General features: G+C 44.9%; 1 protein-coding gene across 1 annotated transcript; it reads right to left on the reverse strand.

The window, feature by feature from the left end:
* Window positions 1-10,164: 10,164 nt before the first annotated feature.
* Window positions 10,165-45,312, reverse strand: LOC122928955 (zinc finger protein OZF-like). The gene is made up of 4 exons (XM_044282307.1): window positions 45,273-45,312; window positions 42,925-43,003; window positions 42,721-42,834; window positions 10,165-12,364 (listed from the first exon to the last, which is right to left on the reverse strand). Exons 2-4 carry the CDS (start codon window positions 42,938-42,940, stop codon window positions 11,115-11,117), a joined length of 1,380 nt encoding a protein of 459 aa, XP_044138242.1. The 5' UTR covers window positions 42,941-43,003; window positions 45,273-45,312; the 3' UTR covers window positions 10,165-11,114.
* Window positions 45,313-72,089: the final 26,777 nt, after the last annotated feature.

The following is a 72,089-nucleotide window of genomic DNA, read 5'->3' on the forward strand; positions in this document are numbered from 1 at the left end:
GGTAATGGTGGGTAGTTCTCTTCTGTGATATACCATAATAACAGTCTAGACATGATGGGTTCTGTACTTCTTTGATATACCCTAATAACAGGCTGGATATGCGGAGAGTTGTAAATCTTTCCTCATGTCTTATAATAACCTGAAGATGCTGGGAGTTGTAATTTACTCCTCTGATAAGCAATAATAACAGCCTGGACTGAAGATATTGTTCCACTTTACCCACACTCCCCCCTTGAACAGACATGGTGGAGGTGTTTGCCTTCTTCTTTCAGGTAATTGCAACTTCAACCCATCTCCACCCTTTCTCAACCTCCCTTCTTTCGAAGTTCACTCCGTTCGCAACTTTTCTGCAACAAACCTCCAAATAGCTGTCATCTCCACCAGGCCCTGCTACCACTGTTTTTGTCCACTTCAATACCTGGCTTCTACACTTCCTCTCTGCTGACATCCGCACTATCATCATGGAGGACTTCAGCATCCCTATTCACACACGCCACTTAGTTGTCTCCAAACTCCTACAGTATCTCTTACTTCTTTCTTTGGCCTCACACAAGGTCCTCCACAACCACCCATAGAGATGGACATATGCTAGGCCTGGTGTTCACCAACCTCTGCTCCATTTTTCTGAAACTCTCCTCTTCCCTTTCCCAACCCCAAAATGTCTTACATTCTGAACCTCTCTCTTGTTAACTGCCCCTTCAGTCCATGCACACCCTCGTAGAGGCCTCAAACACCTCTCTATTCACACACTCGGACTCTCGCCACTATCCACCATATCTTCCCTCTATGACGGTGACACAGCCACTGCTTTCTTCTCCACCACAATTACTTCGGCCCTTGACTCAGTCGCCCCCTCACACACACCAGAACCCGGCAAATTAATCGACAAACCCAATACACTCACCAGACAAAAAAACTAAGACAAGTCGCAGAATGACGCTGTTCTCAACTTCATGCCTGCACTCAGGTCTTCTATACAGGAGTATCTCACTACGTTCATATCATCTCTGTACCACAACCCCAAATAATTGTTTAATACCTTTAGCTCACTACTCCATCCCCGGGCCCCACCCACATCTGTTAGCTATATCTTCATTATTCTCCTTCCGCTTCTTAAAACTCAACCTGGAAAAAACTGAATTCATCATCTTTCCACCATGTAACAACCCCCCCGACCGATTCACTACAATTAACTGCATAACACTGTCTCCAATCTCACAGGTCCACTGCGGGGGATAACATCTCACACATCCAAACCCTCACCCCCACCTGCCACTTTCAACTCAAGAGCATCTCTTGTATTCGCTCTTTCCTCACCTCTCAGTCAACTAAGATACAGTCCTGATCAAAAGTTTAAGACCACTTGAAAAATGGCAAAAAATCCTATTTAGCATGGCGGGATCTTAACAAGGTTCCAAGTAGAGCTTCAACATGCAGCAAGAAGAAATGGGAGTGAGACAAAACATTTTTTGAGCATTCAATTTAATGAAAACAACAAATAAACTGAAACAGGCTGTTTTTCAGCTGATCCAAATTTTAGGACCAAATCTGTGCAAAGATGTGGATTCATTGTCATTTTCTGTCAGGTAGTCACACGTTGTGATGGCAAAGGCAAAAAAACCTCTCCCGTTTTGAACGTGGTTGGGTTGTTGAACTGCATAAGCAGGGTCTCTCACAGCGCGCCATCGCTGCTGAGGGGGGACGCAGTAAGACAGTCATTTGGAATTTCTTAAATGACCCTGAGGGTTATGGAACAAAAAAGTAAAGTGGAAGACCCCAAAAAATGTCATCAGTACTGAGCCGGAGGATCCAATTGGCTGCCCGTCAAGACACTGGACGATCCTCGACCCAAATTAAGGCCCTTACTGGTGCTGACTGCAGCCCCATAACCATCAGACGCATCTGAGACTGAAGGGCTTCAAAAACAAAAAACGTCTTCAAAGACCTCGTCTCCTTGAACGCCACAGAACTGCTCGTTTGGACTTTGCAAGAGAGCACCAAATATAGGACATTCAAAGGTGGAAGAAAGTTTTATTCTCTGATGAGAAAAAATGTAACCTTGATGGTCCTGATGGTTTCCAACGTTACTGGCATGACAAGCAGATCCCACCTGAGATGTTTTCTACGCGCCACAGTGGAGGGGGCGCCATAATGGTCTGGGGGGCTTTTTCCTTCAGTGGAACAATGGAGCTTCAGGAAGTGCAGGGGCGTCAAACGGCCGCTGGCTATGTCCAGATGTTGCAGAGAGCATTCCTCATGACTGAGGCCCTCGTCTGTGTGGTAACGACTGGGTTTTTCAACAGGACAACGCTACAGTACACAATGCCCGCAGGACAAGGGACTTCTTCCAGGAGAATAACATCACTCTTTTGGCCCATCCTGCGTGTTCCCCTGATCTAAATCCAATTGAGAACCTTTGGGGATGGATGGCAAGGGAAGTTTACAAAAATGGACCACAGTTCCAGACAGTAGATGGCCTTCGTGCGGCCGTCTTCACCACTTGGAGAAATGTTCCCACTCACCTCATGGAAACGCTTGCATCAAGCATGCCGAAACGAATTTTGGAAGTGATAAACAATAACGGCGGAGCTACTCATTACTGAGTTCATGTTTGGAAGTTGGATTTCTGTTTTGGGGTGGTTTAGTTTTTTTTGGGAGGTGTGGTCCTAAAATTTGGATCAGCTGAAAAACAGCCTGCTTCAGTTTATTTGTTGTTTTCATTAAATTGAATGCTCAAAAAATGTTTTGCCTCACTCCCATTTCTTCTTGTTGCATGTTGAAGCTCTACTTGGAACCTTGTTAAGATCCAGCCATGCTAAATAGGATTTTTTTGCCATTTTTCAAGTGGTCTTAAACTTTTGATCAGGACTGGACTAGTGCATGCCCTCATCATCTCCGCCTGAAACATTCTACCCATCCAGCACTCTAACTCCCCTCCAACCTTTTCTGCTCTCTTCATCTCTGCTGCCCAGTTAATCCACCTCTCCCCCCATTACTCCTCTGTCAATTCCTTTACTGGCTCCCCATTATCCAGGAAATTCAGCTTAAAATACTAATAAATACATATCAGGCTTCCCACAACCTGTCCCCTCCTTACATCTCTGACCTGCATTTCCGATACATCCCTACACATAATCCCCGATCCTCACAGGACCTTCTTCACTGTTCTCCTCTCATCTGTTCTTCACACAATCATCTGGATTTCCCATACTCTGGAACTCACTGCCTGAGTACATCAGGCGCTTCCTCAAAATCCAAACCTTCAAAAGTAACCTGCAAAGCCACCTCTTCAATAAATCCTACCATCTGCAATGAGCATGCTGCCATACACAGCCACATTAACAGCCTTTACCCTCACCTACTGTGTCCTTCCTTTGTAGATTGTAAGCTCCTGAGGGCAGGGTCTTCTCCCCCTCTGTACCAGTCTGCTAATAGTTTCATGTTTACATTATGTATGTGAATCCTCTGTTGATGTTCAGCGCTTTGGAAGTTATGGCACTTCCAAATAATAATCATACACAGACTGTTCTGCTCTGCACATAAGCTCTTAAACAGACAGTAAACTTATTTTATATGCAGGAGCCAGCCTTTGTTCCAAAAACGTGTGCAATAGGCACATTTTCCAGCATGCCGGGCAGCGTATATTTTGCCACAGAGGTTATGTAAATAAGTCGTGGGCACTGAAAGAAACATAGGAACCACAACTTTATGAGGTGCATGAGGCAAACCATGCGGATGCGGCATCCCTAGATCTAAATGGACAGCAAGCGGTACAAAATTGTTCTTCTCCTGGGCGCTCAGACTTCTCCTCATCCTCTGCTCCACCGTCAGTTATCCGGAATGTGTGGCCAGTAATCCATTTGTATGCAAACTGAACTTCCACCTGACAAAGTTCCTGGGGGTGGACTCCACTGCTTTTAGGAAACTGATGGTGTTGGTGTGCGTTCAGCCCCAATGGATGATAGCTAGCCTCAGTTATTTCTTAAAAAAAGCCACCTCTACCTTGTACTCTCACATAGCAGATGTCAGTGTTGGTCTGGTTCCCACACCACATTTATCCACCTCCTCCTCCATGGACATCCTCCCCTTCCCCAGAAACAGGGCAGAATGTTGCTTCCACTCCTCCTGCCTCTTTTCATATGTGTAAACTGAAGTGTTGCTATGCTGTGTTAGAGCTGAGTAGCCTGGGCAGGAGAAGCCACGCAGCGGATCAGCTGCTACACTGCATCAAGCAGCTATTTTCCCACTGGATGTCTCCAAGCCAATTGCAACTGGGCAGCATGGTCAGCAACTATGGCAGGAACATTGTGGCTGCGCGGCATTTGGAGGAAATACCACATGCACAGCGCGCAATAAATTTAGTGGTGCAACACTTTTTTTTTTTATAGAACCTATTGTGGCTTGCAGAAGGTGTCGTCCACATCTTGGACAATGTCTGCGCATTTCAGACATTGTTATGTGACTAAGAATACTCTCCTGGACTTGCAGAGACAGAATGGTCTGCCATTCCACCGCTTGAGCAGCAACATTCTAGCTCACTGCAATTCTACCCAGCATATACTGGACTATACATTGGATGATAAAGCATTCATTGATTACATAATGCACAAGATCTACCACATCATGTGTTATTTTGAACTATCCTTGAGTGATTATGTCAGACATGCGAGAACATCATCCAGGTAAGATGTTGTAGGTCACTATCTCTCTCTGTTTTATTAACATGAGGTGTCAGCCATGTGCTACAACATGGCGACAGGAGTGGCCCCCCCCCCCCCCCCCATTGAGTTGCAGGCCAGTAGTTATTTACTTTTTACTACTCTGCATGTGATTTTTCTGTTTTATCTTTTTTATCACTTATAGTGAATATATTTATTCACTTAGCCTGTTTAAGCCTATGTATTCTCAAATTGTTGAGTTCACGTTAAAACAGACTAATACTATATTTCTTATATATTCTGAATATGAGGCACTTAGCAAATATATTTTGATCAAAATCTTTTGTGGTTGTTTAAATTTTAGTCTTGCACTCGAACTAACTGATCCCTTCCACAGGGTTTCTTTGAAAACCAAAAATAGCAACAACCAGAAAGTTTATAAATGACCAATCTTTATTATCACATGATTAGATAAAAACATTCACATATCAAAATCTAGATAGATATACAGGTGGTTAGAAAAAACATGGGACAGAAAAACGCCCAAGCAGGCACATGGAGCTGGCAGTATCTTAATTAGGAAACCCTGTCATAATTTATCAATAACATGCTCCAAGGAGCAACACACATTGTAGAATAGTTAGAAAGCCATATTAGTGGCCAAACATTCCATAGATAATCAGTCCTGTAGCAGCCATATAACCATTAGTAAGACCATATCATCATGCCATACCCTCCACGAGTCCTGCGGCCCAACGCGCGTTTCGCTCACAGCTTCATCAGGGGGTGAACGATCGAATCCAGATGGGCCCCATATATATATACACCTCTCTACACCCAGTAATCTAAAACACCTGGTCTCACTAACCTCACTAAATTGATCCATGGCATTTGCCGCCGCCGCCGCATCGCATGGTTGACTGGAAGTGCGGACCGGAAATGACGTCCTGCGCTCCAGCCTAAAACGCACGTCCTGTTCGCATCGGGTGCTAAACCGGAAGTGAGGCCCGGCAGTGGCGTACTGCGCTCCAACCTGGAACGCACATGCCGTCTGCACTGCCTGCCCGCAGACCTATTGCCATAAAAAGCTATAGGCATACTTATTCTCTCCTACCTAACATAGTCAGATCCGTATCTAGATGGAAAATTTATGCATGGAGATCATACCCAAATATCCCCCCAAATTTTTCTCTATGGAACACAGCTCTCATTCTATCCCCAATCGAACAATATAGAGCATTATCATGTAAATAAAATAAAAATAAAAGTGTGTAAAAAAAACATGCATGTGAGGTAAAAGACACACGTGAGAAGTGACAGTGAGCACAGTGTAACTACTCAATAAACTCACCACAAATTTATACAAAACCCTAATGGCACCAAGTGTTAAAAAAATATACTCAATTATAAATAACAGCAACAATAAATATTAATATCCATATGTAAATATTATAATGTGAAAAATACTAAAAAATATGTAAAATATAGGAGATATATTAAAAAAATCATATCATATATATGTAATATCATAACTAATCTATACCACCAATTCATAATTATCTAGTAAAACCAATTCATACCTTATACATTATACCAATATATTAGTGACAGCCAAAGAGTAGATAAAACCGTACACAAATTAAGTGAAGAAATAAGTTTGTCTATAGGAAAAATAGAAGAAAAAGAGGAATTATTATAACCCTTATCAGCGTATGGGGATATCACTATATGATCATTATAACCATTTGACCTTATTGCCAAACGAAAGGAAGAAAAAGGAGGGAAAGGAAGTCCTCAGATCCATATAAGGTCCACTGTCCGAATTCCATCCTCTTCACACTATGGACATGATCCTATAGAGAGATAAGAGATAGGAGACCAGGTATAAAGGAACAAACAAGAAAAAAGGGAAGAAAAAAAGAAACACATTACTTTATCATGCATGATTAAATACAACAAACAATTAGGAATAAATTAAAACCCAAATAAATTGGGGACCCTATGGTCCCATCATTTTCCGTAGACTTGGCCCAAAGCAAAGGACACCCCAAATGCCACCCTACAAAAACGGTACAAAGCTCAGGCTCTCATTGGAGTCCTTCCGGGGCCATGGTGTTCAGCGTAGAAATCCAACACATTTATTTTTGCGCGAACAGACGCTTCTAATCACCCCCCCAAATATTCACCAAGACCCTATCTATCCCTCTCACCTGTAATAGAGATCCATCCATTATGATGTTCTTTGAAGTGTCAGGGGATCGTCTTCAGACTGGAAATATCTTGTTCCTCCTTTTGCCGCCTGTATCCCAAGAACATGTTCTCTCACTCTCCTTTTTCTCTCCCTTGATGTCAAACCCACATATAGCAGGTTACATGGGCAACTCGCTACATAGATTACCCCACTCGTGTTGCAAGTAATCGAGTGTGTGATCGTAAATCTTTTGTTCCCATTGCTATTCGTGAAGATCATAGTTCGCTGTAAATTTGGGCAAGCGACACAATTCCCATAGGGTGACACCCCCCCATCGGGGGCCTTTGGAACCAAAGGCTCGACTTGGTCTCATACTGACATAATGGCTCTTTGTCAATAAATCCTTTAGATTCTTCTGTTTCCTGAATGTAATTGCCGGTGTCTTCGGTAAGTATCGATGGAGTACATTGTCAGTACATAAAATATTTGAATATTTCGTAAGAGCTTTTCTAACATCACTCTGTCCATGATTGAAAGTAGTAATGAACCCTTATCCTGTTCCTCAATCTTTTTGTTTTTTTTGGGGCCATATATTAATTGGTTGCGATTAGATTTGGCTGCCCGATATAACCCCTGTTTGATGAATTGCTTGCTATATCCTCTATTTCTAAAGCGATTGCTCAGTTCTTTAACTTGTATTTGAAAATCTTCTTCTCTTGAGCAGATCCTTTGAACCCGAAGGAATTGTCCCACAGGGATACTAGAAATTAATTTTCGTGGATGACACGAGGCAGCCTGTAATAAACTATTAACTGAAGTATCTTTACAAAAAAGATTGGTCTGAATGAATCCTTCATTATCCACATCTAAGCGAAGATCCAGAAAGTCCATACTTGTCCTGCCCGTTTTAAAAGTTAATCTGATGTTCAAATCATTGTTGTTAAGTGTGTCCACAAAAATCTTGAGGTCCTCAGTGGTCCCCTGCCAGACAATAAAAATATCGTCAATATAACGATTCCAAATTTGGACTTGTTCAATCAAGTTTACCGGTTCAGTAAGGAAAATTCTCCTCTCCCACAGCCCCAAGAACAGATTACCATATGAGGGTGCACAAGATGCCCCCATTGTGCTGCCTTTCAGCTTCAGGTAGAAGGACTCCTTAAAGACAAAGAAATTGTGGTACAATGCAAATCGTATTAGTTCCACAATCAATTCTCCAAACTCACCGTTCCATTTGGAGGCTGAGATAAAATGTTGTACTGCTTCCGAACCATCCTTGTGTCGCATCGAAGTATGTAAAGATTCGACGTCACACTTCACCAGTGCAGTGTATATAAATGTAACCTGATCTCATTGAATTCACTTCATACCTGCTGGTACAGAGAGATGCAATATATATGTGGAACCTGCTTACCTTGAATTAAGAGGCCAGTTCGCACAGAGAGTGGTCTCATAGAGTAGGTTCCCTTCCAGACTGAGGTCACCTTGCCGTGGTGAATGGGCACAAATAATTTTAATCAAAATATTCATATTCATTTTATATAGTGATTTTATTTTATATAGTGAATATAGTATTAGTCCATACTTTCTATATTCTCTTTGCAGAGTGTTGGCACATTGTGTTTGCTTTTACTTTTATAGTTTTAGCCATGGCAACGTGCACATGCACATTCACTTCATTTTACAGGATATGCTTGTTTTTTATGCCGAGCTCTTGCAGTAGCAGTTCATCAGGGATGTGTGTCGTGTACTCAGGCCCTTCGACTAGACCACCAGATTTGTGAGCAACAATGTAATCACCTATACTTATATTAGAGCAATTGCTCATGCAGATGCAACAAGAGATTGTCGAAAAAGAACACCTTCCAAATCTTGCTCACTGCACTGTAGATGTTGGGGACCCACATGGACATTGCAGAGAGGAGGAAAAAGCTGCACAGAGGAGCAAGCGGAGTATGATAAGGAGCTAAGACTGGAGGAGGCACAGCTAAGGGATAAGGTTTACACTCGTTATGACAGATGTGCTGCTGCTGACGACAACACTGGCCATGACCAATCGTTGCAGTGGGAGGCGCCTGAAATAACTAGGTCCTTAGGCACGCTGGTAAGCATGGCAAGCTCCATGCTTGGTTACTTACGTGTTGACAAGAGTATCATCATCATCCAGCAAAGTGATGTCTACAAGACACCCATGCTTTTACACACTCACTATCAAGGCAAAACGGGGAATATTTTCCTGAAGGAAGGCAAAATTGTTACATTACAAGGTTACGTTCTGTACACAGCTTGCAGCAGCTTTCACTCAGTAGATGCCTGCTGCATGCATGTCTAACCAGCAGGCCCCTCTATTCCACCACTGAGTCACAGACGTCCTGCCATCCATACTGCTATAAGTAGCAGAGACCGTAGCAGCACCAGCAGCAGCCAATTCAGTTTGGTGAACATGATGGAACAACCTTTTCTTTTACTGCAGCACCTCTGCAAACAGATACGCATTGCTAGGACAAGCAGGTTCGGTCATAACTCATATGTGCCATTTCTCCAGCATATACCCTTTACCCTGACCACATGGACTTCTAGGAAGGCAGACTGAAACAGTGGCTGGAACTCGCCCAAGTTTGCTATCGGTTTACTGTCTTGTGCAGACTCTTGTGTATTTGTCAGAGTTTATTCAGAGGAATCATTACATCAAAGTGTACAAAATATTTATTTTGTGAAAATCCATTAAGTATGGATCTGTGATGAAGTCCACACACCTCTGGTTGATGCCAATCAATAGGCCTGCCATTGCTGACAGTGGCAATTTATCAACAGTCTAATTAAGCCACTGGTGCTGTCTGTCTGTCAATCATGTTCCATCTGATCCTCTCCCTACTGCCACTACCACCCCTACACAACTGAACATCTTTTGCACCATCACTTTCCATACTGTACTGTTGCTACTGTGGTTACTACTGACACTACTACTACCCTTACACAGCCGACCATCTCTTACCTTGATTTAAGGTTCCATACTATGCTGCCACTGCTACTACCCCTACCTATTGCACATCCCTTGACTGCTATGTTCCATACTCTACTGCCGCTTTCTCTCTTGTTCAGAACAAGCCTCTCCTATTGCAATACTATGATGTGTGTATAGACCCAGGAAGGCGTATGTCCGGTTAAAGAATTTAGTTTTTTAATTAAGCCACTGCCTAATGTGGTACCACTGTGTGTATAAACACTGGCAGGCATCTGCCCCGATTTTTTATTTTAAAAAGCATAACAAATCTGAAAGTGCAGTGTGTTATTGAATAGGCTGTTTGTTAACACTGTCAACCATGCGTTTACCCATAGTCATATATGTCACTCTGAGAGTACTAATTCTGTCTCCATGTTACAAAGCTTGAAATGGGAGGAAGAGAAAAAAAAATTCTAGAAAAATAAGAAAGCGACAGAAAAATATGGGACCTAGAAGGCCACAAAGTGTAATACACAACTTTTCACCGCAATCCAAGCACTTTCAATTTGGGCTGAATTTACTCATACCCGAAAATTGGAACCAAAACCTGTTTCAAGAAATTTGCATGTCTATATGGCACTTCACACAGCTTCAATTTAATATCTCGGAGAGACTGTTCATCTGCTATAGGCAAATGTCAATATCATTTTTTACTTGTCCTGTATTAAAAACTGAAAGAAAACATAATATATAGAGGATTAAAAATAAGGATAAATAAATGAAGTTTAGTCGTTATTCAATTACAGCTTAAATGAGTGGGCGACTCAAAGTCTTTTTTACTGGGACTTTTCTTAATCAGTACGAGTAAGAGGACTGAAACATCGTATAGGTGAATGAAGGACACTACTATTGAACATTCTGGGAGTGCTGCAGAATTTTTTTCTACAATTTCTTTGTTAGTAACAATGGTAAAGCTGTTGTGCGAACATCAGATTTTATTTTATTTTTAAATACTGTTCGAGTTAAGATGAAATTATATGTCCACATACGTTATAAAACAATTACATGGAGCATCGTTACTTCCCCCCATGTGACTCTGGAGTCTCCCGCAGTGTGGATGGAGGTGTGAATACAGTGATAAGAAGCAAGGTTAATGAGAACAATTTATCTTCACTGCTCTGGGGGTAACCAAGGCTCTTCTTCTCTTCCTTATATCCACAATACTTTTCCTCCATGTATAATTTGGTCATCTCAGAGATCCAGGCTAATTCCACCCCAAAAAATAAACCTTCTTATTGGCTGTTTAAGGTCCATGGACAACCTAATATGTTAAAATATGTGAAAATGGTTTCTCTACTGTGTGAATTACCTGATGTCTACCAAGATCCGATTTTTGTGTAAAGCACTTCCCACATTCTGAACATGAAAACTGTTTATCTCCTGTGTGACTTCTCTGATGTTTTCTAAGTTGTGCTTTAGTAATAAAACTTTTTCCACATTGTGAACATGAATATGGCTTCTCTCCTGTGTGACTTCTCTCATGTGTAACAAGATTTGATTTCCGTGTAAAACATTTCCCACATTCTGAACATGAATACATGTTCTCTCCTTTGTGATGTCTCTCATGTCTAACAAGATTTGATTTCTGTGTAAAACATTCCCCACACTCTGAACATGAATATGGTTTCTCTCCTGTGTGGTGTCGCTCATGTATAACAAGAAATGATTTATGTGTAAAATGTTTCCCACATTCTGGACATGAATACAGATTCTCTCCTGTGTGACTTTTCTGATGATTCCTGAGATGTGCTTTAGAAATAAAACATTTCCCACATTCTAGACATGAATATGGTTTCTCTCCTGTGTGAGTTCTTTTATGTCTAATCAGATCTGATTTTTGTATAAAACATTTCCCACATTCTGAACATAAATACGGTTTTTCTCCCGTGTGAATTCTCTCATGTGTAACAAGATCAGATTTTTGTGTAAAGCATTTTCCACATTCTAAACATGAATACGGTTTCTCTCCTGTGTGACTTCTCTCATGTCTAACAAGACTTGATTTATCTGTAAGACATTTCCCACATTCTGAACATGAATATGGCTTCTCTCCTGTGTGACGTCTCTCATGTATAATAAGGCTTGACTTATCTGTAAAACATTTCCCACATTCTGAACATGAATATGGTTTTTCTCCTGTGTGACGTCTCTTATGTGTAACAAGACTGTATTTTTCTGTAAAGCATTTCCCACATTCTGAACAGGGGTATGGCTTCTCCACTGTGTGAATTCTTCTGTGTGTAGAAAGAGCTGAGCTTTTTGTAAGCTGTTTACCACACTGAAACCTTTTACTTCCCTTATGACCTGTACTTGTGGTAACAATCTGTGATTGGCCAGGAGAAGGTTCCTGATGATTAGTGGAATTATATGAACGATCAGTACTGTGAAGTCCTGGATGTACATTAAGGGTAATGATGAGGTTTTGTCCTGAAGAGCACGGTATGCTATCCTTATCTTCTGCTTTATAATTCAGTGACATCAACTGTCCAACAGAATTCTTGCAGGAATTTTCTGTAAAGATAAAAATTGGACTATGAATCCATACCTGGACACTGTGGCACTATTCACGTAGATATTCACTATGAATCCACACTTCGCTTTGGCTAAACAAAAACCATACCAGACACTACATGTGCGATTCCATATTTTTTTCCCAACCCATAACTCATAAAGTATAGAAATGTATAACATTCCTATTAGGCCAGAAGTGGATCCAGCAGGAAGGAGTGATATAAGCCTGGCTTTGGCTAAAAACTCCTGGCTTTGGCTAAAAACAAACTGCAAAAAACACTGCATTCAGGATTTTGATTTAGACCCGATCATAACTTTATATACAGTAAATCATAACCAAAAATCATCATTAAAAAACACAAACATTTAAAAAAGCCTAACCATGTCGGCCAACCAGATCAGCACTCTGAACACGTTGTTCCCTTCAGCACCACCCTGGCATCATGATTAAGTTGCTCTGTGCATGTTCTTGACTCTTAAAGGGCATCTGTCAGCAGATTTGTTTCTATGACACTGGCTGACCTGTTACATGTGTGCTCGGCAGCTGAAGGCACCTGTGTTAGTCCCATGTTCATATGTGCCCACATTGCTGAGAAAAATGTTTTATTTGCAAATGAGCCTCTAGGAGCAATGGGGGAGTTACTGTTACACCTAGAGACTCTGCTCTCTCTGCAACTGCCGCACCCTCTGCACTTTGATTGACTTTAGGAGAAATCAGGGCCAGGCGGATCACATTTACACTGCCTGGCACTGTCAATCAAAGTGCAGAGGGTGCGGCAGTTGCAGAGAGAAAAAAGCCTCTAAGTGTAACAGCAACATTCCCATTGCTCCTAGAAACCAATTTGCATATATATTAGAACCTCAGTTTTCTCAGCAATGCGGGCACATATTAACATGGGCCCAACATAGATGCCTTCATCTGACAAGTGCACATTGGTCAGCCGATGTCATAGGTACAAATCTGACAGCTACCCTTTAAGCTGCCCCATGTAGGGGGAACTTCCCAGTAACAGATACTGTTTGCCCATTCCCTTTTTTCTTCCTCTCCTGGTTTCTCTTCTTTTCTGTTAGATTCATCTTTTCTTGAGATTTGGGGAATCCCACCCCTAGGCTTATTAGCCACTGCAAACTATAATCATGAAGCCATTTTCTTTTGCATTTCCTCAGAAAATGTTGGTCATGTATTTATATTTTTTCTTCATCTCTGCATTTTTTTATATCTCTTATTTCTCCCTTTTTTCTTGCGGGGCGGTTCACTACATCAATACAGTGCTTTTCAGAAAATAGATTCCATCATCATATCAAACGGATCTGGCGCTAATATCCTATTACATACAGGGCTTTAACCCGGGGGGCCGCTATTTGATTCTTACAGGCTCAATTGAGAGTCTCCCAGGGACCACAGTTTCTTACTACGGACCTAATGCCCAGCAGGTCTGATTTCTTTTTGAGCTGCTTGCATTTGTTGAGATAAAGGTGGGCATGGTAATTCTATGCAGTGGTTTTAACTGTGTTTTGCATTTAAACCTGGACAAGTCCTCTGCAACCTCTTCCACCCTTCCGCCACTTCCACAACATAGTAAGATCTGTTGGGATGTCAACCCTATCACAAAAGACTACGTGCACTTGCCTCCCCGATTCATTCTACTTCTGGTCAGACCACTGTCAGGTGTCTCTTATGTCCAAATTTCCAAATTCATCTTTGTCCAATAATGATTCAATATTAGCCAGATGCTTGTCGGAAGTGTGAACAGCTGGAGTTGGTGCAGAAAGTTTCCCAATTAGAAGTGGCTATTAAAGCACGTGGCCCCTACGAAGTTTCATCAGGCCCTTTCTCAAGCGAAGAAGGAGCTTGATTTGTGCCTTATGGACACCACTGAGCTTAAACTCCATTGGTCAAATGAACGGTGTTATACTCTAAACCGTAAACCCTCTACCACACTAGGAAGCTTCATTCCACTCCACTTGTGGGCTCCTTTTGCAAGTTTGTCCAGGCCAGGGTGTTATCTAACCTCCAAAGTATAGTTTGAGTTCAAAACTTACCTACTGAACAAATCTCATCTCACTTAGGGGATATTGTATTCCCCATGATACCAGAATCACTAATTGTGCTCTTACCCTGGATGATGTGGAGCTGGCTAGTTGAACTCTCAAGACACAGTTGTACAACCAGACACGGATGGCTTTTTGGCCTTAAATGAATTTCTCCTTTATCCTTAGTCCCTATCTAGTTGAGTGCTTCAATGCAATGTGGGGAGGGGCCTCAGCAGCTCTGGTTTTCCTCCTAACAGCTATTTTTATGGTTGTCAAACCAGAGAAGGACCCTCTCGACAAAGTCAATAACCTCCCCATCTTTCTGAAAATAATGACTAATATCTTAGCAATGCATCTAGCACTGCACTGCCTTCACTGGTGGGCAAGGACAAAGTAAGGCTTCTAAAAAGATGCCAGACTCCGTACATGTGCTACTTCCTCTTCTAGATTACACTGCGCATCGTCTCACTTGCAGCGCCAGCGCAGTGTATTAACAAGTGCTTGTTCCATTCAATAATAAGATTACCTTTATTGCTGCTGGTGAAGAACCCTTTGCTTTCTGCAAACAAAGTCCCCAGGGCCATTCAGACTCCGGACAAATAAAGGGCTAAGGTCTACCACTTACTTTCCCATGAGGGTATATCCTTATTTGCTCTCTGCAGAGAAGACTTAAATTATCATCTTCACAAATGTTCTGGTACCTCCAACTTAAACATTATTCAGTACCCTCTTCAAAAACACAACTACTCCCCTAACATTGTCTTTGTTCAGACATATTATTTGTGTGCCCCACACGTTAGAGGCCGTATTTCGTAAATTTATTCTAACCTGGTACATACAGTTATGTGCAAAATGGTAGCAGTGTGTTCAAAACAACTGAGAAGAAGCTCCTTCCTCATAAGAGCATTTATTTCCATACACACAGAGGCGCTGGGGACACAGCACATTCAATTCCAAATTAAAACATGAACAAAATATCAATTTTGAAACTGAAAATGGAAAAAAGGAATAGGCTGTTTAAAAAATTAGCGGTGTTTTCATATTTAGTTACAATCTGGAATATTTCCACTATAAACTGAAATTTGTTTCCAGATTTAGCTTTTCTGTTACTCACTGAACATCAACTACCATCTGACACCTGCCAACAGATATTCCAGCCCAAGCTGACTGGACTACATTCTACAGTTCTTCGGCATTCTTGGGTTTGGCATAAAAAACTGCATTTTTGATGTCTCTCCACAAATTCTCAATCGGCTTGAGGTCTGGGGCTTGGGCTGGCCACTTCATGACATCAATCTTGTTGGTCTGGAACCAGGACGTTGCCCGCTTGCTGGTGTGTTTGTAGTTGTCCTGCTGAAACATCCATTTCAAGGGCATTTCTTCTTCAGCAGAAGACTACATGACCTCTTCTAGCATTTTGATATATTCACTCTGGTCCATGGTGCCTGCTATGTGATAAATGGGCCCAACTCCAGAGTATGAGAACCATCCCCAAACCCTTACGCTTGCACCTCCATGTTTTAAAGTCTTCAGTGTCCTGCGGCTTGAATTTAGTGTTTATGGGTCGTCTCACAAACTGTCTGCGGCCTTTAGACCCAATAAGAACAATCTTGCTCTCATCTGTCCATAGAATATTCCACCACTTCTCTTTAGGCTGGTCAATGTGTTTTTTGGCAAACTGTAACCTTTCAAATACACGTCTTTTTCTCAGCAATGCTACTTCCAAATAGTTTGGCTTCACGTAGGCGTCTTCTGATTGTTGCAGTACTCACGGGTAACTGAAGATCTTCTTTGATTTCTCTGGAGCTGATCATTGGATGTTTCTTTGCCATTTTTGCTATTCTATGATCTACACTGATGGTAGTATTTCTTTTCCTACCACGTGTTTCAGGTTTTGGTTGCCATTTTAAAGCATTGGAGATCATTTTAGCTGAGCAGCCAATTATTTTCTGCACTTCTTTATATGTTTTCCCATCTCCAATCAACTTCTTGATCAAAGTTCTTACTTCTTCGGTACAATTTCTGGAACGACTCCTTTTACTCACTGTTAAATAATATTAAATAATTAAGTGATATAATATTAATTGGTATTTAATATAAAGTATCTATTACACTACACACTGACCATCTATTGTAATGCATATGGACAATGGAAGGTCTGTATGGGGACATCAAGACCTATATTTGAAGTTTCCACATATGACAATGTAGAAGCACATACATGTGTAAGACACGCCTAGATCGATGGTATATATGACTGACAGAGACACTCTGTTGGGGGTTGTGTCTGGAAGAAGATGGAAGACACACAAGGAGCCTGAGAAGGATGTATCTGCCCTTCAGCAATGATACTTTAAGGACATTCATATTCATGCATGGACAACAGACTAAGAACTTTCCTAAATTATTCTTGTAAGCAATCAACATCTATGACGACTGAAAATAAATCATATTATACATTTTTTATACAAATCTTGCTGAATCCTGGTGATGAGTCCTCCTGAAGTTCCTAACTCCAAACAATACATACAGTATATTTGGAGATGATAGCCATTTTTAAGCTTGAAGAGGGGGACAGCAAACTCAGCTTTAAGAAGTCGGAGAATCTAAGAAGATCCTTCTGAAGGAGGACAACAAGTGCCAGATGTACCAAGACGTGCTGATGACATAAGCCCAGCCCAGAATCCAGAAATCTACTGAGGTTGTGAGTATGGAAATAATAAATTCTATTGCTGATAAGAGTAGCTTACAATTTACGTTTTTGCCTAGTGAACAGTTCGATCTGCAGACGATATGGTTTAGTTTATATACAGAATGTCAACGGGAGAATAAGAAGATAGACTGTAAGCGTGTTTCAGACAGTAAATAGAAGGAAAAGGTAAGGAATATTGTACATATGGTGAAGGTCTTTTACAGATAAGTATTACTGAGTGGTGCAAACACCAATGTGACCACGATGTATAGGAAACCTTCTTTTATTGTTTAGGCGATTAGCAATAAATACAATGCGTTTCGGGGATATAAATTTCCCCTTTCTCAGGTAAAAAATTACTCGCAGGGTCATATACAGATTAGTGTCAGACATGCATTATTGTGCCAGTGCAGTTCAAACCACAGATGCTGGGATTTGTGAAGATGCATCTACTGAGGTCGGGAACTACAATAAGGTAAAGGAAAACAATGATGATCTGAAAACTCAGCAGAATGAGATAAAACACATATGTAGGATCTCTGCTGAAGGTGACCATAACCTTATAGCTGAGGAAAGGTCAATACAAGAGAAGACATTGCAGATCTCTGCTGAAGGTGACCGTAACCTTATAGATGAGGAAAGGTCAATACAAGAGAAGACATTGCAGATCTCTGCTGAAGGTGACCGTAACCTTATAGATGAGGAAAGGTCAAAACAAGAGAAGACATTGCAGATCTCTGCTGAAAGTGACCATAACCTTATAGATGAGGAAAGGTCAATACAAGAGAAGACATTGCAGATCTCTGCTGAAAGTGACCATAACCTTATAGATGAGGAAAGGTCAATACAAGAGAAGACATTGCAGATCTCTGCTGAAAGTGACCATAACCTTATAGATGAGGAAAGGTCAATACAAGAGAAGACATTGCAGATCTCTGCTGAAGGTGACCGTAACCTTATAGATGAGGAAAGGTCAATACAAGAGAAGACATTGCAGATCTCTGCTGAAGGTGACCGTAACCTTATAGATGAGGAAAGGTCAATACAAGAGAAGACATTGCAGATCTCTGCCGAAGGTGACCGTAACCTTATAGATGAGGAAAGGTCAATACAAGAGAAGACATTGAAGATCTCTGCTGAAGGTGACCGTAACCTTATAGATGAGGAAAGGTCAATACAAGAGAAGACATTGCAGATCTCTGCTGAAGGTGACCGTAACCTTATAGATGAGGAAAGGTCAAAACAAGAGAAGACATTGCAGATCTCTGCTGAAAGTGACCATAACCTTATAGATGAGGAAAGGCCAATACAAGAGAAGACATTGCAGATCTCTGCTGAAAGTGACCGTAACCTTATAGATGAGGAAAGGTCAATACAAGAGAAGACATTGCAGATCTCTGCTGAAAGTGACCATAACCTTATAGATGAGGAAAGGCCAATACAAGAGAAGACATTGCAGATCTCTGCTGAAAGTGACCATAACCTTATAGATGAGGAAAGGTCAATACAAGAGAAGACATTGCAGATCTCTGCTGAAGGTGACCGTAACCTTATAGATGAGGAAAGGTCAAAACAAGAGAAGACATTGCAGATCTCTGCTGAAAGTGACCATAACCTTATAGATGAGGAAAGGTCAATACAAGAGAAGACATTGCAGATCTCTGCTGAAGGTGACCGTAACCTTATAGATGAGGAAAGGTCAATACAAGAGAAGACATTGCAGATCTCTGCTGAAGGTGACCGTAACCGTATAGATGAGGAAAGGTCAATACAAGAGAAGACATTGCAGATCTCTGCTGAAGGTTACTGTGTCAGACAACGAAAGGTCTATACAAGAGAAGACATTGCACATTAAATAGGCCAGATTACAATTAAAAGTACAGAAGCAAATCAATGAAGATTTTGCTAAGAAATTCCCTGTGTGCAGGAATTCTGAGATTTCTGAGAGCCATGCAGACAGGCTTGAATTATCTTATGAAGAAAGAAACCAAATTTTTAAGATCCGGCTTCCTGTGAATTTCTCTAGGAGTTAAGCACTGAAGCAGGTTAATGATAATGAGTCAAATGAGTGGCTTTTTTATAGTGACATTAAAAGAGCTGATTTGGTGCACTAGAAGTAACAGCATGCCCACATTTGAAATTCTAAAAGAATAAAAAATTGTCATGAAAGAATCCACATTTGGATTTATGTCCTTGTTTGAGCGGACATACAAAGCGGTTATTGGAAATAAAATCACAGAAATATAGTGGCAAATATGGGGGAACTGCTCAAACCCCAAACACTGTAGCGCGTTTCTCATTGGGGGAGCAGTCCCACCGCATGTGGACCGCAGCAAACGACTATCCCCAGCAAAAAATGTGTACAATGGAGGATGCCGGTGCGGTCCACATGCACCACAAAGGCATCCTACACAAAACGGAGCATTGTGAGGATGAAACTATAATTATATAAATCACAGAAAAAATGCACCAAACGGATATACCACTGACTATACTAGCTAGTCATACAAGCAGATATAAAAAGCTGAGACTTATATATTCCTGTCAGGAACACATCGGAGCCCATCATGCACCACGTCACGGTCTCTCAGCATGGCAAGGGTCCTACCACTGCGCTAACTATGGTGTGAACACGGTCTGAAGGTGATGAAATCCAGCTCACAGCCAAGCTTCCACACAACCGCATAGCAGGACAACTAATGCAATGTGAATAAAGCAAGACTGTAAGCCTCACCCATATCAGACCGTGTGATGGAGGTTACCAGGTGCAACAGAATGTTTAAATGCCAGGTAAAGGCACATTCAATATATATAAAACAAAATCACAGAAATATAGTGGCAAATATGGGGGAACTGCTCAAACCCCAAACACTGTAGCGCGTTTCTCATTGGGGGAGCAGTCCCACCGCATGTGGACCGCAGCAAACGACCATCCCCAGCAAAAAATGTGTACAATGGAGGATGTCGGCGTGGTCCACATGCACCACAAAGGCATCCTACACAAAACGGAGCATTGTGAGGATGAAAATATATAAATATATAAATCACAGAAAAAAAAAAATGCACCAAACGGGTATGCCACTGACTATACTAGCTAGTCATACAAGCCGATATTAAAAGCTGAGACTTTTGCCAATATATTCCTGATTTTGTTTTATATGTATTGAATGTGCCTTTACCTGGCATTTAAACATTCTTTTGCACCTGGTAGCCTCCATCACACGGTCTGATATGGGTGAGGCTTACAGTCTTGCGTTATTCACATTGCATTAGTTGTCCTGCTGTGCGGTTGTGTGGAAGCTTGGCTGTGAGCTGGATTTCATCACCTTCAGACCGTGTTCACACCATAGTTAGCGTAGTGGTAGGACCCTTGCCATGCTGAGAGACCGTGACGCGGTGCATGATGGGCTCCGATGTGTTCCTGACAGAAATATATTGGCAAAAGTATCAGCTTTTAATATCTGCTTGTATGACTAGCTAGTATAGTCAGTGGCATATCCGTTAGGTGCATTATTTCTGTGATTTATACGGTTATTGGAAATGCCAAACCTTCACATCCGATTCACATTTTTAGAGTCTTTTATATTAGTCTCGGCATCAGAGAAACCATCATTATTTGAGGCCACAACATTTCTGGACATTGCTAGGACGTACATGAAGCAGAACATGTCTCCATCACATATAAGAAGTGTAGAGAAAACGCCGGCAGATAAAGATACACAAAACCCGGCCCAAGAAGACTCAAGTATCATATTCACATAACAGAAGCAGAGATACGCTCTATGAGGAACAACAACAACGAACATTACATGGAATATCTAAACCTATCATATGATGAAACCAGTTACACCAGTACACAGATACCAACTGTAACTGAACAGAATGCTGAGTGTCTGCAATCTACAGACAGTCTCAATCCAGAGCAGGATCTACAGAGAGGACAAGGTCGGATATCTAAAGGTAGATACCAGTCGAGAGAGCAAAAGAAATGTGATTTTCCTGTCATTACTGATAAAAAATAAAATAAAAAAGGAAAATGCAGGTTGTCCTACGATCCGTTGGAGGCCGGCTGCGCCCATCGTTCCAGTGCCCAGCACCGCCTACTAGTTAATTTATTCACTGCACTTGCCCTGACATTATTCCTTCCAATCGCTGTTATCTCGCGTGCGCAGGGAGCCGGCGCATGCGCAGTTGGATCCACGAAGCCTGTGCCAGTAGTCCGCATGGGCGCAGACTACTGTGTACACTGCGCCTGTGCAAGATTATGTCGCTTGGAAGGAATGACGTCAGGGCAAGTGCAGTGAATAAATTAACTGGTAGGCGTTGCTGGGCTCCGGAACGATGGGTGTGTCTGGGCACAACGGATCATGGGACAACCCCTTGGGCTCCTTAGCAAGGTAATTCACATATCTATAAAATCACTTTTTGGAAGAATAAAAGTCACACAGAGCAGTAAGAGTGGGATCATTTAATACAAAACAAGGAGACTGATGGGCACATATGAATACCTCTGTAGGGTAAATCCTGGTGACAGAATCTCTTTAACCAATAGAACTTACAGAACAACAGACGTGCAGGTCGGGGGACACCTGGGAAATAGTGACCATAAAGTAATAACCTTCCAATTATCATTCAAAAGAGCGTTTCTTCAGGGATTAACAAAAATACCAAACTTCAAAAAGGAAAAATTTAGGCCTATAGGCCTAACTAACTGGGACAAAGTCCTCAAAAATAAAAATACAGCCACAAAATGGGATATTTTTAAAAGCATCCCAAAATCAAATTGTGAGAGGTACATATCTTATGGGAATAAAAGGGAAAATATAGAATATGTAAAAAACAAATAGCAGCAAAACTAGAGACCGGGAGATTAATTGCCAAAGAGAGTAAAACTAACCCTAAAATGTTCTTCAATTATATAAATGGTAAAAAGTATAAATCTGAAGGTGTCGGCCTCTACAGAGTAATGAGGGGGAGTTGCAGAGAGCGACGAGGAGAAAGCAAAGCTGTTAAATATTTTTTCTCCACTGTATTCACTGAGGAAAATAAACTGTCAGATGAAATGCAGAATGTAAAAGTAAATTCCCCATTAAAAGTGTCCTGTCTGACCCAGGAAGTAGTACAGCAGCATCTTAAAAAAATGAAGATAGACAAATTGCTGGAACCAGATGGCATACACCCCCGTATCCTAAGGGAATTAAGTAATGTCATAGCCAGACCCTTATTTCTGATATTTGCGGACTCTATACTGACAGGGAATGTCCCACAGGATTGGCGCATGGCAAATGTGGTGCCAATATTCAGAAAAGGTCCAAAAACAGAGCCTGGAAACTATAGGCCGGTAAGTGTAACATCTGTTGTGGGTAAACTGTTTGAAGGTTTTCTGAGAGACGCTATGTTAGAGCATCTTAACGGAAATAAGCAAATAACGCCATATCAGCATGGCTTTGTGAGGGATCGGTCATGTCAGACTAATTTAATCAGTTTCTTTGAGGAGGTAAGTTCTAGACTTGACAGCGGCGAATCAATGGATGTCGTGTATCTGGACTTCTCCAAAGCATCTGACTGTACCACATAAAAGGTTAGTATATAAAATGAGAATGCTCGGACTGGGAGAAAACATCTGTAAGTGGGTAAGTAACTGGCTGAGGGATAGAAAACAGAGGGGGGTTATTACCGGTACACACTCAGATTGGGTCACTGTCACTAGTGGGGTACCTCAGGGGTCACTGTCACTACTGGGGTAGCACAGGGGTCAGTATTGGAGGGGTCACTAGTGGGGTACCACAGGGGTCAGTATTGGGGCCCTGTTCTCTGTAATATATTTATTAATGATCTTGTAGAAGGCTTGCACAGTAAAATATCAATTTTTGCAGATTAAACTAAACTGTGTAACGTAATTAACACGGAAGAGGACAGTATACTGTATATATACTACAGAGGACAGTATACTGTATATATATATACTACAGAGGGAAGTATAATGTATATATATATATATATATACACACACACACACACACACACACACACTACAGAGGGAAGTATAATGTATATATACTACAGAGGACAGTATACTGTATATATACTACAGAGGACAGTATACTGTATATATACTACAGAGGACAGTATACTGTATATATACTACAGAGGACAGTATACTGTATATATACTACAGAGGACAGTATACTGCTACAGAGGGATCTGGATAGATTGGAGTCTTGGGCAGATAAGTGGCAGATAAGGTTTAACACTGACAATGTAATGCAAGTCACCCGTACATACTAAATGGTAAAACACTGGGTAACACTGACATGGAAAAGGATCTAGGAATTTTAGTTGACAGCAAACTAAGCTGTAAAAACCAGTGTCAGGCAGCTGCTGCCAAGGCCAATAAGATAATGGGTTGCATCAGAAGGGGCATAGATGCCCGTGATAAGAACAGTCCTACCACTTTACAAATCGCTAGTCAGACCACACATGGAGGACTGTGTACAGTTCTGGGCTCCTGTAAACAAGGCAGACATAGCAGAGCTGGAGAAGGTCCAGAGGAGGGCAACTAAAGTAATAACTGGAATGGGGCAACTACAGTACCCTGAAAGATTATCAACATTAGGGTTATTCACTTTAGAAAAAAAGACGACTGAGGGGAGCTCTAATTAATATGTATAAATATATCAGGGGACAGTACAGAGATCACTCCCATCATCTATTTATCCCCAGGACTGTGACGAGGGGACATCCTCTGCGTCTGGAGGAAAGAAGGTTTGTACACAAACATAGAAGAGGACTCTTTACTGTAAGAGCAGTGAGACTATGGACTCTTTACTGTAAGAGCAGTGAGACTATGGACTCTTTACTGTAAGAGCAGTGAGACTATGGACTCTATACTGTAAGAGCGGTGAGACTATGGACTCTATACTGTAAGAGCGGTGAGACTATGGACTCTATACTGTAAGAGCGGTGAGACTATGGACTCTTTACTGTAAGAGCAGTGACACTATGGACTCTTTACTGTAAGAGCAGTGACACTATGGACTCTTTACTGTAAGAGCAGTGACACTATGGACTCTTTACTGTAAGAGCAGTGACACTATGGACTCTTTACGGTAAGAGCAGTGACACTATGGACTCTTTACAGTAAGAGCAGTGAGACTATGGACTCTTTACTGTAAGAGCAGTGAGACTATGGACTCTTTACTGTAAGAGCGGTGAGACTATGGACTCTATACTGTAAGAGCGGTGAGACTATGGACTCTATACTGTAAGAGCAGTGAGACTATGGACTCTATACTGTAAGAGCAGTGAGACTATGGACTCTATACTGTAAGAGCAGTGAGACTATGGACTCTTTACTGTAAGAGCAGTGAGACTATGGACTCTATACTGTAAGAGCAGTGAGACTATGGACTCTGTACTGTAAGAGCAGTGAGACTATGGACTCTATACTGTAAGAGCAGTGAGACTATGGACTCTGTACTGTAAGAGCAGTGAGACTATGGACTCTGTACTGTAAGAGCAGTGAGACTATGGACTCTATACAGTAAGAGCAGTGAGACTATGGACTATTTACTGTAAGAGCAGTGAGACTATGGACTATATACTGTAAGAGCAGTGAGACTATGGACTCTTTACAGTAAGAGCAGTGAGACTATGGACTCTATACTGTAAGAGCAGTGAGACTATGGACTCTATACTGTAAGAGCAGTGACACTATGGACTCTTTACGGTAAGAGCAGTGACACTATGGACTCTTTACAGTAAGAGCAGTGAGACTATGGACTCTACTGTAAGAGCAGTGAGACTATGGACTCTACTGTAAGAGCAGTGAGACTATGGACTCTACTGTAAGAGCAGTGAGACTATGGACTCTTTACGGTAAGAGCAGTGAGACTATGGACTCTATACTGTAAGAGCAGTGAGACTATGGACTCTTTACTGTAAGAGCAGTGAGACTATGGACTCTTACTGTAAGAGCAGTGAGACTATGGACTCTATACTGTAAGAGCAGTGAGACTATGGACTCTTACTGTAAGAGCAGTGAGACTATGGACTCTTTACTGTAAGAGCAGTGAGACTATGGACTCTTTACTGTAAGAGCAGTGACACTATGGACTCTTTACTGTAAGAGCAGTGACACTATGGACTCTTTACTGTAAGAGCAGTGACACTATGGACTCTTTACTGTAAGAGCAGTGACACTATGGACTCTTTACTGTAAGAGCAGTGACACTATGGACTCTTTACGGTAAGAGCAGTGAGACTATGGACTCTTTACTGTAAGAGCAGTGAGACTATGGACTCTTTACTGTAAGAGCGGTGAGACTATGGACTCTATACTGTAAGAGCGGTGAGACTATGGGACTCTATACTGTAAGAGCGGTGAGACTATGGACTCTATACTGTAAGAGCAGGTGAGACTATGGACTCTATACTGTAAGAGCAGTGAGACTATGGACTCTTTACTGTAAGAGCAGTGAGGACTATGGACTCTTTACTGTAAGAGCAGTGAGACTATGGACTCTTATTACTGTAAGAGCAGTGAGACTATGGACTCTTTACTGTAAGAGCAGTGAGACTCTGGACTCTTTACTGTAGAGCAGTGAGACTCTGGACTCTTTACTGTAAGAGCAGTGAGACTCTGGACTCTTTACTGTAAGAGGCAGGTGAGACTCTGGACTCTTTACTGTAAGAGCAGTGAGACTATGGACTCTTTACTGTAAGAGCAGTGAGACTATGGACTCTTTACTGTAAGAGCAGTGATGAGACTCTTATCGTGAGACAGGCTCTTTACTGTAGAGCAGTGAGACTATGGACTCTATTACTGTAGAGCAGTGAGACTATGGACTCTATACTGTAAGAGCAGTGAGACTATGGACTCTATACTGTAAGAGCAGTGAGACTATGGACTCTGTACTGTAAGAGCAGTGAGACTATGGACTCTTTACTGTAAGAGCAGTGAGACTATGGACTCTTTACTGTAAGAGCAGTGAGACTATGGACTCTTACTGTAAGAGCAGTGAGACTATGGACTCTTTACTGTAAGAGCAGTGAGACTATGGACTCTATACTGTAAGAGCAGTGAGACTATGGACTCTATACTGTAAGAGCAGTGAGGACTATGGACTCTATACTGTAAGAGCAGTGAGACTATGGACTCTTTACTGTAAGAGCAGTGAGACTATGGACTCTATACGTAAGAGCAGTGAGACTATGGACTCTTTACTGTAAGAGCAGTGAGACTATGGACTCTATACTGTAAGAGCAGTGAGACTATGGACTCTATACTGTAAGAGCAGTGAGACTATGGACCTCTATACTGTAAGAGCAGTGAGACTATGGACTCTATACTGTAAGAGCAGTGAGACTATGGACTCTATACTGTAAGAGCAGTGAGACTATGGACTCTTATACTGTAAGAGCAGTGCGACTATGGACTCTTTACAGTAAGAGCAGTGAGGACTATGGACTCTTTACTGTAAGAGCAGTGAGACTATGGACTCTATACTGTAAGAGCAGTGAGACTTGGATCTGTTACGTAGAGCAGTGAATATTGTACTCTTTACGGTAGAGCAGTGAGGCACTAGGGACTCTTTACGGTAAGAGCAGTGGAACTATGGACTCTTACGGTAAGAGGCAGTGAGACTATGGACTCTTTACGGTAAGAGCAGTGGACTCTGGACTCTTACTGTAAGAGCAGTGAGACTATGGACTCTTTACTGTAAGAGCAGTGAGACTATGGACTCTTTACTGTAAGAGCAGTGAGACTATGGACTCTTTACGGTAAGAGCAGTGAGACTATGGACTCTTTACGTAAGAGCAGTGAGGACTATGGACTCTTTACGGTAAGAGCAGTGAGACTATGGACTCTTTACGGTAAGAGCGTGAGACTATGGACTCTTTACGATAAGAGCAGGGAGACTATGGACTCTTCACTGTAAGAGCAGTGAGACTATGGACTCTTTACTGTAAGAGCAGTGAGACTATGGACTCTTTACTGTAAGAGCAGTGAGACTATGGACTCTTTACGGTAAGAGCAGTGAGACTATGGACTCTTTACGGTAAGAGCAGTGAGACTATGGACTATTACGGTAAGAGCATGGACTCTTTACGGTAAGAGCAGTGAGACTATGGAGCTCTCTGCCTGAGAAGGTGGTGATGGTGAGTACAATAAAGGAATTCAAGAGGGGCCTGGACGTATTTCTGGAGCGTAATAATATTACAGGCTATAGCTACTGGAGAGGGGTCGTTGATCCAGGGAGTTATTCTGATGCCTGATTGGAGTCGGGACGGAATTTTTTATTCCCCTAAAGTGGGGAAAATTCTCTTCTACCTCACAGTTTTTTTTTGCCTTCCTCTGGATCAACTTGCAGGATGACAGGCCGAACTGGATGGACAAAGGGCTTTTTTCAGCCTTATGTACTATGTTACTAGGTTTAGTTAATAAAGGTTGTCAGTGGTTGTAATTCCAGGTTATAGAAGACAGAGGCTGTAATTATAGAAGTAACAGGATCCTATTCCCTCGTCTTCAGCCTATAGACATTCCTCTCTCTATACTGGAGGAGGTCGGAGAACAGAAGAATAAGATGTCTGTAGATTTTCTATACAGATAATATAACCGATTTAGTTTTTATGTTGTATTTAATGATATTTTCTATTTTTAGATAGAAATGTTCTTGAGAAGCAGCGTTTCACCGAAATCTAAAATGTTCCTTCCTTAGCAATCAACATTACTAAAGAAGGGAATGTCTAGTAATGAAACAGTTAATCTATATAATAATGTGGGACTAAGAGACATTGAGCGAGGAGCAGCTTCTTCCTGTGCTCAGCCATGGTGAGAAAGCATGTGGTCAATGGATGGACAGGAGACATGGCATTAGTGATCTTTTGTCTAAGAATGGGTTAATGGTCTGTCTGCGTTTATGGAAAGGCCTAATTCTAGAAATCCGATCTTAAGATTATACAAAATACTAAATGTTTGTTTATTTGGTCTACAAATGAGGTATTTATAAATGAACTCTGTGTTATAATGTACATTACAGAATAATACATATGTAAGGGTTAAACGACATCATTTTATTACTTGAAGTTAATCGGCTATAAGAGCGCGTGATGCTGTAAGAGCGATGCGAGCGGCCGCTGAGCCGTGTCCGTACACTATGCTGAGAGAAATAATATAGGCATTGCTTATAACGACCTATCAGGTCTGTCACAGGATTATACAGTAGATGGCATTATTTGTCTAGTTTATTAGATAAAAGGAAACTATTCGGATTTGTTTCAGAATGTGGATAATATATAAGCTAATGATAGTAATACGCAATACGCATTCCAGAAGACACTTGATCTGATTCCATTATATAGAATCATAAAGATCCACAGGAAAATGGTCCAAACTATTTACATTTTCTAATAATGTCAGATGGAATTTATTTACTACAAGTCTTTTAATTTATAAGTTTTTCAATGGTTATTTTATATATTTTATAGTAATAATTTATTATTGATGCTACGCACACATAACCAACGATATCCGCACACTCAACAATATCGGCACACACAACGATATCCTCACACACACAACGATATCCTCACACACACAACGATATCCTCACACACACAACGATATCCCCACACACACACAACGATATCCCCACACACACACAACGATATCCCCACACACACACAACGATATCCCCACACACACACAACGATATCCCCACACACACACAACGATATCCCCACACACACACAACGATATCCCCACACACACAACGATATCCCCACACACACAACGATATCCCCACACACACAACGATATCCCCACACACACAACGATATCCCCACACACACAACGATATCCCCACACACACAACGATATCCCCACACACACAACGATATCCCCACACACACAACGATATCCCCACACACACACAACGATATCCCCACACACACAACGATATCCCCACACACACACAACGATATCCCCACACACACAACGATATCCCCACACACACAACGATATCGTCACACACACAACGATATCCACACACACAACGATATCGTCACACACAACGATATCCTCACACACAACGATATCCTCACACACAACGATATCCTCACACACAACGATATCCTCACACACAACGATATCCTCACACACAACGATATCCTCACACACAACGATATCCTCACACACAACGATATCCTCACACACAACGATATCCGCACACACACAACGATATGATATATATTATACATGCTGCCAATATATTGGTCTTAATGAGAATGAATATTGTATATTCTCACACAGGGGGGTGGCAGCAGCTGGTCGTACTAGGGCTGCAATGATTCAGCGATGTAATCAATGCAAAAAAATCCTCAATGCAGTTTCTCTGCATCGAGGATTCGTTTAAATCGCGTGACCACGGAGCGTGAGTGAAGTGAAGCCTTTCACTCCCCGCTCCGTGGCCTCCCGTTGGCACAGCGCTGCAGGGCCTTGCATGCACATATCATCAGCGCGCTGGCTGACGCTGTGTGTGACGTCAGGTCCCTCCCAGTGCATGATGGGAAGAAGACGCGGTCCGTCTCCTGTGGACTCCATGTCAGCACACTGCCAGGAAAGGCAAGTATAAAGTTAACACTGGGGGGGGGGGGGGTGATGTTGGCGATTTGAAGGGGCTGATGGCGCTGGGGAACATGGATGGCAATGGCATGGAGGGGCTGATGATATTTGATGGCACTCAGGGAGTGGGGGACATGGCAATTGCCAATGTATGGCATGGAGGCACTGGGGTATTGGTGGGCATGGCAATGGATCGCATGGAGGGGTTGATGATACTGGGGGAGTGGGGGACATGGCATGGAGGGGCTGATCTGATAGCAGTGGGGGACATCACATGGCAATGGATGGCATGGAGGCACTGGGGGAGTGGGGGACTTGGCAATGCATGGCATGGAGGGGCTGATGGCACTGGGGGAGTGGAGTTGATGGCACTGGGGTTGGGGAGAGCTGAAGGCACTGGGGGAATGGAGCTGATGGTACTGGGGGATAGTGGAGCTGATGGCACTGGGGGATAGTGGAGCTGATGGCACTGGGGGATAGTGGAGCTAATGGCACTGGGGGATAGTGGAGCTGATGGCACTGGGGGATAGTGGAGCTAATAGTGTCATCCACAGATTCCCTCATAATAGTGCCATCCACAGATTCCCTCATAACAGCGCCATCCAGAGATTCCCCCATAACAGCGTCATCCGCAGATTCCCCCATAACAGTGTGTCATCCAGAGATTCCCCCATAACAGTGTCATCCGCAGATTCCCCCATAACAGTGTCATCCACAGATTCCCCCATAACAGTGTCATCCACAGATTCCCCCATAACAGTGTCATCCACAGATTCCCCCATAACAGTGTCATCCACAGATTCCCCCATAACAGTGTCATCCACAGATTCCCCCATAACAGTGTCATCCACAGATTCCCCCATAACAGTGTCATCCACAGATTCCCCCATAACAGTGTCATCCACAGATTCCCCCATAACAGTGTCATCCACAGATTCCCCCATAACAGTGTCCTCCACAGATTCCCCCATAACAGTGTCATCCACAGATTCCCCCATAACAGTGTCATCCACAGATTCCCCCATAACAGTGTCATCCACAGATTCCCCCATAACAGCGCCATCCACAGATTCCCCCATAACAGTGTCATCCACAGATTCCCCCATAACAGTGTCATCCACAGATTCCCCCATAACAGTGTCATCCACAGATTCCCCCATAACAGTGTCATCCAGAGATTCCCCCATAACAGTGTCATCCACAGATTCCCCCATAACAGTGTCATCCGCAGATCCCCCATAACAGTGTTATCCACAGATCCCCATAACAGTGCCATCCACAGATCACCCCATAATAGTGTCATTCACAGATCCCCATAACAGTGCCATCCACAGATCACCCCATAATAGTGTCATCCACAGATCACCCCATAATAGTGTCATCCACAGATCACCCCATAATATTGTCATCTACAGATCCCTATAACAATGCCACCCACAGATCCCCATAACAGTGCCATCCACAGATCACCCCATAATAGTGTCATCCACAGATCACCCAATAATAGTGTCATCCACAGATCACCCCATAAGTGTCATCCACAGATCACCCCATAATATTGTCATCCACAGATCCCTATAACAATGCCACCCACAGATCCCCCATAACAGTGTCATCCACAGATCACCCCATAAAAGTGTCATCCACAGATCACCCCATAATAGTGTCATCCACAGATCACCCCATAATAGTGTCATCCACAGATCACCCCATAATAGTGTCATCCACAGATCCCCATAACAATGCCACCCACAGATCCCCATAACAGTGCCATCCACAGATCACCCCATAATAGTGTCATCCACAGATCACCCCATAATATGGTCATCTACAGATCCCTATAACAATGCCACCCACAGATCCTCCATAACAGTGTCATCCGCAGATCCCCCATAACAGTGCCACCCACAGATCCCCATAACAGTGTCATCCACAGATCCTCCATAACAGTGTAATCCAACAGTGTAGCTGATCTTCTCAGCTACAGTGTCCCCATGACTATGAAGGACACAATGCTGACGGTTCTTTCACTACTGTATTTTGTTGTAGAATACTACTGTACTGTAGTCTCCTGCTGCATCCAAATTTAGAAAGATGTCAAAGCAGAAAAGGCTTTCATATAAGATCCCTTTTAAACTGGAGATGATAAAATACATCAAAGAACATGGAAACGGCAGCTGAGAGACATTTGGGGAGTGGAGGAAACAGGGGGATCAGCTGCAGAAAGCAGATAAAAGTTAGTCCAAAATTCTCTCTTTTCACAAATATGTGCTGGATGCAAGAAAGAAAAATGGGTATGAAATAGGCCAGATTGGGAATGTGGATGAATCCCATTAAACTTTGATGTTCCATCGAACGGGACCGTTGATGTGAGAGGCACAAAAACCGTAATGGTAAAGACCTCAGGACACGAGAGAACCCATTACACAGTTGTGTTGTCCTGCTATGCAGACTGCTATTATTTTGCACATAACTGTACTTCTTATCGAACCCAGTTCTCATATATTTCTTAATGGGAATTAAATTTGGGCTCGACTATATGTGTGGTGAGCAAGAGAAGCAAATCTGTGAATCCACAGTAAGAGTGCCCAAAATATGCAGATGCTTGAAGCTCCATTCAATGCCTGCTGTCCGGCAACCTTCCGTATTAGGGTCATCACTGGGTGATATGCTGCATATTTGGTGGACTTGCCCCCTGTGAAGGCACTCTGGACCTCATTAATTCAATACCAGGTCACAATCTCCGGAAGAACCCTCTGGAAGCATTGTTGAACAGGAGGATTCCATGTGTCCCTCTGAACTCCCAGCGATTAATCACTTTTTCCTTTCTAGCTACCAAGCAGACAATCACTGAGGCCTGCAAGAGGAATTCTCTCTGGAGTAGGGCTGAAACGAATACTCGAGTAATTCGACAGCAAAATTTTTTGTTTCTGTCACATGACCACGGAGCTGGAGTGCAGCGCTTGCTATTACTCCCGCTCCCTGGTCTACCGCTGGCCCGCAATGCGCTCAGAGAATGCTCCCGGAGCCCCCTCCTCCCTCATACACTGTTCTCTTGTTCTCGGTCACTCCATCACTTTCCACCGAATTAGTAGCTCCCCCACCTTCCTCTCCCTTTAGTTTTCCCTACTTAGAGTTACATTGGGATAAGTCTCTTCCCCTTCCATGCCGGTAAAGTAACCTCACGTGACTTGTACTACACTACAGTAGTGCAAGGACTGCCCGTATCCAAAATGTCCGTCTTCCTTCTGAAACGTCACACCGTCCGTAGCCCTTCCCTATTGGTAGAAAAATCATCACGTGGCCTGTATTGTGTCCTGCGCTGGCAGATCGTGGTTATCATGGTGGCGGCGCCATAGATAGAGCAGGCCATCGTGCAAGTAATCCTCCTGCATGTATGGTTCTGTGCCCTGCTCCATCCAAGTGGTCATCTGAGCCCTTCTGTGTCTTGTTACCTCCATTACACCTACTCCTTTAGTTACTACTAACATTCCTATAGAGCAGAGGCAGCAGTCGGAGTGTAGAACTACAAGTGGCAGCATGTCCCGTCTGTATTAGAACATGTCAGCTTGCTGGTACTAGTAGTACTATGGACCCTGCAAGCAACAGATTAGTTGCCCAGCTACCTGGAATTTCTCCCTTGGGTCAATGCACAAAGCTGAAGGCATTGGGGTGGGGGAACGGGAGCTGATGGCGCTGGGGTGGGGGAACGGGAGCTGATGGCGCTGGGGGAACGGGAGCTGATGGCGCTGGGGGAACGGGAGCTGATGGCCCTGGGGGAAAGGGAGCTGATGGCGCTGGGGGAACGGGAGCTGATGGCGCTGGGGGAACGGGAGCTGATGGCGCTGGGGGAACGGGAGCTGATGGCGCTGGGGGAACGGGAGCTGATGGCGCTGGGGGAACGGGAGCTGATGGCGCTGGGGGAACGGGAGCTGATGGCGCTGGGGGAACGGGAGCTGATGGCACTGGGGGAACGGGAGCTGATGGCACTGGGGGAACGGGAGCTGATGGCACTGTGGGAACGGGAGCAGATGGCACTGGGGGAAAGGCAGCTGATGGCAATGGGGGAAAGGGAGCTGATGGCACTGGGGGAACGGGAGCTGATGGCACTGGGGGAACGGGAACTGATGGCACTGGGGGAACGGGAACTGATGGCACTGGGGGAACGGGAACTGATGGCACTGGGGGAAGCTGATGGCACTGGGGGAAGCTGATGGCACTGGGGGAAGCTGATGGCCCTGGGGGAAGCTGATGGCACTGGGGGAAGCTGATGGCACTGGGGGGAACTGATGCACTTGGGCTGATCGCACAGGGGGGAACAAAGTGTGTTGGGGACTGATGAGTTTTTAAAGGAAAACAGTATATTCATTTATTTACTTATTACGATTAATCGTAAAAAAATAAATCGGTAGAATACTCTATTATTAAAATAATCGTTTACTGCAGCCCTACTCTGGAAGTCAAGAGGGGACTAGAAGCGGACTTCAATTCTCGCAGATCACCATGACAAATTCCTGAAGATCTGGACCCCTGGGATAAACGGCGCTTCCTTCCTACCCAGTAGAACAGGACCTCCATCTTTGAAAGAATATTAACTCCTATTTTAATCTGACCACGAGGTCTGCCATCCTGTGAGAGTAACGACCAACCACCTGTTTGTGGTGCATCTGCAGTTATTGTGGTTCGGCCACTACTAGTTTTTTTCAACATTCATTTCTTCTTGGTCCCAACGACTCCTCTTACAGGATTTCTCTATTGCTAAATAATGCAGCGTGAACCTTGTTCTTGATGCCTGCTCACTGGGCTCCGATTCTCTCTCTTTTTTGTACAATGCCATGTTTGGAATAAAAATTATTGTAAAACAAAAAACAATTGTACTTAAGGATCTGTCACCATTCAACACAAGCTGCCGTCATTATTGAATAGATCTTAGACCTGATGATGTTGGTGTACTCACTAGAGGAATTCATGCCATGTCCACCTAGAGCTTTACTCACAGGCTGCAGACTCCCTGGCTCCTCTAGCAGCAGTTTCAGTGTAGAATTCCAGGTGCTGCTTTATTGTACTGCAGCCTGTACGGAGCATGTGTTAGACAGCAGCAGCAGGGAGGGGGTTTATCAGTGAATATAGCTTGTGAATATTAGGCTGCGTCCTCACGAGTGTGATTGCCCAGGGGTCAGACCCACTGGCCCACCTGTAGGGCATGTGGCTGCTTTTAAACGGTCAGCTTGCATGCAACCTAATCTTCATCAGCCAATGGCTGGCCCACCTGGGGTACTTAAGGCACCATCCCCATGGAGGAAGGTGCCTGAACATTAGGTTAATCAACTTGCTAGTTCCTGTGAAAGTGAGCTGTCCCATTTTGTTACTGATTTTTGCCTGTTTCCTGACTCTGACGCTACATTTCCTGACCTGACATGTGTCTGATTACCGTACTGACCCTTTGCTGCCTGCCCTGACCTTGTACCTGTTTCACAGATTCTAACTTCCTCTGTCTGATCTTGGCCTGTCACCGACTACAGTTTTGCCTGATCTCTTGCTGCTCCACTCTGGTGTCTGTGACTCTTGTGGGTTAGCTGTCAACTACATAGGGACTACTCCAAGAAGTATCAGATTGGTGGTTCTCCTGCAGCAAAGTCCAGATCCCTGTATAGGGGGTTAAAGGGTGAATGCCAGGATAACGCCCTTAGTATTAGCCCAAAGTCAAACCTGTTGGTTGATGCAATGATTCCAGAACCATTGCCCATAACAATATGAGACTCATCAGCACCCTCACTTTCTGGCTAGACTTGTAAAATGCACATTTTACTATTAACCATTTTGACCTGGAGGTGCAAATGAAGTACACTATGATGACATCAGGGGTTGTCAATGACAGAGGGAGGGAGGACCTTTCATGGGAATATGGGCTACAAACTGGTATGCTTACCAGATAGGGAGCAAAAACAGCTAAAGCCCATTAGGGAATCGGCCGTCTCCTCCTCCCTGTACCGATACTCTAAATTAAGATACGAGGTGGCAAAAACAGCGGGGGACACAGCGCCAGGATGGAGGGGTATTTTAGAAAAAAAGGGCAGGCATCTGTAGGGGCTGTCCTATCTGGTAAGCACAGCAGTTTGTAACCCATAATCCCATGAAAGGTCCTCCTTAAGGATATTCCTGTTTTTTTTATATTCATTAATAATATATATACAGTACAGACCAAAAGTTTGGGCACACCTTCTCATTCAAAGAGTTTTCTTTATTTTCATGACTATGAAAATTGTAGATTCACACTGAAGGCATCAAAACTATGAATTAACACATGTGGAATTATATACATAACAAAAAAGTGTGAAACAACTGAAAATATGTCATATTCTAGGTTCTTCAAAGTAGCCACCTTTTGCTTTGATTACTGCTTTGCACAGTCTTGGCATTCTCTTGATGAGCTTCAAGAGGTGGTCACCTGAAATGGTCTTCACTTCACAGGTGTGCCCTGTCAGGTTTAATAAGTGGGATTTCTTGCCTTATAAATGGGGTTGGGACCATCAGTTGCGTTGTGGAGAAGTCAGGTGGATACACAGCTGATAGTCCTACTGAATAGACTGTTAGAATTTGTATTATGGCAAGAAAAAAGCAGCTAAGTAAAGAAAAACGAGTGGCCGTCATTACTTTAAGAAATGAAGGTCAGTCAGTCCAAAAAATTGGGAAAACTTTGAAAGTGTCCCCAAGTGCAGTCACAAAAACCATCAAGCGCTACAAAGAAACTGGCTCACATGCGGACCGCCCCAGGAAAGGAAGACCAAGAGTCACCTCTGCTGCGGAGGATAAGTTCATCCGAGTCACCAGCCTCAGAAATCGCAGGTTAACAGCAGCTCAGATTAGAGACCAGGTCAATGCCACCCAGAGTTCTAGCAGCAGACACATCCCTAGAACAACTGTTAGGAGGAGACTGTGTGAATCAGGCCTTCATGGTAGAATATCTGCTAGGAAACCACTGCTAAGGACAGGCAACAAGCAGAAGAGACTTGTTTGGGCTAAAGAACACAAGGAATGGACATTAGACCAGTGGAAATCTGTGCTTTGGTCTGATGAGTCCAAATGTGAGATCTTTGGTTCCAACCACCGTGTCTTTGTGCGACGCAGAAAAGGTGAACGGATGGACTCTACATGCCTGGTTCCCACCGTGAAGCATGGAGGAGGAGGTGTGATGGTGTGGGGGGGCTTTGCTGGTGACACTGTTGGGGATTTATTCAGAATTGAAGGCATACTGAACCAGCATGGCTACCACAGTATCTTGCAGCGGCATGCTATTCCATCCGGTTTGCGTTTAGTTGGACCATCATTTATTTTTCAACAGGACAATGACCCCAAACACACCTCCAGGCTGTGTAAGGGCTATTTGACCATGAAGGAGAGTGATGGGGTGCTGTGCCAGATGACCTGGCCTCCACAGTCACCGGACCTGAACCCAATCGAGATGGTTTGGGGTGAGCTGGGCCGCAGAGTGAAGGCAAAAGGGCCAACAAGTGCTAAGCATCTCTGGGAACTCCTTCAAGACTGTTGGAAGACCATTTCAGGTGACTACCTCTTGAAGCTCATCAAGAGAATGCCAAGAGTGTGCAAAGCAGTAATCAAAGCAAAAGGTGGCTACTTTGAAGAACCTAGAATATGACATATTTTCAGTTGTTTCACACTTTTTTGTTATGTATATAATTCCACATGTGTTAATTCATAGTTTTGATGCCTTCAGTGTGAATCTACAATTTTCATAGTCATGAAAATAAAGAAAACTCTTTGAATGAGAAGGTGTGTCCAAACTTTTGGTCTGTACTGTATATTTGGATAGTGTTATTTGCAGTGATGGTCAGTTCGCAGTGTTCGTCAACGAACACATGCGGGCTGCCATCTTGACAGTAAGTCCTTACCTGTGCCTGTACCAGGAGCCGGTCACCGGGAGCAGGCAGTTCTGAGAACAGCCGCCGGGGGCACAATGGTGCAGAAGTACCGCACCGGTGAAACGCTTGGACACCTTTTTATTCCATGTTTTTTTTTTACATTATAGATTCATACTGAAGACATGAAAACAATGAAAGAAAGATCACACATGGAATTAAAGGGTATTCCAAATGTCAAATGCTCTCCCCATAGCAACAGGAGCTCAAAGGGGATAACTATTAGATCGGTGGGCATTGGGACCCACACTGACAGGAGAAGGGGCACCCCCTGAAATGAACACGGTGTCAGGACAAGCATGCGCACCGCCGCTCCATTCATCTCGACAGGAGTTCCGGAGACCGCTGAGTACCGATAAGGGATAACTGGAATACCCCTATAAGTTATAAACAAAAAAGTGTTAAGCCAGAAAATGTTTTCTAATTGATATTCCTCAGACCCTCTTACAGCAGTTGCCGGTTTGCTCCCTCACTCCAGGGCTCGGTGCAGACTCCCCCCCACCCCCCCCACTCTTCTTTTCTTCCCGCCAGGTTCGGTCACTAGGGTAGCTCTGTCTCCACGGCCTGCTTGTTCTCCCTGTAGGTCGCGCAGTGCTCCCCTCGGTGCTTAAAGGGCCACATCGGGGGACTTAAGGCACTTGTTGGCTGCTTTTCCTTCACTGTATTCCAGCACTCCCTCTCTGTTTCTTGGCCAGATAAGCCTTACAGGACTTGGAGATGTTTGGGGTCACCGTCCTGTTCAAAACATGGTCCCACTAAACCCAAATCGGATGGGATGGCATTTAGCTGTGGTGGCCATCCTGGTTAGGCATGTCAGTAGCAGTGTCACCGGCAAAGCTTTGCCACGGTCCACCTCCTCCCCCGTGCTTCATAGTAGGACGTGTAGAAACCATTTACTCCCCTTTTCACAAAAATATGGCAGTTGGAACAAAAAAAATCTCAAATTCTGACAAAGTCGATATCTCCACTGGTCTAATGTCCATTCCTTGTTTTCTTCTTCTTGTTCCTCACTATTGGCTTCTTAGCAGCAATTCGAGCATAAAGTCCTGATCCTCGCAGTCTCTTCTGAACAGTTGATGGTGACAGGTGTGGTTCTTGATCTCTGTACGGCATTTATGGAGGCTGTAATCTGAGGGGCTGATAATTGGAGGATTCTGAGGCTGGTAACTCAGATGGCTTCTTCTCTGCAGCAGAGGTCACTCTTGGTCTTCTTTTTCTGGTTTGCTCCTCATGAGAGACAGTTTCATCATTGTGTCTGATGGTTCTCATGACTTGGTACTTGATTGATACCCAGATTGACTGACCTGCCTGTCTTACAGGGAGGTCACTTCGCTATACTTAGTTGGGTGGTTCTCTCCATGATGTGGATTAGAACACACTGTATGGAGCGGTGCACCATCCTACCTCTGCCCAACAACACTGAAGGCCTCACACACATGATGAAGGCAAGAAGTTCCACAAACTAACTCCTGATAAGACATATCCGATACCTGAAAACCTATCCAGACGACTACCTCATGAAGCTGACTGACAGAATGCCAAGAGTGTGCAAAGCTGTCATCAAAACAAAAGGGCGACTGAAGAATCTAAAAGGTGAACATATTCTCGTTTGTTTAGTACGGTTTTTGTTCACTACTTAATTCCTTCATCGTTTTAATTTTTTCATATGAATCTACAATGTAGAAAATAAAAAAACATGGAAAGAAAAGGTGTCCAAGCTTTCGACTGGTCCTGCAGTTCATTAGGACAGCACAGACACAAAAGCTGTGCCCGCAGTGGGTGTGCGGACATGACTGACCACCATGTCCTGCAGGAACAGCCGGGATCGGAGAAGAATTTGATCAGAGATCGCAGTCAGCTGGATAACACTTCATGATGGGATGAGGACATCTCCAATCAGAGAGCAGCCGGTGATCAGATTCTCCTCCTGTCCTGAAGGCACCAAGGAGAATCTGAAGTCACTTCCTCCATTCATGATTCCTTACCTGTGGTGAAATCTCCTGGAATGTCCTCCTCCACCTCACTCTTACACGGGGGATCGCCCATCATCCGCTCTTCTTGGGGACATCTCTCTGGTGGATTTCCTTCTATGAGTCCATCTGTAGGAAACACAATGACAGATTATTACACGTGATGATGAGATGATGGGAGTAGCATCCAAATGACCAGTGAAGGTCTCCCCCTCCTCACATTGCAGATCGTCCATTACATCCGTCACCTCTTCAGGTTCATCTTTAACGATAATCTTGATATCAATCAGATTTTCATCCTAAACGATAAGATACATGAAGTAAGATGGACTTGGATACAGTCACTGTGCGGTCAGATCCTGGGGGTCAGTCACCTCTCACGTCTCGGGGAATCCAGCTGATGTGGGCAGGGGCGGCGTTAGGGGGGGGCAAACTGGGAAACTGCCCTGGGCCCCCGTCACCAAAGGGGCCCCCTTCCAGTCAGTGGCGAATGATGCTCGGGTTGGCAGCCCCGGGCCCAGCACCGCTGGAGGGCCCAACGCCGACCCGAACGCCCACATACCGCGGCGGGGCACGGGAGCACATTGCTCTCTGGCTCGCCGCCGTCATCGCGCGTGCCTGTGCCGGGACGCAGCGCAGTGAAATGTGCGCGCCTGGCCATAGATGAGTATTTTTGAAAAATTTTATGTGCCAACTTTGGGGAACATGGGGGGGACACACAGGAGGACATGTGAAGAGACAGTACATTGGGGGGAAACTGCAGTATGGGGGCAAATTACTATGTGGGGGCAAATTATTATAGGAGGGATTACTATGTGGGGGAAAATTACTATATGGGGCAGTGTGGAGGGAATTACTATGGGGGATTACTATATGGGGGTGTTGCTATTGGGAGCACAACGGGCACAGTATTAGGGGTGGCAGCAGGATGACAGTGATGACACCAGGATGGGGGGGGTTGATGGAAAAACTGAGAAATCTAACGTGTCTGTGTTACAAACTATAGAGAAGAGATGCGGCTGAAAGAATTAGTCATGGTGGTCTGGGTCTAACGGAGGAGAAGAGGATAATTGTGGATAATGTCACTTATTCAGGATTCAACTTAGTTTATTAATCAATGTTCAGGATTATCATAAATGAAATTAGATATATTGTGATCATCATGAACATTGATTGATAAATGAAGTTGAATCCTGAATAAGTGACATTATCCACAATTATCCTCTTCTCCTCCGTTAGACCCAGACCGCCATGACTAATTCTTTCAGCCGCATCTCGTCTCTACAATTGATTATTGGGATCATTAGGAATATTCTGATCTATCCACACGATTACTGGATAAGAACATTTTCCTTTGGATTAATCCTGCAGTATCTGATTTGTTGACGCGTTCTTGTCTCCCTTAGTCCTATATCTACAATTCTTTATCAAGCTTATCTGACTGAGGAGTAGAAGAGGATCTAGAGAGGAGCGGGGACTCAAGATTACTGTATTTTTTATGTTTTTTATTTTATTATTTTTAGTCGATTTTTAATACTCTTATGATTAATTTCTATTTGTTTCTATATGGTCTATTAAAATATTAAAGTATTGATCTTCGATGCAGTCAGTGCCTGTTACTTTGTATTATTATCATCTTTTACTATAACGCTGTGGGGCGGTCTGATAACGGGCACCTAGTTCCAGAGTCTGGGACGGTTGAGCCACTATATATTTTTCCATTTTTTAAGATGCACCGGACCGCCCTCATTGCACCAAGAGGCTAATTTACATATTAGAAAAACGCTGATTTCTCCACATTGCGGCCACCGATCGAGATGGGACCAACAGCATTTGATCAGCGCACGTCTCCCACATCAGCTGGACTGACTGAGAGGTAAGTGGTCACATATTCCCTTTAACACCATCTACCTGAGGGTTCTCTGGGACCTTCTCCTCTGGACAGTCCTGGGAATACAGAGGACGGGGACATCTCTCTGGTGGATTTCTCCTTCTGGATCCATCTGTGGAGACACAGAAATGTATTTAGAGGGAGTAAAAAGGGATCCCAGAAGAGGAAGGCCGATCCTGTTCCTGTTGGACCGGGATGTTCGGGGGTCAGTCTCCTCGCAGTCTCTTGTTGATGGAGACACGTCTGGCACTTGATCTCTGTACGGCATTTATGGAGGCTGTAATCTGAGGTGCTGATAACACCGCGCAACAATCATTTTACTACTGAGAGAAAAACTGGTGATTTATACTAAAATACGTCTAGATTTTAACCCCTTAAGGACCCTGTGATTTTCCATTTTTGCGTTTTTCACTCCTTGCCTTTCCATAGTCCTAACTTTTTATATTTTTCTATTCACATAGCCTTGTGGGACTTATTTTTTGCGGGACAAGTTGTACTTTCCAATTGCACCATTTACGGTTGCATACCATGTAGTAGAAAGCGGGAAAAAATTCCAAATGGGTTAGAATTTGGACAAAACACGCAATTCTAAAAGTTTTTTTTTGCTTTTTTACACTGTACACTATGCGGTAACATTGACCTGTTATCTTCATTCTTCAGGTCATTACGGTTCCAACGGTACCACACTTGTATAATTTTTATTGCGTTTTAATACAGATATTTTTTTTAGACCTTTGAAGAAAAACCTTTTTTTTTTTATAACCATATTCTGACCCCTACAACATTGTTGTTGCTATGTGTACTGGGCTGTGTCAGGGCTCATTTTTTGCGGGACGATCTGTTCTTTTCAGTGATGCCAATTTGAAGTGTGTGCAACTTTTTTATTCCTTTTTATAAAAAAATTATTAAGTAGTTGAAGTGACAAAAATAGGCAAATTGGCTGTTTTAATTTTTTTTCCGCTACTCCATTTATTCAGGACAGCACAGACACAAAAGCTGTGCCCGCAGTGGGTGTGCGGATGTGGCTGACCGTCCGGGATCGGAGAAGAATCTGATCAGAGATCGCAGTCAGCTGGATAAGGGGAACACTTCATGATGGGATGAGGACATCTCCAATCAGAGAGCAGCCACTGATCAGATTCTCCTCCTGCCCTGAAGGCACCAAGGATAGAATCTGAAGTCACTTCCTCCATTCATGATTCCTTACCTGTGGTGACATCTCCTGGAATGTCCTCCTCCACCTCACTCTTACACGGGGGATCGCCCATCATCCGCTCTTCTTGGGGACATCTCTCTAGTGGATTTCCTTCTACGAGTCCATCTGTAGGAAACACAGTGACAGATTATTACGTGTGATGATGAGATGATGGAGTAGTATCCAGATGACCAGTGAAGGTCTGCCCCTCCTCACATTGCAGATCGTCCATTACATCCGTCACCTCTTCAGGTTCATCTTTAACGATAATCTTGATATCAATCAGATTTTCATCCTAAACGATAAGAGACATGAAGTAAGATGGACTTGGATACAGTCACTGTACGGTCAGATCCTGGGGAGACGTCTCCTCTCACGTCTCAGGGAATCCAGCTGATGTGGGCAGGGCCGGCGTTAGGGGGGGGGGGGCAAACTGGGCAACTGCCCTGGGCCCCCTTCACCAAAGGGGCCCCCTTCCAGTCAGTAGAGAATGACATTCGGGTTGGCAGCCCCAGGCCCAGCACCGAACACCGACCTGAACGCCCACATACCGCAGCAGGGCACGGGAGCGCATTGTTCCCTGCCTCGCCGCCGTCCGCTGCCATAGGCTTCAGGCCTAGTATGTAGAGACGAGATGTGGCTGAAAGAATTTGTCATGGCGGTCTGGGTCTAATGGAGGAGAAGAGGAAAGAGAAGGTCTACATTACAGGAGATGATCTATGCTCAGGATAGGTCATCAGTATCAGATCAGCGGGGATCCGACTACTGACACCGCTGCTGATCAGCTGTTTGAAGAGGCCACGGCGCTGACCAGACCTCCGGTGAACACTGCGCTCTCTTTATAGTTCACCAAGCCCAGCGCCGTACATTAGACAGCAGCGATGCTTTGTACTGCAGCTCTTCTCCTCATCACTGGCCGCCCAACAGTTGATCGGCAGGTGTCCCGGGAGAAGGACGCCGGCCGATCTGATATTGATGGCCTATCCTACAGATAATCTTATACACCTTGCTGGTTCTGTATTACACTGCAGTTTCTGTGCACGAGAATCTGCAGGGGAAAAACCATGTGTAATCCGCAATCAGTGCAGGCAGGCTAAGTGTGAATGTGGGGTTTGTGCAATATTTCTTTTGGGGCTTCACTTAAAATTTTGCCCAGGGCCACACTTTGTCTAAAACCGGCCCTGGATGTGAGATACGTGCGTTTCTCAGCCGAATCAGATGCTGTAGGTCCCATCTCGATTGGGAGAAATCAAGGTTTTTTTTTCATTTGCAAATTAGCCGCATTGTGCAACAAGGGTGGCGTCATTGCACCTAGTGGATTTATCCCTGAAGTCTCGCACCTGCGCGTCTGACTATACAGCTGGTGCATGGATACAGTACTGCGCATGCATCGGGGATCTTTTGTACTGTCCTGTGTCTGCACAGATGTCATTACGTCTTCACTGCCTGGTCCCGTCATTCAAAGTGGTGGGGGCATGGACTAGAAGTGAATATGAAAATATATATTTAAAAAAAGATGTTTGTATCAAAATCACAGTAATCTTGAGTCCCCTCTCCTCTCTAGATCCTCTTCTACTCCTGTCAGATAAGCTTGATAAAGAATTGTAGATATAGGACTAAGGGAGACAAGAACGCATCAACAAATCAGATACTGCAGGATTAATCCAAAGGAAAATGTTCTTACTTCTTCCAGTAATCGTGTAGATAGATCAGAATATTCCTAATGATCCCAATAATCAATGTCCGTTAATTAACATATAAACTGTAATAATTGTGGATAATGTCACTTATTCAGGATTCAACTTCATTTATCAATCAACGTTCATGATGATCATAAATGAATTCAGATATATTGTGATCATCCTGAACATTGATAAATGAAGTTGAATCCTGAATAAGTGACATTATCCACAATTATTACAGTTTATATGTTAATTAACGGACATTGATTATTGGATCATTAGGAATATTCTGATCTATCTACACGATTACTGGATGAAGTAAGAACATTTTCCTTTGGATTAATCCTGCAGTATCTGATTTGTTGATGCGTTCTTGTCTCCCTTAGTCCTATATCTACAATTCTTTATCAAGCTTATCTGACTGAGGAGTAGAAGAGGATCCAGAGAGGAGAGGGGACTCAAGATTACTGTATTTTTTATTTTATTATTTTTAGTCGATTTTTAATACTCTTATGATTAATTTCTATTTGTTTCTATATGGTCTATTAAAATATTAAAGTATTGATCTTCGATGCAGTCAGTGCCTGTTACTTTGTATTATTATCATCTTTTACTATAACGCTGTGGGGCGGTCTGATAACGGGCACCTAGTTCCAGAGTCTGGGACGGTTGAGCCACTATATATTTTTCCATTTTTTAAGATGCACCGGACCGCCCTCATTGCACCAAGAGGCTAATTTACATATTAGAAAAATGCAGATTTCTCCACATTGCGGCCACCGATCGAGATGGGACCAACAGCATTTGAGCAGAGCACGTCTCCCACATCAGCTGGACTGACTGAGAGGTAAGTGGTCACATATTCCCTTTAACTCCATCTACCTGAGGGTTCTCTGGGACCTTCTCCTCTGGACAGTCCTGGGAATGCAGAGGACGGGGACATCTCTCGGGGGGATTTATCCTTCTGGATCCATCTGTGGAGACACAGAAATGTATTTAGAGGGAGTAAAAAGGGATCCAAGAAGAGGAAGGCCAATGCTGTTCCTGTTTGCCAAGTTGGACCAAGATGTAAGGGGGTCAGTTTCAGAAATGGCAGCCCTAGCAGACACTGAAGTCCCTAACAGGCAGGAGAACAGCCCAGCTAGTAGTCGGGGGGGATGGTAGTGCAGGTAGGCGAAGACAGTTACTGGTTATAGCGGATTCTGTAATTAGGAAGACGGATAGAATCATTTGTCACAAAGACCACCTGTCACGGACGGTGTACAGGAAACAAGGCAAAGCAACATGCATAAATGACTCGCTGGATCCAAAAGCTAAGGAACAAAAGGGAGACCCCTGCAGAAGACCTGGCACTTTCCCTGGCTGCTCAGCCTATGCAAAGATCCGAATGGTGGAGGTTTGCATATCCACGTACCTTGACTATATAACCCCTGAGCACCCTACAATAGTGAGGGGACACGACCATCGGCTCCCTACACAAGACACGGAGGGAGTCAGGGTCACCTGGGATCCAGCAAACAGAAAATAACAGATAAATGTTCAACACTTAACTTTGTATCAGAGAGGAGAACAAGATCAGCATGCACACACACTCCAGGAAGAAGTATAAGCCGCCCAGAAAAGCATTCTGGGGAGGAATCTAAAGGGAAGCAATTAGTCCAACACATGACAGCTGAGAGAGGCTAACGAGATGAGGAACTGAACAGCACAACAAAGAAAGTCAAGGAGGAGGTTCTGAAAGGCCTCTGTCAGAGCTTCTCAGCTGTCTGGTTGTGACAGTACCCCTCCCTCTACGAGTGGACTCCGGACACTCAGAACCCACCTTCTCAGGATGGGACCTATGGAAAGCCCTGATGAGACGAGAGGCCTTAATGTCCGTCACTGGGACCCACATCCTCTCCTCAGGACCATACCCCTCCCAATGAGCAAGGTACTGAAGAGAACCGCGGACAAGACGAGAATCCACAATCCTAGAGACCTGAAATTCAAGATTCCCATCAACCATAAATCGAAAAAGAGGAGGCAAAGGCGAGGGTACAATGGGTTGAACATAAGGTTTCAATAAGGACTTATGAAAAACATTATGGATCTTCCAAGTCTGAGGAAGATGAAGACGGTATGCAACAGGATTGATGACAGACAGGATTTTGTAAGGCCCTATAAACCTAGGACCCAACTTCCAGGAGGGAACCTTCAATTTGATATTCTTGGTGGACAACCACACCAGATCACCAACATTCAGGTCCGGACCAAGCACACGTCTCTTATCTGCCAAACGCTTATATCTCTCACTCATGCTCTTTAGATTATCCTGAATCTTTTGCCAAATAGATGACAAAGACGAGGAGAATCTGTCCTCATCAGGTAAACCAGAAGACCCCTCTCCCGAGAAAGTCCCAAACTGCGGATGAAACCCATATGCACCAAAAAATGGTGACTTATCAGAGGACTCGTGACGACGGTTATTTAAAGCAAACTCAGCAAGGGACAAAAAAGAACACCAATCCTCTTGATTCTCCGCCACAAAACAACGCAGATATGTCTCCAGATTCTGATTGACGCGCTCTGTCTGGCCATTCGACTGCGGGTGGAAAGCAGAAGAGAATGACAACCGAACCCCCAAGCGAGAACAGAAAGCCTTCCAGAATCTGGAAACAAACTGCGTGCCCCTATCAGAGACTATGTCTGAAGGAATACCGTGCAATTTGACAATGTGATCAATAAATGCCTGCGCCAGCGTCTTAGCATTGGGCAAACCAGGAAAAGGGATGAAATGCACCATTTTGCTAAACCGGTCCACCACCACCAGAATCACAGTCTTCCCCGAGGAACGAGGCAGGTCCGTTATGAAGTCCATGGACAGATGTGTCCAAGGACGGGAAGGAATGGGTAAGGGAAGGAGAGGACCTGATGGCCGTGAATGAGGGACTTTGGCATGAGCGCAAGTCTCGCAGGCTGCCACAAAACCCTCAACCGACTTACGAAGCGCAGGCCACCAGAATCTCCGAGCGATGAGATCCAGTGTGGCTCTTACCCCCGGGTGCCCAGCAAGGACCGTATCGTGGTGTTCTTAAAAAATCTTGTGTCTTAAAGCGAGAGGCACAAACAACCTCCCAGGAGGACAAAGATCAGGAGCCTCTGACTGGGCTGCCTGCACCTCTGCCTCCAATTCAGGAAAAAGAGCCGAGACCACCACACCTTCAGCCAAAATGGGACCCGGGTCTTCAAAATTCCCGCCTCCCGGAAAACAACGTGACAGGGCATCTGCCTTCACATTCTTAACTCCAGGGCGGAACGTGACAACAAAATTAAACCTAGAAAAGAACAAAGACCATCTGGCCTGTCTCGGGTTCAGACACTTGGCTGACTCCAAGTAGGCCAGATTTTTATGGTCAGTAAATACGGTAATAGGGTGTCTGGCTCCCTCTAGCCAATGGCGCCATTCCTCAAAAGCCAACTTGATGGCCAACAATTCCCTATCTCCCATATCGTAATTTCTCTCTGCGGAGGAGAGTTTTCTTGAGAAAAAGGCACACGGTCGCCAATTGGCAGGAGAGAAACCCTGAGACAAGACCGCCCCCACACCCACCTCAGAAGCATCAACCTCAACTATGAAGGATAAAGAAACATCAGGTTGCACCAAGATGGGAGCGGAAGCAAAACTCTCCTTGATATCAGAAAAAGCCTTACGCGCCTCTACTGACCAAGAAGAAAAATCTACCCCCTTTCTGGTCATATCAGTGAGTGGTTTAACAATAGAAGAATAATTCAAAATGAACTTCCTGTAATAATTGGCAAAGCCCAAAAAACGCATCAGCGCCTTCTGATTCTCAGGAAGCTCCCACTCAAGCACAGCGCGGACCTTCTCGGGGTCCATGCGAAAACCAGAAGCGGAGAGAAGAAACCCCAGAAATTGAATTTCTGGAACCGCAAACACACATTTTTCCAGTTTCGCATATAATTTATTCTCCCGCAGGATGAGCAAGACCTGACGTAAATGTTCCTTATGAGTTTTGAAATCGGGAGAAAAAATCTAAATGTCATCCAAATACACTAATACAAATTTTCCCATCAAATGATAAAAAATGCTGTTCACGAAATGCTGAAAAACGGCTGGGGCATTCATCAAACCAAAAGGCATAACCAAATTTTCAAAATGGCCCTCAGGGGTATTGAAGGCCGTCTTCCATTCGTCCCCTTCTCTGACCCTGACCAGGTTGTATGCCCCTCTTAGATCTAATTTGGAAAAGACTTTAGCCCCAACAATCTGGTTAAACAGGTCCGGGATCAGAGGAAGCGGATAAGGGTCACGAATAGTGATACTGTTCAGCTCCCTGAAATCCAGACAAGGTCTTAAAGAACCATCTTTTTTCTTAACAAAGAAAAAAACAGCGGCAACAGGTGACTTCGAGGGTCGTATGTGTCCTTTTCTCAGACTCTCAGAGATATAAGCACGCATAGCGATCCTCTCAGGTTGGGAAAGATTGTATAAACGAGATTTAGGCAGCTTGGCGTCTGGGATGAGATTAATAGGGCAATCGTACTCCCTGTGCGGGGGCAAATCCTGAACTCCACTCTCAGAGAAGACATCCGAAAATTCAGAGAGAAAAGATGGTACAGTCTTAGTAGCAACCTCAGAAACAGATGTCATGAGGCAATTCTCTCTGCAAAAGTCACTCCAACCATTTATTTGCCTCGCTTGCCAATCAATGGTGGGGTTATGCTTAGTGAGCCAGGGCAGCCCCAACACCAGAGGGGTAGGCAAACCGCTAAGGACGAAACATGACACATCCTCAACATGAGCATCACTCACAATTAAACGGATATTGTGAACTATGCCCTTTAATGATTTCTGAGAAAGTGGAGCGGAATCGATAGCAAAAACAGGAATATCCTTTCCCAAAGTGCGCACCTGGAAACCATGAGTTATCGCAAATTGATTATCAATGAGATTGACCGCTGCTCCACTATCCACAAAAATCTCACAAAAAATGTTCTTGCTCTCTAGCGCCACCCTAGCCGGCAGGACAAAACGGGAACTACAAGCAAACGGAAAACCTTCAATTTCCGCCTCAACCCTGCCAATAGTAACAGACGGAACATTTTTAAAAGATTTTTTCCTTTTTGTTTCTTTATTACTCCCAGAAAACTGCCTGAATCTCCTAGAGGGACAAATATTTGCCAAATGATTTATACCTCCACAACAAAAACAAACCCTCCCATGCGAGCTGAATCTTCTATTGTCAGAAGCAATCAACCCCAGCTGCATGGGCTCCTGCTCAGAAGGGGCTGACAGCGACTGAGACCCCTGCGCACAGAATGGGACCGCTGCACTGTCCTGGGACTGAGTATGACAGGAAGGGGACATCTCTCCTCTCTCTCTAAGATGCCTGTCAATACGAACGGCCTGAGACATAGCAGAGTCCAAAGAAATAGGCCTCTCATGAAAGGCAAATGCATCTTTCAATCCCTCTGAAAGACCATGGCAAAATTGACTTCGGAGTGCAGCATCATTCCAACCAGTATCAACTGCCCATCTCCGAAATTCTGAGCAGTATATCTCTGCGGATTGTTTACCCTGGCATAATAGACGTAGTCTAGACTCAGCCAGAGCAATACGATCCGGATCATCATATATCTGACCCAGGGCTAAAAAGAATTCATCCACTGAACGGAGAGGCCGTGCCCCCTCCGGCAGCGAAAAGGCCCAGGACTGAGCGTTACCTCTGAGCAGCGATATAATGATCCCCACCCTCCGTTCCTCATCACCAGAGGAATGGGGAAGAAGGCGAAAATGGAGTTTGCAAGCCTCTCTAAAACGCACAAAATTCTCACTACCCCCGGAGAACGTATCCGGGAGCGAGATCTTAGGCTCAGAACAAACTCCATGAACGCAAGCTGAATCGGTCACTTGAAGCTGAGAAAAAGTCTTACGGAGATCAGCTACCTCCAATGAAAGACCCTGGAAGCGTTCAGCCAAAAGTGAAACCGGATCCATGCTTGAGACGGTTTCGGCGGCTTATAATGTCACGGACGGTGTACAGGAAACAAGGCAAAGCAACATGCATAAATGACTCGCTGGATCCAAAAGCTAAGGAACAAATGGGAGACCCCTGCAGAAGACCTGGCACTTTCCCTGGCTGCTCAGCCTATGCAAAGATCCGAATGGTGGAGGTTTGCATATCCACGTACTTTGACTATATAACCCCTGAGCACCCTACAATAGTGAGGGGACACGACCACCGGCTCCCTACACCAGACACGGAGGGAGTCAGGGTCACCTGGGATCCAGCAAACAGAAAATAACAGATAAATGTTCAACACTTAACTTTGTAGTAGAGAGGAGAACAAGATCAGCATGCACACACACTCCAGGAAGAAGTATAAGCCGCCCAGAAAAGCATTCTGGGGAGGAATCTAAAGGGAAGCAATTAGTCCAACACATGACAGCTGAGAGAGGCTAACGAGATGAGGAACTGAATACCACAACAAAGAAAGTCAAGGAGGAGGTTCTGAAAGGCCTCTGTCAGAGCTGTCTGGTTGTGATTACTGGGAGAGGCCGGGGATGACCCAGCTGTCGTGGTCCATGTTGTACCAATAATAAAATGAATGGTATGTGGAAGGTCCTTAAGGATAATGTTAAAGAACTAGGCTCCAAGCTGAAGGGAAGGACCTGCGAGGTAGCGTTCTCCAGAACAGTGATGAGCGGCAGAGGCAATATTCGAATTCGCGATATTTCGGTGAATATTCATCATATATTCGCGAATTCAAGAATTCGTGATCTCCAGTCATTATTTTCTTGATTGCGAAAATCGGCGATCAACACTACTCTGGAATAATGCCTGTGCCATGTGATATACAGGGAGCTTAGGGAGGTAAATGCATGGCTTAGTCTTGGTGTAGAGCAGAAGGGTTTGGGTTCCTAGAGCACTGGGCTGACGTTTCACTGGGGGACAAACAGTTTTCCGCTCAATGGAAGGGGAGCTGCTGTGTTGGGGAGAGAATTCTGTCTGGGTGGCAATGCATTTAAACTAGGGACGAGGGGGGAGGATATGGCTATAGATATGGAGGTAGTCAGGTTAGAGAGGGGTCAGAAGATATTAGTGGGGGGAATGGATGGTAGGGGGGCATTAGTAAAGTGGATGAGAAGATCTGTCAGTTGTAAACCAAACCGTAATGCAAAGTAAAAAGTAAGACAGCACTACCTGCTGAGATGTTCTCAAGTCCATTCAGTGGTGGTGCCAGTGGTGTCGGATCCTGACCTTTTTTGTTCAATTTTTTTTCTGCTGCAAAACCGAGAAAATTCCTCAGCTTACTGCAGGAGAATTGTATGGGCCAGTCTGCAGAAGATCCTCCTAGAGGCGATGCTCTTCAGGATCTAGTCATTTCTAACAATGGTGTCACTGTACCAGGGAGGTAGAATAGAGGCTCAAAATCAGCCCTGTTTTGATGAAAGGACTCGCCAAGGTCCAAGTGTTCTACGAATGTCAACCATTAAGTACCAGGAGGTGTGTTTGAAAGGAGTAGATGGTGATACGATGTCACCTCTAATATAGGACACCATTATAAATGTTCTCCATTGATGAGAAACGGAAGTTGTCCTGGTATCTTTGTGTTGTAAAGTATCTGATCGATCCAGGCCCAGGAATCGTATAAGCAGGATACCAACCTCCTCTATCGATGGAATCTCAGGTTGCTACCAATGTTGCAGAAGACACTGCTTAGGTATCAGAAGGTTTTCTACTACTATTAGGGGGGCAGATCCTGCACTTATCGTCCACTGCTAATGGCAATTAGTGTTGATCGCGAATATTCTAATCGCTAATTTTTATCGCGAATATTGGCACTTCGAGAATTCGCAAATATCTAGAATATAGTGCTATATCTTCGTAATCGAGAATATTCTAGATTTTTTTTCATCAGTACCCATGATCCCTCACTGCTTCTTGCTTGTGGGCCAATGAAAAGGCTGCAATATCTTTGACTTTAGGAGTAGTGTTGATCACGAATTTTCATTATCGCTAATTTTTATCGTGAATTTTTCGATTGCCGATTTTTGCAATCAAGAAAATAATGACTGGAGATCACAAATTCTCGAATATTTGTGAAATATCGCAAATTCGAATATTGCCCCTGCCGCTCATCACTGATGACAATCCCCAGCAGGATCTCCCCCCCCACCCGTTGTAGATGCACCACTGCATATGGGGTTGGGCACTTCCTGCTTTTCATCACCACGCCAATTTGTAGTTTATATATAGAATTGTTTGGAGGTGTAGAAACCCCTAGTCTGAATGTGCCTTCATTTCCATCCACAGGCAGCATTCTAGTGCACATGTGAGGCCCGGGCTATATCAGCCAGTCTTGGGTGGGGCTCAGAGCTCTCTCCTTCCTCCCACTGTATGCATGGTCACATGCTGGAGGTAACTGGGAGATTGCTGTGAGTCGGACCTTGCTCTCCTGTAATTCGCCCACTGGCTCCTGGTATTGCCCATACGGCTCAGGTAGGTTTAGCCTTAGGTCCCAAGCTACTTGAGAAACCTTGGCGCGGTGCTCGGGCTCAGACATGTCCTCCACAGTAGGATATGTTGGCTAATCTCTCAATTTTACACCAGTACGAGGGTTAGTAAGACCGCAGTGTGCACCTGTCTTTGTAAAATTTATTGTTATTTAATAAGTGACTCCCAGAATGCTGAAATCACTCACTGGATAAATCAAAAGATTCCCACCACTACTCCATACCTGCTTCCCTAACCCTTATAAGGCCCTCGCTGACCTTTCTGGACATATCTGGATCCTCCAAGATCTTAATCCATGACCTGAATATAGTTTGTGAAGTGGTTTAAAAAAAGTGGGTCATAAGTCCCCTATATAAAAAAACACAGATCTTTTAGAGTGGTCACCAAAGGGATTACGATCCCTTCCGGCACTGGAGGCTTGGATTTAAGCATATGGTAGATGACTACTTCTGATGTAGCACCATAGATCTTGGAGGGTCGTAATCCCTCCATGGTTTCAGCTTATTAGCGGTCTCATGAGGAAAACTTGCCTTGTTCCAAAAACAAGCCGATATTGTTGTCCATGAGTAGATAAATCTGCATCTGATCCAGAACCAGCTTCTATCCACCCCCAGAAGATTGTGAGTGATGACACCAAAGAACGGCACTGAGGGTGCAACCTCATTTCATCCAACGACCCTTCATGAATCCAACCTGGGTGGGCTTTACAAGAGTGGGCAAGATCAATGTCAGTCTATGCGCCTGAATGTTGAACAACAGCTTGATATCCACATTAATAAAGTAGGTAAAAAAATCCCTGGAAGTAAAAGATCTCTCTCGGGTTTGGGCAGTAAGTCACTCTGTGCCACCCTGCTGATTGTGCCCGCCGCTCTCCCTGCAGCAAAGCATTAAACAGGGAACCAGACTTGGGCTTATCTGGTCCCGGTGCCTCTCCGCTTCTTAGTAGTCCCATGTACCTCCCCAATGTGATCACTGCACTGAGGGCTTCTCGATGAGTCTGGGACACTACAGGTGAGGTCATCAAAAAAAAGGTATCTGCGGAATCCAGGTTCTGGATGAAGAACAGGCGTTGGTAATGATCGTCTGGTTGTGTCCTTCAAGTGAGTAATGGGCTGAATTCTAAGTCTAGCCAGAAGCTTCTTGTTCCCGAACCGAAAATGTTTTCTCTTTCTTAGCGAGCGCTAGTATTTGTCTGAAGGAGGATCTGGCTGTAATCCAGGCGGCCTTATGTGCCAGTGTTGGGTCGGTACAGGCAGCTCTAAGGGTATCGAGAGCGTACGATATGAGAAACCAGGCGGCATTCTCCAAGTACCGCAATAAAGGGATGTGTGGGACTGAGGCCACATCATCAGAGGGGTCGTCTGACCACCAACCCCGGACTAATGCTCTAAAGTCCTCACCATACAGCCCCAGGGAGGTCGTCTATCAGTTCCTGAAGAATGATCAGAAATGAAGAGATTCTCCTGAACCTCCTGCACCAATAGGTAGTGGTGGGAGTGACCTCGTCTCCAGGGGTCAACTAACCCATTGTGTGCCAAACAGTAGCCAAAACTGTATGTCGCTCTAGGAGACACCTGACGCAGTTCTGCCCCTTCTGTCCTCTCGCTGATTCTAACTACGCATGAAAGTCCATCTCCCGCCGTTGACAAACTGAAAACCATAAAATCTGGTTAATGAGACACCGCGGCGCCCACACATCCCCCTGTGCTCCTGAGAGACCGGGGTGAACGAAGCAAACAGCCTCAGAACAGCGGACGAAGATAATGAAACGAGGATGTCACCGCCGTCAGGCCCGCACCGGACGGGCTACGGTTACCCAAGGATGGGGCCGTACAATCTCATGGGACAGATCCCTGGCTGCGCGCTGACCCTCAGGCACCCTGGACGCCCAGAAACCACCCAGGAGGTGAATGAGCATGTGATGTCTATGAAGCTGTGCGACAGAACATTTCTTCCGTGGTTACCTGTCTGGAGGGGGACTTTTTCAACAACTTTTTTTCAACAATTTCTTTTGGGAACGGGGTAAAGCAATGGAAAAAAATTTAGATTTTTTTTTCCCCTCATTACAGCGTTCGCAGTACGGGATCAGTACATTTAAACCCGTCCCCGCTCCTGACTTACCTGTGTTAATAGCTTCATGCATCCCCCTGTGAGAGCATACCTGGAGCATCTATTCTAATGACTATGTTCTGCCGTTCCTTTATTATTTCTACTAGACGTTATGAAGTAAGGGTACAGGAGGGGGGGGGGGGTAACCAGTTGGGTGTGTCCTTGCACAGTCTGACTATATCCAATCAGTGCTGCCATTTTTAGACTGTGCAGGGACACACCCCCAACTGGTAACACCCCTCTGTACCCTTACTGCAGACTGCTAGCCATTCCTTCATAACTTCAAGTAGATCAGTCCACAGGAATACAGCAGTGGTAATGCTCGGAGACTTCCTACGGCGGCGAAAAAACATCCCCCCCATCTCAAAATTGATCACAGCATCTGAGGGGTTAAATGTCCTTGATCACAGACATGAGCTCCAGGTGTCTACTGTGTAAAGCAGAAGGCACCCAGCGGTTACGGCGCCCACTCTGCTGTGGACGCCATGCTGAAATGTGAGGAAGGGGTTAATATTAGTAGCTCACTATTATTATATATCGGCACAAGCGTTTCCGGGGCTTTATTACAACATCTCTAGCGCTGGCTTTAACCCTTTATATCAATCATCAGCTGGAGAGAAGCGCCCCGGGGGTGAGGACACACGGCGAGCCCTGGATGGACAAATCTAATCTGACCTCAGTCAGAAGAGTGCAGCAGAGCATCAGACCCGTCTCCGGACCACCTCACCGGCGGGTGTGATGAGTAACAACAGCGTATCTTAAGCCCCGCCCCTGCGGAAATCGCCTGTTGTGCGCTGACTCCATATGGCGGAACCTTTCAATCCTGACAAATGTATACACCGCAGAATACAGACTTTACAGGACGTCTCTGATAGAGCAGTGTAGTCTACTACTGTCACTGCACACACGTGTATACACTGCACATGACGGCTCTTACCTTGTGATATAAGAGGCTGGTGCTCCTCCATTACATGTCACTGCACACACGTGTATACACTGCACATGACAGGTCTTACCTTGTGATATAAGAGGCTGGTGCTCCTCCATTACATGTCACTGCACACACGTGTATACACTGCACATGACAGGTCTTACCTTGTGATATAAGAGGCTGGTGCTCCTCCATTACATGTCACTGCACACACGTGTATACACTGCACATGACGGCTCTTACCTTGTGATATAAGAGGCTGGTGCTCCTCCATTACATGTCACTGCACACACGTGTATACACTGCACATGACGGCTCTTACCTTGTGATATAAGAGGCTGGTGCTCCTCCATTACATGTCACTGCACACACGTGTGTACACTGCACATGACGGCTCTTACCTTGTGATATAAGAAGCTGGTGCTCCTCCATTACATGTCACTGCACACACGTGTATACACTGCACATGACGGGTCTTACCGTGTGATATAAGAGGCTGGTGCTCCTCCATTACATTTCACTGCACACACGTGTATACACGGCACATGACGGCTCTTACCTTGTGATATAAGAGGCTGGTGCTCCTCCATTACATGTCACTGCACACACGTGTATACACGGCACATGACGGGTCTTACCTTGTGATATAAGAGGCTGGTGCTCCTCCATTACATGTCACTGCACACACGTGTATACACTGCACATGACGGTCTTACCCTGTGATATAAGAGGCTGGTGCTCCTCCATTACATTTCACTGCACACACGTGTATACACGGCACATGACGGCTCTTACCTTGTGATATAAGAGGCTGGTGCTCCTCCATTACATGTCACTGCACACACGTGTATACACGGCACATGACGGGTCTTACCTTGTGATATAAGAGGCTGGTGCTCCTCCATTACATGTCACTGCACACACGTGTATACATTGCACATGACGGTCTTACCCTGTGATATAAGAGGCTGGTGCTCCTCCATTACATGTCACTGCACACACGTGTATACACTGCACATGACGGCTCTTACCTTGTGATATAAGAGGCTGGTGCTCCTCCATTACATGTCACTGCACACACATGTATACACTGTACATGACGGCTCTTACCTTGTGATATAAGAGGCTGGTGCTCCTCCATTACATGTCACTGCACACACGTGTACACACTGCACATGACGGCTCTTACCCTGTGATATAAGAGGCCGGTGCTCCTCCATTACATGTCACTGCACACACGTGTATACACTGCACATGACGGCTCTTACCCTGTGATATAAGAGGCTGGTGCTCCTCCATTACATGTCACTGCACACACATGTATACACTGCACATGACGGCTCTTACCCTGTGATATAAGAGGCTGGTGCTCCTCCATTACATGTCACTGCACACACGTGTATACACTGCACATGGCGGCTCTTACCTTGTGATATAAGAGGCTGGTGCTCCTCCATTACATGTCACTGCACACACGTGTATACACTGCACATGACGGCTCTTACCCTGTGATATAAGAGGCTGGTGCTCCTCCATTACATGTCACTGCACACACATGTATACACTGCACATGACGGCTCTTACCCTGTGATATAAGAGGCTGGTGCTCCTCCATTACATGTCACTGCACACACGTGTATACACTGCACATGACGGCTCTTACCCTGTGATATAAGAGGCTGGTGCTCCTCCATTACATGTCACTGCACACACTGCACATGACGGCTCTTACCCTGTGATATAAGAGGCTGGTGCTCCTCCATCATGGCCTCCTTGTACAGGTCCTTGTGTCCTTCTATATACTCCCACTCCTCCATGGAGAAATAGACAGTGACGTCCTGACACCTTATAGGAACCTGACAACACAATGACACTGTCATCACCCAGACCCCTCCAGTGCTGTTACTGGAGAATTTCCCAGCATTCCCAGCAGTGTCACCTCTCCAGTCAGCAGCTCCATCATCTTGTGGGTGAGTTCTAGGATCTTCTGCTCATGTATCAGGGGGTGAGGGGGAGGCTCTGTGATGGGGGGAGGGGTCCTGCTCCGCCCTCCTGACTCCTGGAGATGGATGATGGGAGTCACACAGTCCCCCGATGTCTTCTTCACTATTGTGTACTCCTGTGGATGGAGAGAGACACTTAGGGAATAAACCCTTCAGGGGCCATGTGCTCCTCCGGCCCTCTCCTCCTGGTACAACATGCCTACTTACCTTCTCATGGCTCCTACAACATGACTATTGGTCACTGGTCACATGACACATCACTCACCATACTGGGGGCTGATCTTCAGGTTCTCCGTCACTTGGAAGGTCTGGAGGCCGTTCTCCAGGACCCTGGACTCTTCCTATGATGGATTCTCCTCCCCGATGTCTGACTTGTTACAGAATACAATACAGAGGAGAGAAATCTAGAAAAGTTTACCTCTCCGCTCAGCAGGGAGATGATCTCCAAGGTGAGGTCTAATATTCTTCTGCTGATCTCCTTCCTGTCCATCCTTGGTGGTCATTCAGGAGAAGAGGAGACAACTGGAGGAGCTGGAGGCTTCTAGTACTGCAGGCGCCTTTATGAGAAGAGGAGAGGAAATCATCCAGGGGACAAGACCAGATGTCACCTCCAGAACCGCACTTCCTGAGCCTGGAGGGGCCCCGCTTCTCAGAGCCCCCACCACATGGATTCCAGGGGCCGCAACATGGAGATCTCTGGTGGCTCCACAGGAGATAAATGTCTGATAGATGCAGGTCCCACCTCTGGGCTGTGCTCAGCTGTGTCCAGAACTCCTAGAGAAGAGACTGGAGAGAGCTGAGCTCAGGCCGGGCCCCGCTCCATTCATTCTCCTCCTGGAGGCAGGGGCCCCTAACCAGGACAGTCAGGGGCCAGCGAATGATGACAACCCCCACTATCCCCACTACTCCTCCCCCATCATACTAAGCTGAGGAGCGGAGAAGGATTCCTTGTGTGTAATGGAGGAGAATCTCCAGAGGTGACATGTCTGAGCTCTCCACCACACTGTCTCCTCACAGCTCATCTTACCTGCAGGCTGGAGGAATGGCTGATACCAGAGAGAACACGAGCCCTGACTACCGACCAGGACCTGCCCAGTATCTGCTGCACTGCCAGAGCTGAAGGACCTGGGGTGATGTCACTGTCATGTGATCAAGGGGCGTGGCTCAGCAGTGGAAAAGATAATAGGTGGTGAAGGACCTCTGGTGACGTCAATGTCATGTGATCAGTACAGGGGCGGGGCTCAGCAGTGCAGAAGATAATAGGTGGTGAAGAACCTGTGATGATGTCACTCTCATGTGACCAGTGTAATGGGCGGGGCTTATCAGTGGAGAGGCTAGTATGAGATGTAGAAGGACCTGTGATGATGTCAAGGGGGCGGTGCTATGGGCGGAACTCATCGCGGAGCCTCATGTTAAAGGGAGTCTGTCACCACATTTAGACTGATGAAATAGCGTTATATCTGCCACCGAGAACTTAACAACGGTCCCTTTGTTGTATCTAATGGAGTTTTCTTTCAGCCAAAAATGAACTTTTAAGATTCTGTAAATGCGCCCTCTCAAGTGCCCAGGGCGGCGTCTCAATCGTCCGAGCCCCAGGCAGCACCTCTTCAACGGCTCATAACCCCGCCCTCCGAGTGCCTCTGCCCGCCGTTTACTCTCCTCCTCTCTCCTTTTCCACTGCGCCCGTTACGAATTTGACCGCGCAGCCGCAGTGGAAAAGGAGAGGAGGAGAGTAAACGGGCGGGCAGAGGCACACGGAGGGCGGGGTTATGAGCCGTTGAAGAGGTGCTGCCTGGGGCTCGGACGATTGAGACGCCGCCCTGGGCACTTGAGAGGGCGCATTTACAGAATCTTAAAAGTTCATTTTTGGCTGAAAGAAAACTCCATTAGATACAACAAAGGGACCGTTTTTAAGTTCTCGTGGCAGATATAACGCTATTTCATCAGTCTAATATGCTTACATGTGGTGACAGACTCTCTTTAACCACCTCCCGACCGACTAACGCACCGATGCGTCCGGGAGGTGGTTGATTTGTTCCTCCTGGACGCATCGGCGCGTCATCTCACGAGACGCGAGATTTCGTCACAGCCGGCCCGCGCATGCGCATCGCGGGCCGGCATTTCGTAGCAAAGTATTTCGTCAGCAACCTGCCGGCCACGATCATTGGCTGGCAGGTTAGGGTTAGGTTAGGGTCAGCAGCCAGATAACCCATCATATTAGTAAATATGATGTGGTTATATGGCTGCTGTGCTCCTCTGCTCCTTCTTTTGGTCGGTTGGTTCCAGCAGAGGAGCACACATCACTGTGAGTACCCACCAACACCACACTTAGCCCCCAGATCACCCCTATTAACCCTTTGATCACCCCTTTGATCGCCCCTGTCAATCACTAGTGAAAGGAAAACAGTGATCAGTGCAAACTGTCACTTTTTTTTTTCACTGGTATTGACGGTTAGGTTTAGGTATAGTTTAGGCCCCTTGGTTAGGTAGTTTAGGGATCGGTTAGCGCCCAGCCCACCGCACCGCAGTCCGTTATTCGCTGATTAGCGTATCGCTAATCAGCATTTGTACTTTTATAGTATCTGGAAGTGATCAAAACTGATCACGGTCAGATCTATAATAGTACTAGTGTCACTTTAGTTCTCCCTCCACCCAAAACGCAGTGTTTGCCCGATCAGGCCTGATCGCTCGCCCACACGTGCGTACACCCACGCCCGCCCCACCGCAGTGACAAAAAAAAATTAAAAAATCAGTTTTGATATTTTTTATCAACCGCAGCGGCCTCCGGTACTTCGCTAGCCTCCCCTTTGTAAGACAGGCTTGCTTTTTTTTTCTTGGGTAGTCTCAGGGAATACCCCTAAATTTAGTTGCCCACATGTCAAACAGGGCCTACAGGCTTCTGACCCAGTCGGATGAGGAGTGGGAGCCCTCATCTGATGAATCCAGCGGGTCAGAATACGAACCTGTAGAAAGCAGTGGCTCTCTGACCCAAAGTTCGGACGAGGAGGCTGAGGTCCCTGATACCACCAGGCGTACCCGGCCCCGTGTCGCTAGACCGCAGGTTGCGCAGGATCCGCTTCAAGAGCAGCAGAGTGGGGCTGGTGCTGTCGGATTACGTGGTGAGGCATACACCAGCAGCCCAGCCCTTCCTGGACCTAGTACCAGCACTGCCGTAGAACATGGTGAAGTAGCGAGCACCAGAAGGGCAGTTGAAGCTGGTACGGTGGCACGTGCAGTAGTGACCCCGTCGCAGCCACCGCAAAGACGTGCCTGTAGAGCCCCTAGAATCTCTGAGGTGCTGGCAAACCCTGATTGGCAGTCCCCAACTTCAGCCGCACCAGTAGTTCCCCCTTTCACTGCCCAGTCAGGAGTTTGGGTTGAGACAGCTCAGATCGGTTCGGCCCTGGGATTTTTTGAGCTGTTCTTGACTGCGGAGCTCTTAGACTTAGTTGTGGCAGAGACAAACCGGTATGCCACAAAATTTATAACCGCCAACCCGGGAAGCTTTTATGCCCAGCCTTTCCGGTGGAAACCAGTCCAAGTTTCCGAAATTAAAACTTTTCTGGGCCTCCTCCTCAACATGGGTCTAACCAAAAAGCATGAATTGCGGTCATATTGGTCCACGAACCCGATTCATCACATGCCCATGTTCTCTGCTGCTATGTCCAGGACACGATTTGAGACCATCCTGCGTTTCCTGCACTTTAGTGATAACAGCACCTCCCGTCCCAGAGGCCACCCTGCTTTTGACCGGCTCCACAAAATTCGGCCCCTCATAGACCATTTCAACCTGAAATTTGCAGATATGTATACCCCAGAGCAAAACATCTGCGTAGACGAGTCCCTTATACATTTTACCGGGCGCCTTGGCTTCAAACAATACATCCCAAGCAAGCGCGCCCGGTATGGGGTCAAATTGTATAAGCTCTGTCAAAGGGCCACAGGCTATACACACAAATTTCGTGTCTATGAGGGAAAAGATCAGACCCTGGAGCCGGTCGGTTGCCCTGACTACCTGGGGAGCAGTGGGAAGACAGTCTGGGACTTGGTGTCACCCTTATTCGGCATGGGGTACCATCTTTATGTGGACAATTTTTACACAAGTGTGGCCCTCTTTAGGCATTTGTTTCTAGAACGGATTGGCGCCTGTGGTACCGCGCAAACTAGTCGCGCGGGCTTCCCCCAACGGCTCGTTACCACCCGTCTTGCAAGGGGGCAGAGGGCCGCACTGTGTAACGAAGAACTGCTCGCGGTGAAATGGAGAGACAAGCGTGACGTTTACATGCTCTCCTCCATTCACGCAGACACAACAATACAAATTGAGCGAGCAACCCGTGTCATTGAAAAGCCCCTCTCAGTCCACGACTATAACCTTCACATGGGAGGGGTCGACTTCAATGACCAGATGTTGTCTCCGTATTTAGTTTCCCGCAGAACCAGACGCTGGTATAAGAAGGTGTCTGTATATTTAATTCAATTGGCTCTGTATAATAGTTTTGTTCTCTACAGTAAGGCTGGGAGAACACGATCCTTCCTCAAATTTCAGGAAGAGATAATCGAGAACCTCCTGTACCCAGGAGGTTCCGTGGCCCCATCCACCAGTGTAGTTAGCCGTCTACATGAGCGACATTTCCCCAGTGTCGTTCCTGGTACCTCAACCCACCCGTCACCCCGAAAAAGATGTCGTGTCTGTAGCAGGAGTGGAATAAGGCGTGACACCCGCTATTTCTGTCCTGACCACCCTGCCCTATGCTTAGGGGAGTGTTTCTGGAAGTACCACACACAGGTACACCTAGCATAGGGATCATCTCACCAGGACAGGCACACAGGGCTATTAGGGCCCATTCACTCACTGCTGCTGCAAACGTCTCCTTTCACCTGGGACAAAGTGCATAACGTACTTCGCCACATCTTTGGGCGATTTGCGCTTTGCACATTGACCCATGGGGAAGGAGAGGTTTGTTCTATAAAGGTAAAAAAAAAACAAAAAAAAACACCAGTAAGCAAACACGTTAATGTTTAGTTCAAAAAGTTAAAGTTTACATGTTCTGTTCCAAAGTTAATAAAATTATTGCGTTGCGGCCTGGTTTTTTCATTTTTTTTTTTTTTTCTTTTTTTACCTTCCAGGTGGACCAACCGATCGACTAGCTGCAGCACTGATGTGCATTCTGACAGAAGCATTGCGCTGCTGTCAGATTACACGCAAGTCAGTGTATGCGGCGCTGCAAGACGGGATTTTCTCCTCTGCAGTAACAGATACGTTTGCCAAGGCATACGAGCTGAGGAGGTGGCGGTGTTCATATGCTTTGGCAAACACTTTGTATATATATATATAAAAAAAAAATCCCGGCAATGATTTATTCATCCACATCGATTGATGTGAATGGAGAAATCGGGTTTGCCAGGGCATACGAGCTAAGTGGGTATGGATGTAGGGCGGAGCTCCTATGTCCTGGCAGACGCCTTTCCCCTCCTTTTTTTTTTTTTGGTAGAGATTTTTTCATCCACATTAATCGAGGCAAAAGAAGAAATCTGTGCCATTAATTTTTTCTTTCAGCCCAGAGGCTGAACGGAAAAAAAAAATCTCATTACCTGTATGCTCAATATAAGGAGAATAGCAGAAACTCCTAATGCTGGCCATACATGTAATGATTGCGGAGACCCTCAAATGCCAGGGCAGTACAAACACCCCACAACTGACCCCATTTTGGAAAGAAGACACCCCAAGGTATTCGCTGAGGGGCATATTGAGTCCATGAAAGATTGAAATTTTTGTCCTAAGTTAGCGGAAAGTGAGACTTTGTGCGAAAAAAAAAAATTCGATGAACTTGCCAGGCCCCTCATTGGATACCTTGGGGTGTCTTCTTTCCAAAGTGGGGTCACATGTGGGGTATTTATACTGCCCTGGCTTTTTAGGGGCCCTAAAGCGTGAGAAGAAGTCTGGGATCCAAATGTCTAAAAATGCCCTCCTAAAAGGAATTTGGGCACCTTTGCGCATCTAGACTGCAAAAAAAGTGTCACACATCTGGTATCGCCGTACTCAGGAGAAGTTGAGGAATGTGTTTTGGGGTGTCATTTTACATATACCCATGCTGGGTGAGAGAAATATCTTGGTCAAATGCCAACTTTGTATAAAAAAATGGGAAAAGTTGTCTTTTGCCAAGATATTTCTCTCACCCAGCATGGGTATATGTAAAATGACACATTCCCCAACTTCTCCCGAGTACGGCGATACCAGATGTGTGACACTTTTTTGCAGCCAAGGTGGGCAAAGGGGCACATATTCCAAAGTGCACCTTTCGGATTTCACCGGTCATTTTTTACACATTTTGATTGCAAAGTACTTCTCACACATATGGGCCCCTAAATTGCCAGGGCAGTATAACTACGCCACAAGTGACCCCATTTTGGAAAGAAGACACCCCAAGGTATTCTGTGAGGCGCATGGTGAGTTCCTAGAATTTTTTATTTTTTGTCGCAAGTTAGTGGAATATGAGACTTTGTAAGAACAAAAATAAAAATAAAATCATCATCATTTTCCGCTAACTTGTGACAAAAAATAAAAAGTTCTATGAACTCACTATGCCCATCAGCGAATACCTTAGGGTGTCTACTTTCCGAAATGGGGTCATTTGTGGGGTTTTTCTACTGTTTGGGCATTGTAGAACCTCAGGAATCATGACAGGTGCTCAGAAAGTCAGAGCTGCTTCAAAAAGCGGAAATTCACATTTTTGTACCATAGTGTGTAAACGCTATAACTTTTACCCAAACCATTTTTTTTTGCCCAAACATTTTTTTTTTATCAAAGACATGTAGAACAATAAATTTGGCGAAAAATTTATATATGGATGTCGTTTTTTTTGCAAAATTTTACAGCTGAAAGTGAAAAATGTCATTTTTTTGCCAAAAAATCGTTACATTTTGATTAATAACAAAAAATGTAAAAATGTCATCAGCAATGAAATACCAACAAATGAAAGCTCTATTAGTGAGAAAAAAAGGAGGTAAAATTCATTTGGGTGGTAAGTTGTATGACCGAGCGATAAACGGTGAAAGTAGTGTAGTGCAGAAGTGTAAAAAGTGGCCTGGTCATGAAGGGGGTTTCAGCTAGCGGGGCTGAAGTGGTTAAATGCTACTTCCCCGGTGAAGACGACTGTATTTCTGCCACAGGAAAGTTTCAGGGACAAGCCAATTGTCGAGATAGATGCAGACTGGGAGCAGCTGTGAAGAATGTACTGACCTATGGAGAATAGAATTTTTTATTTTTTTGCTAAACCTTGCCCCTTACACCTCCCCTCGCTCCGAACAATCCCCTTAGTGTCCCCATAAAGTAATGTCTCCTTAGTGTCCCCACACAGTAGTTATATCCCCTTAGTGTCCCCTTAGAGTAGTTATGTCTCATTAGTGTCCCCACACAGTCGTTATATCCCCTTAGTGTCCCCACACAGTAGTTATATCCCCTTAGTGTCCCCACACAGTAGTTATATCCCCTTAGTGTCCCCACACAGTCGTTATATCCCCTTAGTGTCCCCACACAGTAGTTATATCCCCTTAGTGTCCCCACACAGTAGTTATATCCCCTTAGTGTCCCCACACAGTAGTTATATCCCCTTAGTGTCCCCACACAGTAGTTATATCCCCTTAGTGCCCCCACACAGTGTCACGAGGGTATCGAGAACCACGCCTGACTCTGTTATACCCGGGGTCAGGAAGTCGCAGCGGTTGGCTGCACGCTCTATTTAAGATAGGGCTGTTTTCCTTATGGTAGCTTTCTGGGTTTGCTTTGCAAACCCTTTTGGCTCACTCAGGGATCCGTAGCTCCTTCTCCTCAGCTGTTCCTTGTCCAGCACTCCCAAACCTCCTTATATTCCTCTCTCACACTTCTCTGGTTGCCAGAGATAGAGCTTCCTGCCTGGACATCTATTCTGACCCACTGGAGCTGTGTTGCTGCGGTCTCTGATTGTTGTTTCAGAACGCTACCCTCCGGATCCCTGTTGAACCTTTGTGGACTGCTGTGGTCGCCCACATGGGTGTATGTGTTTGTCTGTCCTCTCCCTGGTGTTTCCCTCTTAGTGCAGTGGTGCGGACTAGCGATCCCACCGGCCCGTTCACTATCTAGGGCTCATTTCAGGGAAAGCCAGGATTTAGGCACGTGATCGCCGCACGGGTGAGGAACCCGTCTAGGGACGTCAGGGCAGTCAGGTGCCAGCCGCAAGGTGAGTTAGGGGTCACCACCTTTCCCTCTCCCTTGGGCAGGGCTTTCCCTGTTTTCCTCCCTGTGCATGTTGCCGGTCATTACATTATCTCTGGCCCTTATTTTGTGTAGGTAAAAAAAAAAAAGAAAAAAATATATATTTTTTTACCTACTTAGAATCCAGTATGGATCAAATTGCTGCTCTGTCCGAACAGTTTCATGGCCTGTCTTTGGAGGTGGTAGGATTGAAGGCGTCGGTCCTCCAGCAACAGCAGCAATTACAACTGACCGCAAGCCCAGCGGTTGCTACTGGTAACCAGGTTGTTGCGGAACCCAAGGTCCCTCTCCCTGACAGATTTTCTGGGGGAAGGGACAAGTTTTTGACATTCCGTGAGGCCTGTAAGTTATATTTTAAACTGCGCCCTTACTCCTCTGGTAATGAAGATCAGCGGGTGGGGGTTGTTATTTCCCTGCTGCAGGGGGACCCGCAGTCCTGGGCGTTCTCTTTACCTACTGATTCCCAGGCTCTTCGGTCAGTGGATGAGTTTTTCGGGGCCTTGGGTCTCATATATGACGACCCTGACCGAGTCGCACTGGCTGAATCAAGATTACGGAGACTCTTACAAGGAGAGCGGCCGGTAGAGGAGTATTGCTCTGAATTCCGTAGGTGGGCTACGGATACCCAATGGAACGACCCGGCTCTCAGGAGTCAGTTCTGCTCTGGGTTATCCGAAAGGGTTAAGGATGCGCTTGCATTATATGAGAACCTCTTTTCCCTTGATGCGGTTATGTCCCTTTCTATCCATATAGATAGACGCCTTAGGGAGAGATCGAAAATTCCTGAGCAATCGGTAACCCCTCCCAAGCAGCAGTTAGTCTGTACGGACCTAGACGAGCCTATGCAGCTAGGAGGTACTACTCGTCAGGTCCGTCCTCCTGAGGTTCGCCGTAGGCGTGGGGTTTGTTTTTTCTGTGGGGAGAGGGGTCATTTCATTAATGTCTGTCCTTCTTTCCTCAGAAACAAAAGACCGTCGGAAAAACTACTAACCCCAGGCTGGGTGGAGGATGTCAGCCGGGGGGTATACGTTTCCTCCATACGTACATCGCAATTTGTGTTGCCAGCGGTTATTATTTTTGGTGATAAGCCGGAGACTATTTCTTTCTTTCTAGACAGTGGAGCAGGGGTAAATTTGATAGATGCCCATTTTGCCCGCACTTTGGGTTTGTCTCTCTGTACGTTACAGAGACCCATTCCCATATTCGCTATTGATTCTGCTCCCCTGTCTCAGAGAAACCTCACCCACATTATTCATAATTTACACCTTCGGGTAGGGGACCACCATAACGAGATGCTTTCAGGTTATGTTCTGGAGGGGCTTCCCACTCCGGTAGTGCTCGGTCTTCCCTGGTTGGTAGCGCACAATCCAGTAGTGGATTGGCAGGCCAGGGAGATATTGGAGTGGAGTGAGCAGTGCAGAGAAAATTGCTTAAATAGCAATTGCTTAGTCACCTCCATAACTACCCTACCTACATTTATTTCGGATTTTGAGGATGTTTTTTCTGAAAAGGGTTGTCAGAAGTTACCACCTCATCGTCCTTATGATTGCCCGGTTAACCTTATTCCCGGCGCAAAATTACCCAAGACCAGGTTATATCTAGTGTTGATCACGAATATTCGAATTTCGAATTTTTATCGCGAATATAGGTACTTCGAAAATTCGCGAATATTTCGAATATAGTTATATATTCGCAATTTCGAATATTCGAATTTTTTTCCTTTTTTTTTTTTTTTTTTTTTTTTTTTTTCTTTCCGATTTTTTTTTTTTTAATCAGTACCCATGATCCCTTCCTGCTTCTAGCTTGTGGGCCAATAAGAAGGCTGCAATATACTTGACTTTAGGAGTAGTGATGAGCGGCAGGGGTCATATTCGAAAATGCATGATTTTTTTTTCTTGAAAAAATCGGCAAGGTAATGATTGTGTAATATGCGAATTTTCGTCATTCGAATTTTCGGATGCAAATTTTTATTGCGAATTTTTCAACTTTTAGACAAAGAAGATTATAGCACTATATTAGCTAAATTGCTCTATATTCGTTTTTTCGAATTTTTGCTATATTGCTATATATTCTTGTTTTAGAATATTACAAATATTCGAAAAAATGAAGTTATAGCAATATAGCGAATATTCGAAAAAAACGAATATAGAGCAATTTAGCTAATAAAGTGCTATAATCTTCTTTGTCTAATAGTTGTAAGTTGAAAAATTCGCAATAAAAATTCGAATCCGAAAATTCGAATTACGAAAATTCGCATATTACCCAATCATTACCTTGCCGATTTTTTGTCAAGAAAAAAAATCGTGAATTTTCGAATTTTCGAATTTTCGAATATTCGACGAATATTCTAAAAATATTCGCGAAATATCGCGAATTCGAATATGACCCCTGCCGCTCATCACTAGTTATATAATCTTTCGGGTCCAGAGAGACAAGCCATGAAAGATTATATCTCCGAGAGCTTGGCTAAGGGACACATCAGACCCTCTTCTTCACCCGTGGCTGCAGGGTTTTTCTTCGTTAAAAAGAAAGATGGGGGCCTGCGTCCTTGCTTAGATTTTCGCGAATTAAATCTGATAACCATTCGAGACCCATACCCTCTTCCTCTCATTCCTGACCTGTTTAATCAGATTGCGGGTGCTAGGTGGTTCTCCAAACTAGATCTTAGGGGGCCTACAATCTGATTCGTATTAAAGAGGGGGATGTGTGGAAGACAGCGTTTAACACCCCTGAGGGGCATTATGAAAATCTAGTCCTGCCTTTCGGTCTGACCAATGCTCCTGCCGTCTTTCAACATTTCGTTAATGACATTTTTAGTCATCTAATCGGCAGGTTTGTGGTGATATACCTAGATGATATTTTAATTTATTCGTCTGATCTGAGAACACATGAGGCGCATGTTAGACAGGTACTGCAGGTCCTACGGACGAATGAATTATATGCTAAAATTGAAAAATGTGTCTTCGCCGTTCAGGAGATACAATTCCTAGGTTATTTTTTATCTGCTTCTGGTTTCCGTATGGATCCTAGGAAGGTCCAGGCAATTTTAGATTGGGATCTTCCTGAGAACCTCAAAGCACTACAACGGTTCTTGGGCTTCGCGAATTTCTATAGGAAATTCATTAAAAATTATTCACTCATTGTAAAACCCCTTACTGACATGACTAGGAAGGGGACTGATTTTTCTAAATGGTCTGACGCCGCTAAAGTTGCTTTTTCCTCTCTAAAAGAGAGGTTTACCTCAGCACCTGTACTAGTCCAACCTGATGTCTCTCAGCCTTTTATTGTTGAAGTCGATGCGTCAGAGGTGGGAGTGGGGGCGGTGCTGTCTCAGGGTCCGTCTCCTGGCAAATGGCGTCCTTGCGCTTTCTTTTCTAAAAAACTATCTGCAGCAGAAAAGAACTACGATATTGGCAATAGGGAACTATTAGCTATTAAACTTGCGTTTGAGGAGTGGCGTCATTTCTTAGAGGGGGCAGTCCACCCCGTCACTGTGATTACGGACCACAAAAATCTCCTGTACCTCGAATCAGCTAAGCGTCTCACCCCTAGACAGGCTAGGTGGTTGCTATTTTTTACCAGGTTTAACTTTGTGATTACCTATCATCCTGGGGCAAAGAACACCAAGGCTGATGCACTATCTCGTTGTTTCCCTGGAGGGGGTAATGTGAGTGATCCGGTGCCCATTCTACAAAGAGGAGTGGTTGTCTCTGCGGTACACTCTGTTTTGGAGGGGAAGGTGTTAGAGGCCCAGGGGGACGCCCCGGTCACTTGCCCCTCAGAGAAATTGTTTGTACCGTTGAACCTACGTTTCGAATTATTAAAGGAACATCATAATTCGGCACTTGCTGGGCACCCGGGTAGTAAAGCAACCTTGGAGCTATTGTCTCGTCGTTTTTGGTGGCCAAGGTTGCGTCAGGATGTATTGGATTTTGTGTCTTCTTGTTCTACCTGTGCGCGCGCAAAAGTTTCACATACACGTCCTGCAGGGTCTCTATTACCACTCGTCATTCCCAATAGACCGTGGACACATCTGTCAATGGATTTTATCACTGACTTACCTTTGTCTGCGGGTAAAACAGTTATTTTGGTAGTAGTGGACAGGTTTAGCAAAATGGTACACTTCATTGCGTTACCCGCACTACCTAATGCTAAGACTCTTGCTCAGGTATTCGTCAGTGAAATCGTGAAGCTTCACGGGGTCCCCTCCGATGTTGTTTCGGATCGGGGTACCCAGTTTATTTCTAAATTTTGGAAAGCTTTTTGTTCCCGTTTGGGTGTACACTTTCCTCAGTCGAATGGACAGACTGAGCGTACCAACCAAAAACTTGAAAAATATGGGAGGTAAATACAAATGCATGGCTGATAAGAGACGGTCGCCAGGTCCGGACCTAGGAGTGAATGACTATGTGTGGTTGTCTACTAGAAATATTAAATTGAAGGTTCCCTCTTGGAAACTGGGTCCTAGGTTTATTGGCCCTTACAAAATTGTAGCCATCATCAACCCCGTGGCTTTTCGCCTGGAGTTACCTCAGACTTTTAAAATTCATAATGTTTTTCATAAGTCGTTACTCAAAAAATATGTTCCACCTCTAGAACCATCACCGCTGCCACCCCCTCCTGTTGTCGTGGATGGTAATCTAGAATTTCAGATATCCAAAACTGTTAATTCTCGTCGGGTCCGCCGCTCTCTTCAATATCTGGTGCATTGGAGAGGTTACGGTCCCGAGGAAAGAATGTGGGTTCCTGCGTCTGAGGTAAACGCCGACAGGTTAGTTCGGGTTTTTCATGCCTCTCATCCTGAGAGACCTGGTCCTGAGTGTCCGGAGGCCCCTCGTAGAGAGGGGGGTACTGTCACGAGGGTATCGAGAACCACGCCTGACTCCGTTATACCCGGGGTCAGGAAGTCGCAGCGGTTGGCTGCACGCTCTATTTAAGATAGGGCTGTTTTCCTTATGGTAGCTTTCTGGGTTTGCTTTGCAAACCCTTTTGGCTCACTCAGGGATCCGTAGCTCCTTCTCCTCAGCTGTTCCTTGTCCAGCACTCCCAAACCTCCTTATATTCCTCTCTCACACTTCTCTGGTTGCCAGAGATAGAGCTTCCTGCCTGGACATCTATTCTGACCCACTGGAGTTGTGTTGCTGCGGTCTCTGATTGTTGTTTCAGAACGCTACCCTCCGGATCCCTGTTGAACCTTTGTGGACTGCTGTGGTCGCCCACATGGGTGTATGTGTTTGTCTGTCCTCTCCCTGGTGTTTCCCTCTTAGTGCAGTGGTGCGGACTAGCGATCCCACCGGCCCGTTCACTATCTAGGGCTCATTTCAGGGAAAGCCAGGGTTTAGGCACGTGATCGCCGCACGGGTGAGGAACCCGTCTAGGGACGTCAGGGCAGTCAGGTGCCAGCCGCAAGGTGAGTTAGGGGTCACCACCTTTCCCTCTCCCTTGGGCAGGGCTTTCCCTGTTTTCCTCCCTGTGCGTGTTGCCGGTCATTACACACAGTAGTTATACCCACTTAGTGTCCCCACACAGTAGTTATATCCCCTTAGTGTCCCCACACAGTAGTTATATCCCTTTAGTGTCCCCACACAGTAGTTATATCCCCTTAGTGTCCCCACACAGTAGTTATATCCCCTTAGTGCCCCCACACAGTAGTTATACCCACTTAGTGTCCCCACACAGTAGTTATACCCACTTAGTGTCCCCACACAGTAGTTATATCCCCTTAGTGCCCCCACACAGTAGTTATATCCCCTTAGTGCCCCCACACAGTAGTTATATCCCCTTAGTGCCCCCACACAGTAGTTATATCCCCTTAGTGCCCCCACACAGTAGTTATATCCCCTTAGTGCCCCCACACAGTAGTTATATCCCCTTAGTGCCCCCACA

The sequence above is a fragment of the Bufo gargarizans genome, chromosome 2 (genome assembly GCF_014858855.1).
Source record: "Bufo gargarizans isolate SCDJY-AF-19 chromosome 2, ASM1485885v1, whole genome shotgun sequence".
NCBI lineage: Eukaryota > Metazoa > Chordata > Amphibia > Anura > Bufonidae > Bufo > Bufo gargarizans.

Coding starts and splice junctions, on each gene's coding strand:
- LOC122928955 (XM_044282307.1), bottom strand. Junction 12,365..42,720: donor TCCAGGAGATGTCACCACAG/GTAAGGAATCAT, acceptor TTATCTTTACAG/AAAATTCCTGCAAGAATTCT.